Genomic DNA, 72,089 nt, shown 5'->3' on the forward strand with positions numbered 1-72,089 from the left:
CACACACACACACACACACACACACACACGCACACACACACACGCAGATAATATTCAGAGACAGACTTTCTTTCACTTTCTATCTTTTACTCATCCCAACTCTCTCTCTCTCTTTCTCTCTCCCTCACACACACACACACACACACACACACACACACACACACACACACACACACACACACACAAGTTTAATTAATGCCTTTCAGGAAACCCGCTCCTCCAAGCGCACACATATTCATGGTCAACTGGACACAAATAAATCCACACATTAACACAGTCAGCAGTTTCATTGAACAAATCAATGACTTGTTGTTTCTCATCAGAGATCTTGATTAAACTTTAAATTACCTTCCTATCTTATCAATTACCGTAGGTTTACATACATATGTTTTCATATGCTGTAACTGTCAGTGTGTATTTAGGGGAGACAGGTAAATTATGTTTTTTTTTCTTAAATTTTGCCCCGTTTTTTAACCTGTTAGGTAACTATCAATTATGTAGCATATCAGTATGTGTTTATCCTTAACACATTAATATTCTTCATATATGGTTCACTTTATTTATTTATATTGTCATTCTATTTCTCTATATTGTAATTTTGCCATTATTATGGCTGTCTTCTCTGTATATATGGCACCTATTACATCCTATTCCTTTTTTTTCTGGGGGGAATTTTCCTTTTGGGCTGTACATTAGATATAAAATCACTTTGATTTATATAGGGAAGGGTTTCTTCTTTACAAGAAAGGTAAGCTTCAACTTGGCATGTTTTCAAGCATGACTTGACATTTATACCTGGAAACATTGTTTAAACAATCTTTCCTGTTTGTCGTTTTCAAAGCCAGATCAAAGGATTTGCACTATTCTGCCACTAACAAATCCAATTTAGTCCATGTTCACACATTACATATGGCTCTTATAAATGAATCATCTCCAAGCAACACTTAACAAATGAAAGTAATAAATAATTTCAGAAGGACAATTAAGTCTCCCTCCATTAACCATTTGCTCATTAAGTCTGCCTTCGTTAGTCGAGGTTGGATGATCGCATCCTCCCCGTCTGTAGCAGCCGTGATATTTCCCCGTTGCAGATTATTCGGAGTGAAGCAATGCGCACGCACGTGTTTTCACACATAAACAGCAGGAGCGTTCACGAGCGAAAGTCGGCCCAAAACAGAGACCCACTCAAGTCCTAATGAGTTTTGCTGCTTGCTGTTCAATGTGCTCTCTGGCTTCATTATCATCGCCCTCTTAATGCATAATGCCTCCATGAAAGAAATCAACACCCCATCATTAGACTCTAGACGATGCTACGGCCTCTCGTGCTCACTTTGTCTTTTTACCTTTTTATCTTTCTCATGTGTCTTTATCCCATTGTCTTTTTCCATCTGCGTCTTTGTCCTTTAGTCTTTATTTCTCTCTCATTAAATCATTTCTCTCTTGCTCTGTCTTATTGCCTCTTTCTTTTCCATCTTTCTGCCTCTCTCTCTCTTTCCTGTAAAGTCTTCTTCACACCCTTTCCCCTCTCCGCTGTCTTTCCTGTCATTATTTCATCAAACAGTCTGCAGGATTACGACAAGACTGTAGAGCAAACTCTACCTGACCTTGGGTATAATAGTAAACCCTTTAGGAATTGCGTCTGAATTGGCATCTGAATATAATTACCACATTTCCTGTTAATTGCATTTTAATGCAGCTGTTGTCATCCTTGTGAAGCTGAACGCCGAAATGATTTGTAATTCAGCTGATGTTGCTGTGCCTGAGAAGGAGATTGTCCTAGTATAGCTTTTAAGTGCACAAAAGCCCCATCCAGGGTTTGAGCAAACATTTGCTCTCACTAATTTGCCTGACAGCAGAAAGTGTGTGAATTTATTTACTCTGTGTTTGGAGTAAAAAAGGAAGTTTTATATATGTATATACTGTAGACTGATTCTCTGTGTCTCCTGGGAGTGGGGAGGTTCATGTCACACAATATATGGCGCAGCAATCCTCCTCAAACAAAGGCGAAAGCAGTACTCAGGAAAGCAATCATGGCAGCGGTAATACACGGGCAGAGGAATATATCAGCGATATCACACGGTGCAGCGGTTAAGTCCCCAGGCAGACAGGGAGGACAGGAGGCTGCAGCTGAGCTACTGAAGCAACTGGAGGAGGCGTCTGCCGCTATTCTTCCTAAAACATACATGCAGATGTGGATATGCATGTGTAAAACATGCTTTACCGAGATACAAAACCTTGAGTAGTAGCACACACACACACACACACACACACTGCTCATGCACAGCTGGATGCATGCGAGGAAGTATGGGAGAGCGTGGGAAAGCCTTCTGCTTCTGACCTTGGCCCTGAAACACACAACCTCATAAAAAACACCAGGAGAGAAACAGATTAAAAAAAAAAAAAAAGTCTCCTCAAGGGAAACAAGAGTGTGTGTGTGTGTGTGTGTGTGTGTGTGTGTGTGTGTGTGTGTGTGTGTGTGTGTGTGTGTGTGTGTGTGTGTGTGTGTGTGTGTGTGTGTGTGTGTGTGTGTGTGTGTGTGTGTGTGTGTGTGTGTGTGTGTGTGTGTGTGTTTGTGTGTATGTGAGTGCATGTGTGTGTGTGTGTGTGTGTGTGTGTGTGTGTGGAGAGGACCAGTGTATAGTTGCATTAAAGTGGGATGAGATGCATGTGTCTGAAAGCCTCAAGCGGAATCAAGTGGAACTGAAGCTGACTGAATGAAGGGTAGAGACGTCAGTGTGTGTGTGTGTGTGTGTCTGTGTGTTGCGTGTGCATAATAGCAGTGTTTCCTAAATTCCCTAAGGCAAAGTCATCCCATTTGCTCTCACCGGGGGGACAACCACCACTTATCAATTTATGAATTGAATTTCCTTCTCAGCTTCCTACACACAGCGTGCGAGTGTCACCGAGTAAAAGGCCTTTCGATTCATTGTGAGATAGTGAGGACGTTCTGGTAACAGAGCAGACAAAGCCACCCGCCCACACACACACACACACACACACACACACACACACACACACACACAGAGTGCATTAGTGATAGGAGTGGTGTGAAGGCTGCTATTACCTCCTCGCTCTTTAAAAGAAGCACAGTTTGTCATAGCGTTTACCTATAGTTTTTGGTGTTTGTGTGTGTTATAAGGTTTTTCTAGGGCAAACATTAGGTTATACTCTGTTGGCTGTAGCCAAGGTTTGCCTCAAGGTGGTTTTAGAGGTGAACAAAAGTCTCAGGGGGTTCGCCGATCCATAATGCCGCGGTAATTACCAACCATGCATAAACAAAATCAATAGCTGAGGCTGAAGCAGATAGTTCCTGAGGAAGAGTTGCTACAGAGTAAAATGAGGACAAAATATGACAGAAAAGACAAAAAAAACAAGTGCCGGTTGGTGATGGAGAGGATGTTGCAGGCTCCAGGTCATGTGCCCTCCATGTCAAACTTTCAATTTGTGGAACCCCAGAGCTGCAGCTATCTTGTCCTCATTGTATGAATCAACAGTATCCTCATTAATTCAATTCCACATAGACGCAAGGAACAATGCACGCTGAAAACAAAAACCGAGCCGTGATTGAGCTTGACTAAGAACTCATTACATCCAAGTGCAGCTGCTGTTTCATGCGCCCTGAAACAGCTGTGTTAATGACTATTTAAAGGAGAGTTCTGTTTATTACGAGACATCTTGAGCCTTGTTGGCTTTGGCCACCATTCCTCTCAGTATTTAGTTTGTCGCTGAGGTTTGGGAACTCGGCAACGGCAAAGGCAGATGATCATACAGATGTTAAATAAACATGTTAATCTGTTATAGACAGTTAGCTAAACTTACTTGGCAGAAAACAAAAGCAATCCATCACAGTTTACAAATCAGCCTCCGGGACGCGCCACTCTTATCATTTAGACAATTTTGCTGTGCAGTGAGGAATTCTTACCAACATTTTGGGAGTTCTTTCATTTGGTTGAGATTCTTTTGACTCTTTTTCCTCGTGTATTTGAATCATTTTTAGAGGCCTGCAGAGGTAACAGAAAGCAGAGATTGAAGGCAAGTCGTTGTGTATGTCTTTTTTATCCTGTTAATCATCTCTCAACCTCTCAGGTATATCTTATGACACCTTTTGAGGATCCTGACTCCTACTTTGGGCACCGCTGATTCAGATAATCTGCCGTAACTGTTAATGTATTTTCTATGCAGCCTGACTGATCGTACGACCCCTCATTTCTTTCCTTGTTTGACTTTGCCTTGTAGTATCTCAGCGATCACTGGAGATCTCAGTGTTATCATAACCGATTGACATGGTGGCCAAAACTAAGAAAATAAGTCCCTTGGTTTGGGATTGTCAATTTAATGTGTTTAAACGACCCCCATTTGCTCTGTTCTTTTCATATGCTGAATTCCTATGGAACTGCTGCGACGGCCTGGTTTCCCCACGAGGATTAACGAAGTTTCATCTTATTATATCTTATAATAAGATGAAACTTATTATATGTGTGTATCTATCCGCAAAGAAGAAACAGTTTAAAGACACTCTTCAAAAGAGGAACCAAACAAAAGAAACACCAGCAACTTTTGCTCGATATGATTTTTCTCAGCTGTGATTGTCAGCACACGGCTCCCTCTGTGGCTGAGCAGGGTGGGGAGAGAGAAAGCCAAAAAAAAAGCGTCTGTTGTCTTGAGGATTTGGATGTGGAATTTTTTCACACAATCTGTTGGTTGAATCTCTTTTGTCTGCTGGTAGATTAAAAGAAACACACTCTCGCTCTCTCTCTGCTGTATTTGCTTTCTGAGCCCCTTGTGTTGAGTGGGCGACTAGCTGTGACTGGCACTGTCAGATTAGCCCTTTTAAAAAAGACATATGTTTATTGCAACGTGTGTGTGTGTGTGTGTGTGTGTGTGTCTGTGTGTGTGTGTGTGTGTGTGTGTGTGTGTGTGTGTGTGTGCCCTCCATACTATTTTCAGACGGTGACGCATGTTGCATTATTCATGTTAAACCATGCAGGGAAAGATACAGTCTTGTGTCATATAACGCCACCGCCACAGGCCTCTGGTTGATATCATCTCACACACACATACACACACAAACACACACACAAACACACACACACTCCCACACAAACACAAACAATCCCTGGAACACTTACCAAAACATACTGCAATATATAGCTGGACACACACAAGATTCCTTCCCAAAATGACATACAATACACACACATGTACACAGACACACACAGTGCACTAAATCGTATTAGGCAAATGAGAACGAGGTAGTGTGGTGCCAGAGAGGCACTCTATGTGAGTGCTGTTGATGTGACAGATCCTGGCATAAATCATGCTTAGCTGTTGTTGTTGTTGTTGTTGTTTAAAATGCAAATCTTCCATTCAAAGCACGAGCCGGTTGTTAACAAGCGCGTTCAAACACATATACTCTAACAATCCTGCATGCTCTCACACACACGTGCTTTATGGATTTTCCGAAAGAAATCGCAAAGTGTGTGGCCACAAACCCATACACACACACACACACACACACACACACACGCACACACACACACACACACACACTCACTTACACACACACTGTGAAAGAGCGTGGCAAAAATGTGGATGCGACATGCCATGGGTGTGACAACTGGACTCATATTTCATAATCATACGGCTATCCGTCAGTCCTGTTTAGCTAACGAACATAAGCACACCAGTACAAACACACACCTAGAGACAAGTATTCTCTATCACAGATATGACAGCTTCTGCAAGAACACAAACATTAGCAGCACAAAGGGAAGACACATGCACCCTCATAAGGACACTCAATTAGGCCCACACACGCACTAGAAAACACACTAACACAAAGAGATCTCCTATTAGGCAACACAAACACCCACACTCACAAACACACAGAAACGCGGGCTGCAGTAAATGAAGTGGCTGTTGACAGATTTCAGCAGTAATTGATACCCGTGTTTGGCAGCCATTTTTATTTGGCTCAACCACAAGCCAGGAATGATCTAAGCTGCGCAGCACAAACACACACGCGCACACACGCGCACAAACACGCACACACACGCACGCACACACACACGCACGCACACACACACACACACACGCACGCGCGCGCACACACACACACACACACACACACACACACACACACACACACAGCCCATCCTTACAAGCATCACTTGACATATCTTAACACATCTCTTCTCGCATACACATCTGAACACAAGTGATAAAATCACACTTAAGGCTTTGTAAAGCAAATGCACAGGATATAAAAAAATTTTTTTAAATCTCTCATTGCCAGAGTTGTCGCTGCTGCTCCAGGAAGGCTGGCTACATTTTAATTGGCTGTCATCATTGAACTTTATCTCACCAGTGATGATGAGTGAAGGGAAGGATACAAACATGCCCGCCGTGCCCATCATTCACAGGATGAGGAGTGTTGCCAAAATGGCCGCTGTGCAGCTTAAATCAATGGCAAATATGTAAATGCAAGAGGAGAGAAGAGATTTAAGAGTCAATTCTTACCTTAAACAAGCGCAGGATGTTGGCCACCATGATGGACACCGAGCTGGCTGCAGCTCCAATCACCCCCACGATTTTATCTGGCTTGGTGAAGATCGGTGGGTCTCCGTTAGCACAGCGCACGTCGGAGCCATCCCTCTCAATCAAGGCCTGCACAAAAGTCAGGGACTGCTCCAGAGCGTATGTGTCCCTGGAGCAGGTATCCAAGATCCGGGCCCCCAGCGTGATGTTGGGCAGCAGCTCGGGATCCTTGTTGATCAGGTCAATGGCGAACATCATGGCCTCCAAACGATGGATGCCCTTCTCCTTTTTCAGCTCCCCGCAGGGCGTGCCGCGGTCTCCCCGGGAGTGGACTGGAAATAGTCCGCCGAGGATGATGTCCCCGTCTAGTCGGATTGAGTGGGCGTACTCCGGCGCTGCCTGGGGGTCTGTTGGGATTCGCTGAGGGGAGGTGACAGGAAGGAGCCAAGTGTAGAAAGTAGCCACAAGCAGGAAGACGACAGAGGGAGACCGTGGGTAGGAAGTCGGTTTCCACTGTGGTTCCATGATCAGCGAATAAGACGGACAAAAGCAACGGTGATCTTGGACGAGGCTTCCAGATACGTATTCCAAAACAGAGGATGTGTTTTCAGGAATGTTAAAGAGCAGGGCCTTCCTATTCGTCAAAAAGGGAGGGGTAGTGGACCCCAGGCGTGGAGCTAGCCGAGCCCCATGAACGAATCATATTCCAGAAGAGACAGTGAGGTAAAAAGAGTGGTAGAGCAGAAATGTGGCACCGATGCTGGAGGAATCTAGTCAGGTAGTAGAGTCTGTAATCCACAAGTCACATCTTCAGTGGAGCCTGCTGATAGGAGACAGAGAGGATGTCTAAGTACCAATGTGATGTGAACATCAAGCTGCTGCAAGGATGTACAGTCCATCTGACGAACATGTGTAAACCACTCTTGGGCAAGGGAACAATGCAGGCGAGCATACTGAAAACAAGCCACACATACACACATGCGCATTCGCCTGCACACACTCACATGGGGATAGTCTTTCCAGGAGGCCTGTCAAAATTTGCACTGCCGTACCATAATTGAAAATTCAAAGTCTGTTAGTTCGTAAACACCTCCACTCACACACAGACACACACACACACACACACACACACACACAGACACACACACACAGGCACACACTCATCTCTTGGCCTATCGATGAGTGGAACAGCTGTTAAAATGACAGCAGAGAACCTTGGCGAGCTCCTCTGGCTATTCGCACAAAGGACTGCCTGCTGCAGCGGAGATGAGGAAGAACAAGAGAGAGGCGAACAGAGGGAGGGAGGGAGAGCGATGGGTAAGACACAGACAGAGGAGAGGGAGGCGAGACGGAGAGAGAAACCAAGTGAGACAGTGTGAGAGAAACAGAGACAGCAGTGAAAAGACAGAGAGCGGTGCCTTGGAGTTAGCGTGTTGCATCATTCAAACACCTGCTGTTTCTGCTGCAGCTAAATGAACACATTACATCCAATACACCCTGCTCCACACACACACACACTCGCACAGGTCCTGAAATAACAACAGGTAGATCTAATGCTGAATGGGGTTTTTCTCCGCATTAACAGTGTTAAATGTTGATATGCCATTTCTGCTTTCACCCACTGCGGCGAGGTTGCACCTCTCTCCCTGGCAGAAATAATGCCATGCTCTGCCCGCTGAGCTGCACATTAAGAAGCCAGATCCCTGAAAAAAGGGCTCGAAGTTGGTTTGGGCCAGGTCTGAATATTGATCGTAACAAACTGGTTGGTTCCTTCATGATACAAGTGCTAATGTGCTTTCATTAGCTGAGGCCCTGGGGATTTATTTTCTCATTTGCCTCCCCTGATCCAAAATCCCTGACTTTTTATTTTTGCATGGAGACTGTTCAGAGCGAAGAAGCAATCTGTTCACGTTTTGATAACTAAATAAGCATCTAAGGTGGGTTAATTGATATTTTTCCCTTGACATTTCCCATGAAATCTGTAGTTAACAAACAGGGCTTTCATTATATTGCTTGCAAGGGACATCCAACTCTTGGCACTCAGCTCTTAGTAGAGATGCAATGCTCAGAGAAATTACGCTTGAACTGGAGAGCTACACCAGATAAAAAAAAGTTCAGCACCATTCAGTGCCGTTCAAGGCCGTTTGGCCAAAATTTATTTCATTACACTGCTCAGGCCATACTGTGAAATGATTTTTATCATAGGTATCCTGCTTACACACAAGCTTAGTTCCTGGGATGGACTATTTCACATAGTTTAGCCTATTAATTAGCCTTGTAGCTTATTCCATCGCTTGTTTTCCATTACGGTATAATTTCCAAGCACGAATCCGCTACTCCCAGTATTCCTTCATACTATCCCTTTGAGAAAACCACAGGCACACGAGACGATATGTCCAAATACCAATCTCAATTCAACTTCCATTTTCAGACGTTAAAGTGTGTAATGTATTTTATGTCTCTATGAAGCTAGGCTATATTCAAGGCTGGGATGGCAACCAGGAGGAAAGCAGGAAACTGGCCCAAGGCCCTAGACCCTCAGGGGCCTCAAGGACTCCAGGTTCACCGTGTGGCAATTAGTTTGTGGTAATATAATTTATTATGAATGTTTTTGTTAATACTTTATGCATCACTAAAGCACATTATACACTGAAATGTTAAGGGCCTTAAGGCAGCACCTGCATTATTAACTGATCTTGAGGCCCCATCTTGTAGAGAGAGGGTGTCAATAGAAGCCTCCCGATCATTTTTCCTGGGGGACACCTAGTGGGTTAATCCGACCCTGCCTATGTCACGCTACGCGAGATCCAACTCATAATCTTGAACTGCATTTATTCAATTAAATACTACACTATTATTCGAGCAGCTTTCCCATTAACATAATATAGTAAAAAAAAAAAAAAAAAAAGGCTGTCAATACTGAAAGCACAGCATTATTTGCAAAACTTAAATTTGAAGCAGGCCTACCTAGTTTCACCCACAAGGACCCGAATAACAGGGTTTTCGGGCCCAGATCTCATCACAGCGTGAGCCGCTCTCTCGGTGAATCCATTAATAATTCGATTCTGTCCCAATTAATTCATCGGTTTCTCTCCACTCTAAATGGAATTAGGTCAAAGCCACTGATACACAGCCAAGCCCCTGCTATGATTAAAAACCCTGTTTTATATGGGTTAGCCCAGCTCTGATTCAAATGCTAACACCATGTATTTTACTCGCCGCAACATTGTTTATGCGATGCTTTTTCATTGGATTCAGGCTCCACTTGCCACAGAAGGGCTTCAAATGAGGCTTGGGGTCCCTGTTATTAAGCCTTACTACGTGCAATTAATGTCTGCTTCTGACAACACACTAATAGGGTCCAGACTCTGCTTCTGTTGATCACCCCCCCCCCCCGCTTTTGCTACTTATGTCATCTTTTTGGCTCATAATATTTGGCAGAAATTGGATCCTCTCAAAGGGAAGAGGCAGCACATGGACTTATGCTGACCCAGTGGACATCTTTAAACGCGGGAGAGCCCGTTCCTGATTTAAAAACAATTACATTCTTTCAAAATGTGGCCACACGTCTCAAGAAGGGAGCCAAGAAATCTGATCAGGACGATGTGTGAGCGCCTCGTGACTGAACTGAGTGCCCCTTGGTTATTAAAAGTTTTCGTCTTTCATTTACACTTGCACTCACTCAGAATTATCACATTTCCAGGGAGGTGACATCCTGATCTGCAAGTTCATTTATCAGTACTACACACCTGGTTTTGTGCTGTTTTCTTGATAACCCGATCTTAGCTATTAATCTTTCAATCTTAATGGCAGCCCTATGCTCCCGTGAGAGTCCTTGTACTTTGTGATGCTTTGCAAAGGCTCAAAAAAAAACTAGATTTCTGCTCCCATGTGGCAGCCTAGAGGAAGACAGCAGACATCCTGAAGAAGGAGGTTTCCTCTGCCGTGATGCCTAGTGGCTCAAAGATGAAGAGGGTTAAACCCCAAGCGGCTGTGGCTAACTCGTCACTCTTTTTAATTTACACCACCTTGTCCACTCTTTGGTCCACACTGTTTTTGTTAACCTTGTCTCCTCTCCTCTTTCCTTCCTGCTACTTAAACTTTTCTCTTCCCTAGTCTTCTCTCTCCCCCTCCCTGCTCCACACCTGGCCTCCGTGCCTCTCCTCTTTATCACCTCCTCCCTCCTCATTTCCTCCTTCATCTCCCCTGATTCTTTCTCCCTCCCTTTTTCTTATTTCCTCCTGTTTCTTATTACCACCATCCTCTGTTCCTCTGCCGTTGTCTCCTCCTATCCTCCTCTATCACATCACCTTCTGCAGGGCTCCTCATCTCTCTGGGGAGAGGGCTGCTCTTTTCAGAAAGTGATAGCTTTTCTGCTGGGCTGTCCTCTCCCCATCCTTCCCTCTTCATTCTCTCCCTTCCTCTCTCTCTAAGTAGGTGTTTCTCTGAGTCTCACGCTCAGCAATTGCAGTCGGTCTCTCTGTCATCCCCTTTTTGGTCTTCTCTCTCTCTTTTTCTTCTCCACCTGTTCCCTCTCTTGTTCTGATCTCAATCATTTCTCACATTCGCATTTTTTCTATGATTTTATGAGCACGATCATGGTCCACACACACACACACACACACACTCACATACACCTCTTTCACCCTCCATTTAGTGTGTATGTGAAACAAATCCATACATGTCGATGACAGCAATGCAATATATTTCAAGTAAATGATAAACAAAATGCATTTTCTGTCTTTTGGACTCATCTGCAAATACATTCCATGTTTCCAATGAATTCTATCTACAAGTGAAAACACTTTCGCCCCATCTTCAATGTCATTTTAAACCTTTTTGACTGTTTTCCACAGTTGGATAAAAACATACAATCCCAGCTTGCATTGCTAAGAGACAGAGACACTGTAGCTCGCCCATCATTTTTAAAATAGAGGCCTCTGACGTGATTAAGTCATGTGTCTGGAGACAAAAATACAGCCCACAGGTTCAGAAATAAGGCTATGTGAGATCAAACTCTAAGGGAGTAGGCTCATTACGCAGCCCCATAGGCTTCTTGCTGTACAGCAGTAGTGGGTTAATTAAGACAGTGTCATCCACAGTAAAAGCAGAGAAACACCAGCGCAGTGATATCTTTAAAGAGAGCAAATTAAGGAGCTTGTTTTCCCATGTCTCCTTGTTTTGTTTTGTTTTTTAAAGACTCTATATCCAGGCAAAATTGAGTCACTTCGTGAAACATACCTCTTTCCATGTGCTGGTAAGCCCTGTACTCACCTACCCTCTACTGCACAGAATCCACATGAAATAACAATTATGAGTAAAAATCAATAAAATCCCACAAGAAATAGGCAAATTGAGACCATGAATAAGACGGACGGCTCAAAATCCAGCACTAGAGGAATGTGAGGATGCCACAAACGAGAGACAGCACAACAACATTTTGCAATGCAACAGCATTTAGTCAGAGTGGAGGAAAAAAGAAAAAAGAAAAAAGAAAAAAATTCTACATAACAGAAGGCTCTGTGATATACCTCAGAAAATCAAATTCATCCGAGTGTGTATGTGTGAAGGGTGAGAGGTGGCTCCGTCTTCAGCCTCCTCCGCGGACTCCTTGGGGTCCCTGTCCGCCTCGGGCAACTTCCTTGCGGAGCGCAGCAGTCCCCCACCCCCCCACCCAAAAAAAAAAAAAAAAAAAAGGTCAGTCCTCCTGGAGTGAATTTTTTTTTCAAAATTTTTTCCAACCCCCCCCCCCACACACACACACAACAGCAAGAGGATTTTAAGAAATATTAGACCATCCGCAAGCTGGAGACGGAAAAAGAAAAGAGGAAAATGTCTGTAGTCGGTGTTTAAAAAGTGCTGCGTCGTGAGCTGCAGAGCGGATTTTAGTGATGCAAAAGCAATTTTTAACCCCGCACTTGTTTAAGGAGACAATAGAGGGAGGCTGCCTGTAATGAAGTCGATACCGAGGAATGAGTCCCCGATACACACACATACACACACACACAGACGCACACACACATAGAGAGAGAGAGAGAGGTGGGAGGCAGAGCAGAGGAATCCACCATACGCGGCGCGGACTCTGTCAGTCATGATCCATATTGTTGGTAAAGCCCACCTGCTTTCTTTTTCTTGGTTTTTTTCCCCCATCCATGCTCATCTCCAAGCTTTCAGCCACTTCGCGCATAGACCCCTTCCCGCGAAGTCCGCTGGCGCTGCTCCACGGACGCGCGTCGTCCCCCCCCCCCACAACCCCCCACCCCTCGCTCCTCTCCAGCTCCTCCGGGTCGTCGGTGCTGAAAGGGACAGCGCACGACTCCGCAGCGGCACGAAGCACACCAACCGCTCCACGGGAAACACACACAGGGGGGGTCTTATGTGCTCCAGGCGTCCGCTTAATACCGCCCTCACCCAGGCACCGTCCGATTGCGCCTATGTCGTCCAGCAGAGTCCACCGGTTCAATCATGTTTATTACCAATCAATCGGATATATAGTTTCCACAATAGAGGGCTTTGGTTATTTGAACACATTAATAAGTCATCAAAATATGCTCACACGGCCGATGCGCCACACTCTTAATTGCCCGAACTCCAATCCATTCTCACTGCGCCCATTGACCCCCCCCCCCTTGTAAAAGCACGGCGCCATGGCTTTTTGTGGTGAATGGAATGAAATAAATGAACCACATCCCATTTGAAGTGTAATAACAATCGGATAAGCTGTGTGGAGTGGGAGAAACCGGGCAATCGAGACAGACCCCGGGTGTTCTCGTATGTGGCAACGTGGAGGATGCGCGCAACACGTCCAAAGTGTGGCTTCACCGCTGCGGCGACGGTGGAGGGGGACGCGGTGCAATGGCGCCGTTTCGTGGCCGAGGTCGTGTAACTGCAACGGAAGAAAGAGCAGGGTTTTTTTTGGGGGGGGGGCTGATGTCACGCAGTGCAGGTCTTGTCCTTTGTGGGACACACTGAAAGTTTAGATAAAGTACAGTTTTGGGGTACTGTACTTCAATATTCTTTAATTTCATGTTAAGTACTACTTGCTTTATTACAATTTTACATACAAACATATGATCAGTGCATGAAACATAATGTATCATTATAGATTATATAAAGTGGATTAAAATTAGCTCCACCTCGACCAACTACAACAGTCATAATGTAATGTATAATAGTATAAGACTCACAGGGGCCATATTTCTGCATTGAGTACTTTTATTTCTGATACTTTACTTTGCTTATATTACTTATACTTTTACTTACGTAACATTTTCAGTGCAGGACTTGTGGAGTTTCTTTACAGTGTGCTATTGAGTAGAGGACCTGAGTATTTCTCCTATCACTGTAAAGTGGAAAATCAGAATGTATTGAAAGCTGTTTACTGTATGTTAGACTACACTGGCCTTAAGTACCTCTTCTGCACTGGTGTCCCGTGTGCGGGCCAGGGAACATCAAGGGTCTTCAGGGGTCTACGGAGCGTCTCAAGCAACAACCAAAAAAAAAAAGGGTTAATTTCTTTAAGAGTCTGGTTAATATGAAGTTAGCACTATCTTTTAAGAGGTTTCCTTTTTTTTCAGAAAAAAAAACCTCTGATGAAGACTCTGTGCTCCAGAAATGTATTATTGCTCTACTATAAAGCCCGAGGACGCGGGAGAGACGCACTACAAAAACAGTGGTCAAAATTGAAGGAGCAGCATGTGTGGTTTTAAGCTGTCTCTGAATACACACTTTACTCATAGTACCCTGCATTGATTTGTTTCACTCCATGCAGGTCAATGTGCAGTGAAACTATGTCTCTCATCGATGTCACCGACATAAATCCTTGTATCAATCTTATGAGGTGTCAAAAGCAATGACGTATTGCAGCACAGGAAATATGTGGGAAGGCAAACTAGGAATTCAAAAAAAGTATGTGAAAATGTAAATGTCCAAAGAAGCAATTCCTGTGAAGGTAAATGAAGTCTCCTCTCGACAAACGCAGTAAACAAACATGACTGATGGTAGTGTAAGGCTCATATCTGAGGGAAAAAAAACAAAGCAACGCAAAACCCCCCTCTGAGGTTTGAAGCAGTACATTTTTATTTATTAAGTGGTTGGTTTTAACATTCTTGTCACATCTGAAAGGCTTCTCTAACTCTTCTCAGGTTCTCTAGACTGTGAGTTTTATAACATATTACAACTGATGATGAAAGAAATGACAAAGTTTGAAAATAAAAAAAAAGTCCTAAGAGTCTCTTGAGGTTTGATTGCTGTTCTCTTCTTGATACATCCCAACAAAAATGTCCTCTTTCCAAAGGAATGAGATACAAAAAAAGACAACTAATTGTGGAACAACGCAAACTTGCCTCAGTGTTAAACAGTGACAGAGCAGTAACTAGTCAGACATGTTTGAAGCATATGGTCAACCAACAGTTAAGTACAAGTCAATAACTATTGTGACTAATATAACTATTATTTATACCATCCGTGTAGGATGAATCCATATATACATGTTTCCAAGACCTTGTCACATTAGCGTTTTCAGTTATAAAAATAAAGTTTGGTCTTTCCTTTTTTCTGGTTTTCTTCCATTTCATGGCTTTCTGTTTGAACATTAAGACATATCTACATTTGGTCTTCCTCAATCCTTTCCTCCCAACTCTCCTCATGTGCCAGTGTTTCAAAGACTACCTCCAGAGCTCTGATCAAACAAATGCAGCCCCCTTAAGTTTGAGTTCATGAAAGCCCATTTTGAAAGGAACCGTTGCAGCATTTAGTCTAAAAAAAAAAAAAAAATGGAGATTTTATTGGTGAAGTTAAAAAGAAAAGTTCACTAAGTTTATTTGAACAAGCCCCTGCATTTATTGTTAACTGGACATAAAATTTAATGTAAACTTTGAAGTCAGGAAAAGTGAAGTGTTTCGCTCTGAAGAGGCATGTGGGTTTCTCAGTTTGTATGTTTTGGCCCTTTTTCTGATCAATATTAGCACCACCTATAGATGGTTCCCAAACAGCTGCTGTCAATTCAAGCCTGTTACACCTGCTGCTGCTTAAAGTTGAGATAGGCACGTCTGTTTTCGAGAACTCACTAGCACCCACGTTGATATGATGCTGCACTGCTGCCAGTTGTGGTTTTAGCTCCCATTGGCCAAAAATTGACTAAAAGCATTACAGCCATAGCCAAGATGCACAGTACAGTAACACTGTATGATGCCTATATTTTGAACACCATTATCTTGGTGATATTTAGGGTGATGTCTTGCAGTTAACGGTTTCTAATGCCTAAAGCAGTATGGCTGTTACACCAAAGGTGACCTGTCTGCAAAAACATGCCTTCAAACACACATTACTCCTCATAATATGAGCAGCCCCATTTTCCTGCTTACTAAATTGGACTCTCTCACCTTTACATGAGTGATTTACCACCTAAGGTGTGTTTTGCCTGTAATAGCGCACCTTAGAGTTAATAGCTGAACTGATCTGTTATATACTAACATAATCCATGTATTGTGACTTATGTCTTATTGAAACCTTGCTTCACACAGGCCCACGGTTCTCTTGTAACCAGGGGCTGATAAGTTAGCTAATATATAGAGGTAAAACAGGGTATGGTCAAGGTAAAGGAATCACCCTTCACAAGCATGCAATCTGTCTAAGCAGAGAAGGCAGAAAATAACAGTGACCACTGGAAAATGATAGAAGTGGTATTAGAAAAAGGTGCACACACAATTCTTGAGGAAAACTGCAAATATACTCTGGGCTCTCCCATATTTTGACTATACCCTGTAATATTATGAACATTCGATCATCTAATATAAGACTTGGTCTGCAGAGCCTGCTGTTGGTCACTACAAAGCAAATACTGAGTAAGACTATGGGCTGCTAGCATGAAGAATATTACAAATACAGAGTAAGGCATCAAGATGTGTAAGGAAACATTTACATGAGAAGATAAAGAGATTTTCAACTCTAAGGCAGGCAGCTAGACTTACAGGATCAAACACTTTGGGTATGGGTTTTCTCCGTTAGATAGCAGGACACAGTGCTCCAATTGTCAGAGGGAAAATGTCAGCAAAATTAGGTGGACGGGAAAAGTGGATGGAAAAAAAAGGAGATGAAAATGTATTTTCAGTTGATCTGTGGTAATGCTAAGCAAGTGGTTTTTGAATATAGCAAATTGTTACCACCCTCAACATCCTATATAATGTCTGAATATAGAGAAAAGATGAAGATTAACTGATCTGAAATGCTAATACCAAAAGACCCAAATACATTTTGTGTATCTGTGTAAGACTGTAAGGGTCTTACACAGTTTCCAGTCTGGTTCCTGTGGATGCCACGGTCCAGTTCTGATTCCCTCCCTCTTTCTCACTCACTCACACACACACACACACACTCACACACACAGACTCACAAACACACACACACACACACACACACACACACACACACACACACACACACACACACACACACACACACACACACACACACACCACACACACACACACACTCTCTCATGTCCATAGTCTACTATGTCTTCATCATTTTACTAAAGGCAGTTTACCGAGAGCAGAGCAGTACAAATCAGTTATCTGCATATGGATCTATATTTACATACTTTAGTAAGTAAATACAGATATATAGCATTAGTGAGCAGACTCTCCATGGATAGCAGCGCCACCGTCCAGCAAGCTGGCTGGCTTCATAATGAAACTGTACAAAAAAATGTCAGATTCCAACAATATATTTGGTTCTTAAGCAAAAGGAGGAAAATCCTTTGTACTTCACTCCTGTCATGCTCGATTGTTCCTTTTGTTTGTTTCCTTTCATCGCTGCTCTGTGCTCATTCCATTCCTCCGTTATTTTTCCAATTGAAAGTTTTGATTCACTTCTTCATTGTTAGGGGCTCACTCTTCCATTATCCCCGGTGGACTGTGAGCAGAGAGAAGAACAAGGTGAGGAAAGATGAGAACAAAGGAAAGAACAGAATACAGACTGTACGGGGAAGGATCAAGAGATAAAGGAGGGAAGGAAGAGGTCATTGTTAAGAAAGATGCAGAAAAAAAGAGCAACAGCCAGACAAACAGGAAGATTTCTAATGAGCAGAGTGGAGAAATAAGCAACTCAGAGGCAGAGAGAAAACAGAAAAAAAAGAAAAAGAAGCAAACTGTGAGAGGAGAAATAGACAGCCATGAAGTGGCAGAGTCATACTGTAGGTACTAAACTCTCGTTATTCTTACGCTGTGTCTTTCACCATAACAGGGATTTGGAGCGGGTACTGACTCCTTTCCTCCTGCTGGCTGCTGCCGTCGCTGCGTTACGATGGCTTCGCTTGTGAGACTCCAGGTACAGCTGACAAAAACGATTTACAGAAAAGATCATTTACACAGATTGTCTGAAGCAATAAATCCACACAGTATGCAGATGCATGCAAAAGTTTTTTGATAGTTTTTTTTTTCATTACATGAAATTAGACTACTGGTTTAGATATCTTTAATATCACACTACAGGCAGATAATGAGCACACCTGATTCTATCAGAATCAGCTGATATATTTGGAAACCAAGGCTTCAACTAACAATTTTATTGATTATGAAATTAATTATTTTCTCGATTGATATGTTAATCATTTGAGCTATGCAATGTCTGAAAATATAGAATAATGCCCCTCAAATTTGAGGGGCATTTGATTTAAAACAATATAAAGCAGAGAAAAGCAGTAAATCCTTACATTTGGGATGCTGGAAACAGAGAATATTTGAGTTTTCCTTGAAAAATGACTTTAAAATAATTAATTTACTATCAGATCAGTTGCAGGCTGATTCTAAATCAATTTCAGTCAATTATTTGACTTTTCATTTCAGCTCTACTTGATTCAGACTGTGTTTTAGCCAGAGGGTTGGCAAACTACCACAGCAGTAAATGAAGGACAACAATTTATGATAGAATAAAGAATTGCTTCTTACTATCCTGTCATTTTTTTTAATGCCTCTCATATGCAACTTATTACACATCCTAATCAGTGATTTGGTTGGAAGTCTGATTTTGTATTAATGAAAAGAAATCCATTATATGGAATTCATATGATGATTTAACTGACATTGAGTGTTATTTCTTAGGAATTAGGGGATGATTTTTCAGTTAAGTCAATTCAAGGCACTCTGCGTCAGATCTGAGGTTAAAACCAAGACACCAATTCTCTTTGTCTAGAGTCTTCATGAGGGCATACAAAGTGACGATAATCATCTTATCCACTACACTGTGTACCCTGACAATGACCCCCTCAGACTGGAATCTATAGATAATTTTCACTGTAGCACTCTACTTTGTTTGTTCTTTTTAAGCTAGTCAACAAGTGTTATGTCTTACTAGGAAAAATCAAGTATTTCTTAAAAAAAAAAAAAAAAAACGTAAGGGAAACTGAAAATCCAGTACCTTCTTAGCAAAGGCTCGTCCACACTGGTCACAAGCATGGAGGGAGAAATTCTTGGTCACCCTGACTTCAGTGGACGATGTTCCTGTGCCGCTGCTCTCGGACTGGGCATCATGCCGTCTGGTGTGTGGTGGCTGGTGGCTGGGCAAGGTGGTGGAGGAGGAGTTGCGTTGGTGTGTGTGTTTTTCACTGCGGCGGGTCAGTGGTGGGCTGATGGGGCGATGCTGGTGGGTCTGCTGTCTCTCCTGCTTACGGGTGACAGGAGGGGAGGGGGCGATTGCTGGCGATGAGAGGTCCTGCTGTTTCCGAGTGACGGGGGCAGGAGGTGGGGCGGAGGAAGAGGAGGAGGAAGAGGAGGCTGAAGAGGAGGTAGGGCCAGTTGTGGAGCACTCTTGCTTTCGTGTGACGGGAGGTGAAGGTGAGGAGGAGGATGACGAAGAGGCGTGACGTCCGTTCACTTCCTCTTTGACGCCGCTGCTCGTCCTCTTGTTTGGGCTTGTACTGTTGAGGACTACCTCAGCTAGCCTCTTCACCGCCCTGCTCTCCAGTTTGGGCATGATCTTGGCTAGGTATGCAGATGACTTCTTGTGGACTACAGTCACGTGGCGCAGGACATCACGTTTGCGACGTGACTCGTAGCGACAGAGGGGGCAACGGTAAAACTTAATGAAGATGTCGTTGCCATCTGTGTGCAGCTCAATGTGCTTTGTTAAGTTCTGACGTGAGCTGAACTGTCGCTTGCACAGTTTGCAGAAGAGCTGCTTGAAGTCAAAACCCACTGACAGTTTGGTCATTTTGGTGGCGACGCCCCCACTGCACATGCTGCCTCCACGGGAAGATGATGAAGATAAGGATGACATCATCTTTGGGCTTGATGGGGCTTCCTCCTCCTTCACCTTCATGGCATTGTGTGCCACAGAAACACCTTTAGCTGTCCCAGTGCTATCACTTGGAGAAGGGGCCGGACTACTGTCAATATCCTCGTCGTTTTCTTCATCTGAGGGTTCTACTGCTTCCTCTTTCACTCGGATGTTGTTGCTAAGGCCTAAGTTGGTGCTGCTGCTGTTAGCAGTAGCTGCTGTAGTAGCAGAGATCGGCATGGCAGCAGACCTGTTACTTTTGATGCTGTATATTTTGTGGACAATACGCATGTGCCTCTTCAACATGAGCTGAAATACACAGATAAAATCAAAGATCAATCGAAACATCTTCCTCTAAAAATTACACATACATTCATGTAACTAAACACCCACAATTTCCGGTTGTGTTCTCCTACCCTGTTTGGATCCCCAAGGATAAGGACAACCCATTTAAGATGAAAATAAATAAGTATCCGCTGGTACAACTTGGGAGTACCTTTAACTACTACTACAGCCACACCTAAAGAAAGCAAAGGCTAGAGCTCCAAAATGCCAGTAGTGCAACTAACCAACCTGGGAGCTGTAATTCCTCTTGCAGAGCGTGCACCGACATGAGGCAGGGTTCACCTGTGGAGAGGCTGGGAGCTGACTCTGAGGTTTGGATTGGTTTTGGTTTGAAGGCGTTGTTTTAGAGTTCACAGGTGTGGACTTGGAGTTGTGGCCACGTGTTGGAGAGGAACTGTTGGTCTTCTTCGGAGGTGTGACCTCCAGAGAGAAGGGCTGGCCAGGCCGCGAGGCAATGCTGGGTGTGTTGGTGTCCCTCCGCAGACCACGGTGTACCTCGTCAAAGTGGCGGCGCACGTTGGCTTTGGTAGCAAAAGTTTTGAGGCACACTGGGCAAGATTTTCCAGTAGGTGTGCTGAGAGTCCTCGGCCGACCTCCAACATCAACAAGAATAATTATTATTTTAATTGACAATTTACTCTGCCCCTCCGGAGCTGCAGAGTCTGGATCTGTGACTGCAAACCACCTACTGCCCCCATATTCATGCTCAACACCAACTATTTCAATTATTATTATTATTATTATCATTATCACTACTGTCTGGATTCCCCCCCTCAACTGTCCAAAAACAGTGCTGCCAAAGCATGAAAATACTATTTTAACAAGTAAAAAATAACAGAAAAAAAAACACCAAGATCTATATATATATATATGATATATGATATATGATGTATATGATATATATATATATATATATATATATATATATATATATATATATATATATATATATATATATATATATATATAGAGAGAGAGAGAGAGAGAGAGAGAGAGAAAGAGAGAGAGAGAGAGATATAAATACACAAACACACTCACTTATGTATACATACATATATACACAAATGCATATATACACACACATCTATACACACACACACACACACACACACACACACACACACACACATACACACACACACACACACATACACACACACACACACACACACACACACACACACACACACATATATATATATATATATATACACACATAAACATATATACAGCTCTGGAAAAAATTAAGAGACCTCTGCCAATTTATCAGTTTCTCTGGTCTGGAGGTTGGGCTGGCCATGACAGGGTCTCAATCTGCTGGTCCTTCATTCACACCTTGATTGACCTAGCTGTGTGGCATGGAGCATTGTCCTGCTAGAAAAACCAATCCTAAGAGTTGGGGAACATTGTCAGAGCAGAAGGAAGCAAGTTTTCTCCCAGGGTAACCTTGTACATGGCTTGAGTCATGTGTCCTTCGCAAAGATGCATCTGCCCGATTCCAGCCTTCCTGAAGCTTCCCCAGATCATCACCGATCCTCCATCAAATTTCACAGTGGGTGCGACGCACTCTGGCTTGTAGGCCTTTTCAGGTCTCAGTCTAACCATTAGACGACTAGGTGTTGGGCAAAGCTGAAAACAACTGGACTCATCAGAGTAGATGACCTTACTCCAGTCCTCTATGGTCCAATCCTTATGGTCTTTTGCAAACCTCAGCCTGGCTCTTCTTTGCTTGTCATTGATGAAGGGCTTTTTTCTAGCTTTAAATGACTTGAGTCCTGCCCCTATGGAGCCTGTTTCGAACCGTTCTCGCCGTGCACTTCACCTCGAGCTGCCATCTGCCATTCTTTTCAAAGGTCGCTTGATGTCATCCAACTGTTGCTGAGTGACATTCAAATGAGTTGATGGTCATCCCCGTCAGTGGAGAGTCGTTTTCGCCCTCTGCCGGTCTTTAGCTTTGTTTTCTCCAATATCTGCTGCTTGACCTTGTTCTTATGAACCGCCGTCTTAGAAATTTTAAGATGAAAGCAACCTGACGCTCACTGTATCCCTCTGCCAGTAAAGCCAGAATTGAACCCTTCTTTTCCTCACTCAAAACTTTTCTTTGGCATGGTCAATAGTTATTTTGTGATTCCAATTACGTTTGAGGTTCTACTAGCACTGTTTTTACCTTCCAGCTGGTCCTATTGCAAGAGGCTAATGATGACCACAGCAGTGGTTTTTATACTTCCTTGTTAAATAAGATTTGGTTCAGGTAATCAACTAATCATTACCTCATTAAGTAGAATGAGGTGTGCTTGTGTTTGAATTCAACAGACACTGGAATGGAATGGCTGTCATACATTTAACATGCTGATTTCAGAAAAATTTGCAGTGGTCTCTTAATTTTTTTCAGAGCTGTATATACATACATACATAAACACACAAATACATACATACACATATACATACACACACATACATACACACACACACACACACACACAAATATAAATGATATATTTTATGTATAATACATGCATGTGTGTGTGTGTCTAAGTCATTCATAACCCCCTTGCTCATGGGGAAATATTGGGTCTCTGTAAATACAACTAGAAAGAGTATGGTCTAGACCTGCGATATAAATAAAACTGACTTGACTTGACCCTATATTAAAATCAATATTTTATAATATTGATCAATTTTTAAATTACAATATTTCATCTTTTTCATTGTTATTTGTGTGAACACTTACCTTTCACCATAGAGAGCAGGCTTGTGGGTACTGTTCTTGTCTCCGTGAACTTTCGGAGCTCCTCGAGTTTGGTCTGATGCATTTTGCGGCAGTGACGCCTGATGCTGCGGCGCGAGTTAAAGTCCTGACCACACAGACAGCAGGAGATTGTCACATCCTCAACCTAATGGCAAAGAGATAAACAAAGAGGGATGAGAGATTGACTAACGACAACAAACAAGGCAATGTAGAAGAGCAGATCTTTGTGCGTTGGTCAGCATATGAATATGCAACCAGTCTCAGAAGTGATGGGTATTTATCAAATGAATTTAAAGATGTAGATGACTTTCACTGCATGTTTACTCCTAAAGTACCCCACTAGTGGAACCCTCCTCTTCAGGCTGTGGCTGCTCTTCTTTAGCTTCCTCCTCGGCCTCCCACCTCCTCTGTCCCTGGTTCGGTCCTGGGCTGCTGTGGCTCTCTGGGCCGCCACGCTGGCTCGCTTGGTTGCTGTCCACACCGTCCACTGGTTCTCCTTCCCATGCCACTGGACTCTCTCTGGCACTGTAGAGGACATTGAAACATAATATCTGAGACATGGGAAGGATCTGAGCGACAAACTTTGGCTGTAGTACACTAAAGTCAAGTCTACACCAGCTACATTTGTGTAACATTTAAGTTATAGTACATCTTATGCCATCAGCATACCACCGACCTGGGTGTGTGTGATGGATATCTAGCCAGTTCCTCTTCTGTGGTGAGGTACTGGAACACGGCCTTGGTAGTGGTCTGAATGGGCTCCAGTCGGACCACGTAGTCTGGTCGGCTGACTCTGGGATATATGGCATCTAATAAATCCTTCATGGCTACACTCTGTCTGTCATCACCCGACGAACCTAGAGAAAAAAACAAAAAACAATCCAAAAACATCTTTTAAAAATTAACATTAAAGTAATTAATAAAAATTATGTTTCGTTCAAGTTAGGTTCAATCAGCAATATTATACTTGCTCTTTATACAAAACTACCATATGAGTTCCTGACTGGTGCCAGTCACCTCTCTTACAGCTGCTGAGATATTCAGTCCTTTTAAACAGGAAGACTTGGCCCAGCTCACTTTTCGTAGGAAAGCTTGAATTTTGCAGGGCCTCTGAACAACCACAGTGTTCATTTTTTTTCAAAACCCAAGTAAACAATGGTACAGCATTTGTTAGGTGTAGCATAACAGGTGTGAGCTTACCACACCATTGTAGTTGGTTGATATGAAACATCCAGCAAATTGCGCCTTGTCTTACCAGCTGCTTCACAGCTTATTTGGGAATGAAGATCACAGATCTGAATGCAAAAAAAGCCAACATTTAGCTTTTACGACTAACTAAAGCACGATCAGACCAATCACCTGAGTGACTTTGTACGCAGTGGAGGTCCCAGTGTAAACTTTAGAAACATAAAGTGGACATAACAATCTGAGGTCTTTTATCTGCAGCACCCAGCCCATCCAGCCTAACATCTATCAGTTACCAAACAGAGAATAAGCTAGAAATTATTACAAAATATAGATTTTCTTAAAAAAAGAAAAAAGGTAAGAAAACATGAAGGATTGTGGAAGAGGGCACAAGTTGGCTGTTTTAGTTTCCCAATACTTCTACTTGATCTTACTATAGAGCCATGTTTTACTTATAAGCCCTTTAAAAATGTACATTTATTCATAATAGTAGATAGTAGATAATAAACACAATGTAACCTAAAACATTCATTTAGCTATGAAGTCACCATTTGACAAATGGTAGTGTGACCTGATGGTTTGCAAGATAATCTTATTAATAAAATTACTGACCCCTTAACAGCTAAAACATGTGCATCAACAGCCGGTGTTTTCTCTAAAATGTCTTTGAGCAAGACATTGAACCCCAGCCTGTCTACTTCTTGTGGCAAATTGTGCATAGGTATCAGATAAAAGCCCCAAAATCTAAAAACACATCATCATCTCACAGCAGGCAGTCACTCCTTTTCCTCAATTTTCTTGTTTTTCTGAAAAAATCTAAAAAGCCACAAAAGAAATGGAAAAACACTTAATAAAGTCTGAATGTGGATAGGTTTGTGTAACTGCACCTATGTACTGAATAGATGAGGGTCTAGGGCTACCAAATATTTTCTATCCGTGCACTCTTGGTTTGGCACATATTTTTGTGCACAGAGCTTTCTTTTATAGCGAATTAAATTCTTTTTCCCTTCTACAGCGTCCCTGATTAGGGTATTCTTCTTTTAGTAAATGTGCAAGTTTCTTTTATAGTATTCTTCACAACAGGAGACAAACAGAGAAGACTGTGATGAAACATAATTCTTTTTTCCAACAGCGATCATACATTGGATAAAACCTAGCAAAATATAGTTGACCGTTTGTGTTGAGGTTGATTTCTCTTTTAAGAGTAGAGCAAAGGAATGTTAAGTAATAGAGAAATTACTTAAAAGAGCTAGGCTTCATCCTCTCTCGGAGTTTCCTACCGCTTCTAAGTGGCCAAGAATAGCGATGTGGACACATACTGTGGCTAATGAGAAGTAGATAAAACACTGATGGTGCAAGATCAAACTCAATTTTCTTAGTGATTTGAGGGAAGGGCAGAATAGAAACTGCACTTTGTGTAAGAGAAATAATTGACGTATTGAAGATGTTACAGTTTGTGCATGTGCATGTGAGTTTATGTGTGAATGTGTGTGTGAAGGAAGGACAAAGGGCTGTGGACAGACAGAGGAGATGAGAGGAGAATAATGAGTAGGAAACAGATGGCGTGAAAGAGAGAGAGAAAAAACCTTGGAGTGACAGAATGTGAAAGTAAAATGTGGAAGCTCCTTAGGAAATATTGAAGTAATCAGGTGATTCTATGCATGGGTTTTTGTGTAAGTGTGTATGGGGCCGTAGCTGAAGTCAAGTTTGATCCCTGCCTCATTCAGGGAGTCATTGTTTTTGTGATCTCAACAAGTTTGCATTGGCATGTCTTCAGCATGCACAAAAGCTCTAGCCCCAGCTCTTGGAGTTTGTGTTATACCTGTTCTGCCCATTGATTTTAATTTTTACTTTATGGGCATTTGTGTGTTTTTTTTATCTTTTATGTTTTTTGTGCGTTGACTTTAGGACTGTGAGAACAGGGCTATAGTTATAAATGTGTATGTAAATATATTCTAGACAGGTTTATATGTGTGTATGTGTCTGCATGCTAATGTGTTGCGTCTCTAACCATCGGATTCAGGCAGCCGTGACAGGCAGTAGTACTCTTTATGTGTGATGAGGTTAGGCAGGCCTCTGAAAAGACTGCGACACAGTTTACACTCGAAGATGGTGTCCACCTCCCTCAGCAGCATGTGTTTCAGCTGGCTGGTGCCTGCAAGACAAAGCAAATAAGCGATGATTACCTCCAGTGATTTCGGGGAGAATTATAAGACATATACCATGTACGCACAGAATCTCGTAAAACATCATCAAACCTGTAATCATGGTAGTGTTACAAAAGAAGCCTTGCCAAAGGGAGCACTTGTACATCACATTGCTGTCATGTTCCAATTAGCAATGCCCTAGACCTGATGGCTCCAGGTTACCTTGGCCATTGAAGGCCTCCTCTTTCCAAGGAGTATGTGCATTTCATGGCAAAGAATCTAAATTAATTTATATTTCTAGTCTTGTAGTTGTTAGAAAGGAGTCTGCAATATTGTATACTATTGGTCAGCCCAGTTTCAGGCTTACAAACAATATTTATTTCAATACACAGAAATGTTTAAGCACAACATCATGATGAAAACCTCAAATAGGAAAAAAGTCTTTCTGTAAGGTACAGGTAGATAACAGGAGTTAAACAGAGAGGAAGAGCTGATTACTTCCAGTATGTCGAAAATGCCTGTTGGGTAAATTTGCCAAATGCCAATAAAAATGTCTTTGCCCTTTTTAAAGGATTTTGTCTTTATATTAAGTGCTACTTTTGCAGTTATTGCCTTGTGGTTATTGTATACCACAGCAACAGGGGATAACCACACTGACCCACAATATTATGGCACTGCCTGGGAGCAGTGCAAACCATCCAAGGAGATTTGTTCATCACGCTAAACGTAATGTGGCTAGCTCAAAACACGCTTGGTCATGTAGGCAACATGAGAAAAAGCAGAAGTATTAAAATTGGTAGATATGCTTTACATACTCTGATATGCTTTACATACTCTAGCTCCTGTGTAACACAGGAATTGAAACTATTGGAACTAATAAAATCTGCTGCTGTGTTTAGCTGCTGTTAATGCAAATGAAGTATTTCCTGATACTGTTTTCCATCAAATACCTTTCCACCCGTGAACCACAGGAAGGCTTTATTGTGAACCAGCTAGGAAGAAGTGATCTTTAGTGATGGACTGCTAGCAACAGACAACTAACTTTTTTATTTTTTAAATATCGATCTACATCAATTACATTCTTGTGCATACTTCTTCTTTTCTTTTGGTGGTTCAACTGTATATACTGCAAGGGAAAAAGATGTAGACACAAGTGAACGACCACTCTCGACGTGCCTCCATCACTGGTCTCTGATCACAGTGAAATCAGTCAACAGATACATTCAAAAGAAAGGAAAGAAGCTATGACATGAGACAGTAATTAAAAAAATTAATGGACACTAAGAAAACAAACCTGAACGGAAGCATTCAATTATCTGCTGAATCCCAGACTTGGAGGTCTGCAGAGGCTGCTGGAGCAAAGGAGGATCTCCAGGCTCAACACAGAGACCTAGAGAGAGAAAGGGAAAGGGAGAGATTGCATTGTAGCAAAGGCAGCATTATAATTACATCAGAGTATGACAGTCTTTAAGAAATGCAGCATGACCTGGGAATTCTGGGGACCTGGTAAGATACAAGGTATATTGCAATGTCCTTAAAGGGTACACCCAATCAGAGTCAGACAATGAGATATGTATGGAACAGTGATTCACTCTGACCTCATTACCTTGTTGCACACACAGCACACACACTCAGCAGCAGCAGGACATTTGTATTTTCCTTTTCAGATCAGTATTCCTTAGTTGTATCAAAGATGTGAACATGAATGAAAAATAACTCTCACAAATGAAATCTCTTTGTGATGCTTGTTTTGAATGACTTAAACTCAAGTGGGACTGTTGGAAAACATGCAGTTGGTGGCAGAAGCATGCCGAGGACAAATTTTTGTCCTTAGTCCAACAGTGGTCAGAGACAGTGCAGAGTCTGTCACTTCAGCATGGGTGTCACACAGTGCCACTTTATCTGCCCCATCAGGAACGTGACCAGGAGCAAATTCATTGATGTGTATTGGAAAATGGTTTCGCCTTTGCTCAACCTCAATCACCGGAGCAACCCTGATGATGATGGGGATTTATATCTATATAATGACCTGCCTTCAAAATCTGCATGATGTCTATTTCCTTAACAAAACAGGTTGGTTTTTCTTCTGCCAAATCTTTAACAATCGGGAATAAAATACTGCAGAGAACAGACTAATTTTGTTTTCCTAAACCCAAAACACGCTTTATTTTTCTTTTGTATAAAACATTAAATATAAAATAGCAGGAGTGGGGATTTGGTTCCTGCATTATTGATGCAAGCTTACTGTGGAGCCATGACCCACAATGGGCTACTGAGATCATTGTGGGGAGGTAAAGTGCCCTCATTCTACCTGATTCCATGCATTTTTTTCTTTAATTTCAACAACCTAATTTTATATCAACACTATAAAAACACACAACACACATTTCATAGAGAGACAGGCATAAAAAGAAAGAGGGGTAAACAGCCAAAAGAGCAGACCAATTACATTCACAAACACCACAATAGACCCTGTAATCACCTCAAATGCCTACGTCTCATTTCTCACATTATACTGATGTGAAAGAAGGTGACAGGGAGAACATCATTTCGGCAACAAAAAGAGCATTTTGTAACAGTGATGTCTGGGACAAAGCTCCAAATGAAACATTGTCAATGTGATAAAGCTGTGACAAATATCCTCTCTTTGTTCTGTGTTGAGGCATGTGCCTCAGTTACAGCCTGCAAACTATAATTTATGTTATCCAAGATGCACTGTTGTCAATCAGAGGACAATGCTGTGCTTTGTTAATTTATGACAATATATATCAAATGATTGTTGTCTGTATTGTGTTTTTAACCAGACTGATTTTTTTTTTTTTTGGTTTTGTTATTTCTAAGATTAAGGTACTTCTGTTCAGAAACCAAGACTACAAGTTGATACCTTGCATATTTTAAGCCTTGTTGGCCCCGCACATGCTGGAATGCAAACAAATAAAAGCACACAAACCCATACCACATGGTAAGCAGTGCAACATCACCAATCAGTGTGTGTTTGTGGGTCCGTGTGTAGGTGAGTGAAAGACAGACAGAAGGCAAAAAGACCAGCAGACAGGCTGACACACCGAGAAAGATGCAGACAGAATGAGAGCTAGAAGTTTGAATGACATCTATGTAAGAGGTTTTGGCATAGAGCGAGATGGAGATTATGTATTAATGTGTGACAGAATGTGTTTTCCTCATCCCCATCCCCCCATAACTCTCCCAGGCAAACTGCTATAATCCCAGCGGGGCAGGTCACTGACCCATCGACCTTTGCGCCCCCCTCTGCAAGAGGGTCAAAGATCATCCAATCCAAAAAGTCAGTCAGCACAAACAGTTTCCTTTTACTATGATTGGTGCAACTGTTTTCTTAGCAGCAAAGTTAGAAATTAACTCACAGTAGCAGGATTTACAGAAGAATCAAGACATCTACATCTATTTTTAAAGGAGACCATGGAAAGAAGGAGGAAAGCGAAGGAGACAGAAAGGCAGAAAAAAATGTGGGAAGGCAAGCTGAAAGGAAGGAAACAAACATGCCAGCATTCAACAGAAAACATTACATCATCATAATGGCAGCTTTGATAGCCTTGTAGTACATTTTACAATTCACTATCGATGGGTTAGCTGGGCTTTAGGGAAATGCAACATGCTAGCTGTCAAGTGAACTAATGACACCAAACTGCCAGCAGTGAATACCCATGGTTTCTGAGGGAGAGTGATTACAAACTGAACAGAAATAATCAGACATTCTTTTTATTCAAACAATATCTTTCATGAATCTTTTTTGTTTTTTTAATTGATGTTTTTTATGTAATTTGTAAAAAAAACAATAACTCCTAGAAACCAGGGTAAGGACATTTCTTATGTCTTTGTCTCAACTCCATGATTTACTTTTCAGGCAGGACCAATTTCCTACTGTGTTAATGGCCCTGTTCTATTAATTTTTTTGGCTCCTACACCAGCAGATATGACTTCCAAGTCCATGAAAACAATACAATAGTTACACAAAAGCTAGTGCAATAAATCAAGTTCCAAAAAAAACTTCCATAAATGTTTGACAACGTAGGCTAACCAGTGGGGCACACTGTGGTGATCAAAACCAAAGGCAACTCTTCTTTTTAGCTGCCATTTTCTCTGTGAGAACAAATCATTTGATTATAATCTGAGTCCACATCCAGCCTTATGGAAATGCTTGAAATCCTGTCTGCCAGGCAGACAGATGTAGTCTGTAGGTAGATGAACCAAAGCAGCAGGAAGTGCTGAGTACTGAGTGGAGAAAACCGTACCGACCTGTGTTATGACCATGGCTGCCGTTTCTGGTCTGCTGAAGCTGCTCCTCAGTCTGGCAGCTCTGGTCCCTGGTCTCAGTGGTAGTGCTCCTCTGGTGCTCAGACTCAGGCAGCAGAGGGGGAATGGGTTTCCACAGAAGCTTGCCCAGGGGATGGGCCTGGGAGAGAGAGTCGCCCTTTTCCTCGACATTCATTGGAGTTTCCTTCTGGTCCCAGTTCTCAGACAGCACCTCAGTTGAAGCTGAGGTCTGGAGTTGGGCTTGATCAGAGGACTGATCTCCTCCATCAGGCTGCGCCTGTGGTGGATGCTGGGTGTCTGACTGGAGCTGGCCTTCCTCCATCTCTGTCTGTCCACCACTCTGTGGGAGCAAAACCAGATAATAAAACATGAGCTACAGAAACAGGGGGACACAAATCATGAACAAGGATGAAACATTATTGTAGGTAAGTCAATAAAACACATTGATGTGATATTAGATTTTGTCAGATCACCAAAAGTCAACCTTGCATTACGAAATTTTAAGTTCCAGATCATTTTCCTGTTCTCTTGGTCAGACAAGGATACGGTTACACACTGACCACTAAAAATACTTAGTACATAAAAAAGCACTAAGGTTTATAAAATATAAAAAACATGATCAGAAATATTGAAATAAACTCAACAGCAGAAAGAGTGCCAATCATGAATTAAAATGAACTATCTGTCCTTGAAAAATAAGAAAAAAAAAAAAAAAACATCTTGCTGGACAGAATGAGGGGTCACCACAGCAGACTGCAGGTGTGTGTGTGTGTTGCTGTCATGTCTCTTGAGCATGCAGAGATTTTGTAGGGGGACATTAACCTTGAGCACACAGCCACCCTTCGGCAGATAAGTAACTCCATGTCAGCTCTTCAGCGTACACACATTCATCTGTATGTGCAAGTGGTGTGTTTTCGTGTGTGTGTGTGTGTGTGTGTGTGGGTGTGTAGCTATGTCTCTCGGCTGCACCTCCTTTTTTCTCTAAGTCCCCAATTTTTTCTCCTCTCCCACCCACCAATTTATCCTCATTTTCTCTCCCTGTCTGTCTGACCCCTCGTGTCCCCCCTGCCCTTGAAGAGGAATAAATGACTCCACCATTCAGGCACATTAAAGCACATCACGACAGGACAAGTGGGCCCCTTGGACACTCTGTCATCCTCTCTCTCTCTCTCTCTCTCTCTCTCTCACACACACACACACACACACACACACACACACACACACACACACACACACACACACACACACACACACACACACACACACACTGTGCATACCACAGCATAATCAAATGACCACAAAATAGCTCAACAGTATGTTGCACATGCTCAGGGAAGCCATTTGTGCAGTACAACACACACATAACCTATTACAACCATTGAACACAAACAGTTGTATCTCAACCAGTGGCTCATGGCCTGTAGGAAACTGAAGAGCTGCCTAACTCCAACCCTAAAACTTGTGTGTTACTTTGGCAAGAAAAGGAGAATTCAACATCATGACTGTCCAGCGAGAAAAGCAAAAAGAAACACCAAGGAGTGTCACCATTCAGTTAACATATTCATTTATCAGTCAGTCAGTTAATCAGTTCATAACAATTTTTTTATTTTTCACTGGAAAGCATGAGAAAAGGGTACTGATTAGAGTAGGTGGACTAGCCACGAATTTCCACTTGCTGCTCAATAAAACTACTAGGTAGAATGACGAATAAAATAGACAAGTGAAATCTGGATTAAGCAAACTGGATTATAATTATAATGACTGATTATTTAACATGATTCATTTTCCATATTTATATCAATAGGCATATGCCCTTCATCAAAGTATGATCTCATCAATTACTTTCATTATGGTCCTTAGTCTAAAAGCTATTTGTTTTTTGACTAAGGATCTTAATATGTGGCAGACTGTAATGAAGATAGGTTCTGAATAAAGTACTGGCATTATATGAGCAACTACTGTAAAATAATCTCTGAGGTGCTTCCTGGAATATAAGTACGTATATTGTATTGCCTGGTGAACATCTAAATGTCATCAGTGTAAAGTGGGGTGGCTACAAATGAGTGGTTTCATATGCTAATAGAGAGCACTGTGTGTGGTAAACTAGGATAAAGAAAACAACATGGTGCTGGTAATTTGAGATGTGTGAAGTTGGAAATACTGTATATTCTATATTCTCTATTAAAGTTTGACCATTACATGATGGTAGTTGTTCAAATGACATAACAGAAGTGTGTTTTCCACAATCTGACAGTGAAGGGAGAAAGACAGGACAACAACATCCAGGCATTGTTGTCTTTTTTTCAGTACCTGTCTGCGGAGACAGTGAGAGCTCTTCCTCCCAGTTGACTTCTGGGCCTTCACCATGCTGCCAAGACTGGCCTGCTGCACCACACGTTCACTACCAGCAAACACCTGTGACCTGCAACCTGCAACAACACCCCACATGAGCCAAGAACTGTATTTCATTAAGTACCACTGCTGCTGCATGTAGTTCTCAAATATAAAATGCTTGTTTACATCTGTAGTTCAGCTTAGTTTATCAAAACATTTAAACAGATAAAAGTGCACATAGCCTACCTGCTGCATCATTGATACTTAAACATTTGTTTAACTGTAGGAAAGTTTTAGTTTGCTGGTTTTTCAGAGTATTCCTTATATTCTAAAACCCCCACACACAATAACCAGATCCACTTTTTTATTTGAAATTACAACATTCAATAAGTTACAAGTACTGGCAAAGTACTTATAATTAGAATACTGCCAAAATGTATACCCAAAGCACATTTGTACGCTGATATTTTGAATGAAAGCATGTATAGTGCATAAAGAAACACGCAGCAAACATTGCAGCTTTATGTGTTTACTGGCTGCAGAGTGCTTAGAAATCACCAGCCCACAAATTGGATCTAAATAGAAAACAGAATTGAATATTTTTAGGTCATGGTTCCCAACAATTCTCTTTCGGCTGCTAGTCATATTGCTGGCAGGAACATTAAACCCTTGTTACCTGTACCATAAGCCGCACAATCTCCGTGTGCATTTAAAATGAATACTATGGCCTCCCATACATAGCTTATGCTAATAGATATATATGCTTTACCCAAAGCACCTTACAGTTCTAGGGCCACTGTTACTGCATATATATATATATGGATCTGCATTAAAAAAAACATTTATAACAAGTAATTTTACACAAACAAGTTGTATAGTCAACATACACGTATATACTGTATACTGTGTGAACTGGAAATAGTTGGGAACCTGCTTCTGAAATCTGTACTGGGATTTTGGATCAATGTATATCCATCTTATTTCTGGCATATTGCTCTGGTATACAACCCATTTATGGCATACTAGAGAATGCGTAAGAATGACCATTTTAGTCAGTTTTCGTTATGTGCATCTCTCAATGCGAAATAAAGTTAGGGTTTCTGGGACAAATTCACAGTCTTGATATGAAAGGTAATTTATGAGCCCCGACATATTAAGCCATTGAAAATCACTATTGATAAGAGCCTCAACTAAAAAATGTCTGCTTCATTTCATAATGTTTTATTTATATTACAGCATCAATGATGAAATAACATTTGTTGCTGCCCTCCAGTGGTGGTCTAGTGGTAAAACTGTTTGATCCAACTCATCCACAGCCACCTGACACCGCATCAATGCTCATTTCCACTGGCGCGACATAAAATGCTTTAGCAGCACTGTGGCATGCTGAGCTGCCTTGTTGTTTTCTGATTTCTTATCCTTTGTGATACCTCCTAGCTACAACAAGTGCAGCCTTATTTGTCGTCAAGGTTATCGAACCAACTGAAATGTCTAGACTTCAAAAAAATTGACATTTTTTGGGTTCATTTTTGTCAGTGGATAAGCTTTAAATGCCCTAAGATCTGAATAGTGGAGAAATTGCGAGAGCTGCAAGTGACGGGTGCTTAATGTAGTCTGGGTACGACATGCTGCGGGTGTCCCAGACTTATGGAAATTTGGAACAAGCAGAAAACAAGTAGAAAACAAGCAGACACAAAACAATTAAACAGAAAATGACAACATGGAAGAATTAATCTTTGATTATAATTAAATCACATCTCTTAAAAGCTGGGGCCAATATACATTACTGTATTGTGTGATTTTACAGTGAACTCTCATAAAGTAGTGAATACATAGACTAAAAGCTAGAACTATGGGGAAACAAAGATTCAAAATCAAGAGAAAATTAGACAGAAATGGGAATACTGATTCTTTTAAGATCATACTTTAACAGACTGAATTACAATGAGCTTAAACCTACACTTATCGTGAAGATATTTAACAATACTGACAGTGAAAAGTAAGTGTGGTGGGGATCTCTGATGCTTCCTACCCCACATGGGTACATTTGTATTTCCACTGAAACTCCAGCAGAGGGAGACAAAGCTTGTACTTAAAGTGTGTTTCTAGTTGAAAAGTTTTGTAGTCTTGTGATATCTCCAAAAGACAAGACATTAAGCAATGAAGCAACCAAGTAACACAGACAAGGGCCCAACAGAGGGGTTGCCCCAACACGACGTATATCTTAATACAAAAGACGTGATTTAGCTGTACCCCTACACAAAAGCATGCACACAGATGAGTCCAGATTAGTAGGTAAAATATTTATACCAAACAGGGGCAGGTAAGATGGTTACATTTCACAACAACTCTGCTGCTTCACAAACCAGATTCTCTGCCAGAACAATGTCAACAAGAAACCACTGTACACCTGAAAAGACAAAGGTCAGACTGCTCTTATGGCCTTGTAATTCGAAATTAAAAACTTTGTGTAAATCACGTTATAACACAGGTATGGTGCTGAACACAAAAGTATCCCTGTTATTAGGAGGAGCTTTGAGTGAAATTTAAAGCAAAACAAGGCTTCTGCACCTGTATTCTGTGACCCCTGCGTCAGGACTTGACGATGGGTAGGATATATGTATCAGCAAATCCACTCTAAGGACTTGAAATTCCTTAATTTTGAGTATGCAGACGACAGGGTTCCGACAAACAAAATATGTTTGAGTCTCAACTGAAGAGGAGTGCACAAGGAAGCGTCAGTCTGTCAGAAGTGGACTGCAGTACCAGTCCAAAACAAATGTGGGTAATGAAAGCTGCTATGAGCTAGTGTCGTAATACATGGATTTAGTAGCATATATTCTACTCAGGTGCATCAAAACATCAAAATCTGTGTATAAGGTGAAGAAACAGGATAGATGCTAGATGGATTTTGACCTGGAGACTTTATTCCTGAACCATTTCTTAGCTCAGGTTTTCCTTGTTGAGATTTAACTGTAATAAAGACACGGTTCATTTCAAAGAGGGCTATTATATAAAAATAATTTATATTCTATCAAAATTAAGAGCAGGCATATTAATGCATTATGCACCTTCCCAGGTTCTATTTATATCAGGGAGGGAGATTAACACTCACCATTAACTACAATGGGAAATTAAGACCCTACTGACTACTGAAGTCAGGAAACAACCTCATTTAAAGGTCCTAGTCCTTTATTTTAAAAAATTAAGTTAATTTTAGTTGGTTTACTACTTAAAGGCATGCTAAATTTCAAACTCAAGTGGACGCATCCCTCTCTTACCCTACTATTCTCAAAGCAAACCCTTCCTGGGTAAATCTGTGTGTAGTCTGTGTGTTCTTCCCATGTTAGTGGGATTTTCCCGCCATAGTCTACAGATGTCGAGCTCTGGTGAGGATTCTACATTGGTCTTAGTTGTGAGTGTGACCTCAAGTGAAAGTGACTATTAAGTGCTGATCTGTTAGTTCTGTGGCCCAGATGACCTGTGAAGGGTGTTTCTCAGTGCTTTGCCTGATGCATGCTAGGATGCATTCTAGCACCCTGTCCTCCTGAATAGTAAAAAGAAGTTATGGGCAATGTATACGGATCAGTAATTTCAGACAAATGGTTAGTTTCAACACAAACACAAACACAAACACACACACACACACACACACACACACACACACACACACACACACACACACACACACACACACACCAACTGCAAATGAAAAGCTCTGTGCATTAGGGGGCATCTCAGTAAAACTGAGCTTTCACAGAAGTCAAAACCCAAAAGCTGCTTTAGTGCCCTCAATTACATCAACTGCATAAGTTTTATATGATAATCAAAAAATAGGTTTATCTTGGGATTCTGAGACTCATTTAGATGAATCGTGGCATCAAGACGGTTGCAAATCCCAACCCAAAATCAACAGCATTCTAATTACTTTGTTGAGAAGTGTTTCATGAAAATCTGACAAGCACCAGTCTGCTGGAGCTGACCCAGGCTTAAAAACCCCAGTGTGGACAGTCATCTGAGAACATATACACTACTTTCTTAGCTGACTTTTAGAGGGGTTAGATATACTAGAAAGGCTTAAAACAAACACATCCAGCCACACATGCACCAATAATACACTCACACACTAACAAGAGGGACTCTCTTGTTTCTATGGCAAGACAGACTTGGTTGTGAAGTAGTCACTCCTGTTCTGACTCAGGTAATGAGAGTGAAGGTGTCCTGGGGTTAAACTGAGAATTTGAGTTGACAGTTGGCATCCTTGGTCCAGCCTCCCAATCTACACTCCACTTACTCCTTACCACTGGATATCTGTAATGTTGACAGATAAGAGATTGAAGTTTTATTCAATCTCTTTGCAAATGTCAAGTTATTCTAGATAAACTAAATGTTAAAATATGCCAAAGTGTTTTGAGGACCGTTGAACACCAATAAGCTCCGCACTTAAATTTGCTATTGTTTATATGTTAAATATTTGGAAAATAAACTTACTGATGTCCGACCTTTGATTTTAAGAAACATATAACTCCTAAAGAAAAAATTATATTGTCCTGAATTTCCCATGATATGCTGTGCAAATGTCTTTGAGAAAGAAAGTTATTACCTGTTCTACACAAGCTGAAAGACCAATTTCAGAGATCAATGACAAAAAATTAAACAGGTATTTTCTTCCTTCCTCCTCTGCATAGAACTGTTGATGATGAGGGTAACACTGGAACATTGTCTAATACTGCAGAAAAAGATGAATATGAGCGTCTGTTAAAAAATGAATGGGCGAGATGAGTCCAAATGCCTGAGGTGCTTGAAAAAAATAAATCTGAGACTGACAATCCTGAGAAATAATTACTTATGGCTAAAACAAAAAAAAAAAAAGCCATTAAATTCTCCTCTCCTATCCACTAATACAACCCTGAATAAATCACCCACTACCTGGTAACTTACCCAGCTTCACAACTCACTACATCAGTAGCCATTTCAAATTTCAAGTCTACAATTTCCAGCTGCAAAATTCAGATGGTCCTGACACATTCAAAGTTATTTTCTCATACTAGCAAACAAGCTATCTGACATTCATTGTAAAAGATATGACATCCATTTCTCAATATTCTCCAATGTTACATATTTTTCAAATATGTTTAAGTTTCATCTCCAGCGATAACCCATAGCGATTTCTGTTTATACCAGCCAGAAATCAATTTGTTAAAGCGTTTCCCATTTGGGAACATGTCTTATTTTGGAAGACAAATCCTCATTTGCCCTTTCAGAGGCAAAAAATTAGGTAAATCCATGTCAGAAGAGCTGAACTTTCCCTTCTGTGAAACCTCAGCTTCTTTGCTTTCTATTAAAAAAAGAAACGTTAGGTTTTCACAATGTAAGAGTGTGGACGTATATGCTGTATGTTATGTATGCAGGTATCTGGGTGTATATGTTTGAATATATGCATGGTTCCAAAGCCAACAGATTTGTGGAAGAAGTCCCTGCCTTCTCAGTTATTTCTAATGGTCGTGTAGAGGCGGTCTGACAGGACTTCCTCCTAATGGAGGGACTCCACGCTCTATGACATGATGCTGACTCCTAGCAGACACAGCAGTGATACCACCTGACCACAAGATAGGATGGGAACAATGATGTGGCCAACTGACAGAGTTCCACAGTACTTAAAAATATACCTTTCTTCTGAGCATTTTTTTTTTTTTTTTTTTTTTTTTTAAAAACACACTATTACTGAATGGCAGAGTTCATGTTGCATGGCTCTGACCTTTTCCTGCCTTACTTTTGGATCTCCAGTTGCTGGTAATCTTGGGAATAGAGCCAATTGTCCTGTTTACTCTGTCAGCTTCTCACTGCAGGCATGTTAAGTCAAACTTGACACAAATGCATTACACACATACAGTAAAATATTTATACATTTTAGGTACTATAGTGTAAACAAAATAGAAAATAGATGGTATATGTTTAAAACCATGTAATACATTACCAAGTACAGGTGCAACTGGAGAGCAAGATGTGTTACAATGTAGCATATCCAGACCTCAATCTCATCGAACTAATCTGACAAAATTTACCCTATATACAGTACACACATTAAGGACATCCTACTAATAAATGGATAAATCTGCGTCTGTCTGTCTGTCTGTCCTTTGATTTTCTCGACGGCTGCTTACCCGATTGACTTCAAACTTCACCTGTGTATTGTTGAGGACCCAAGGCAGTGCACTGTCGACTGTGAAGGTTTTTGGATGAGCGGTTCCCGAGAAACATAAAAAGAGAAATATTAATTGACAGTCGGTTAGGGCTGGGGTGACTCATCCATGCAGCTGATTTCATCGATTAGACAACGGTGCGTTGCACAGATGGATGCACCCGGTCAAAGCATGGATTCCCCGGAAAACAAGCTGCAGCTACAAAACCTTGCACAGGATCATCTAACGCGTGGGACTACTTTAGACAGAGATCCAAGCTCTGCAAATTGTAAATGGCTTATCACAGCAGTACAACTGCAATGCACGGTCACTTGAAGCAAAAACATCTTTGAGCATACAGCAAGACAGCACAGTTTTATTTACTTTTTATCCCCACCCAAGTATAATATATAAGCAGAACAAGTAATTTATGCACAGCTGCTGCTATGGTAATGTAACATCAAAACATGAGTCTTCTAATGTCGTTATTTGACCATTGTATATTTTCTGTTTCCTTTAACGGCCATGTATGAGTGAGAAAATGGCTTAAAACAACTTTTAAATCATTTAAAATATTTTCCTTGCTGATGCCAAAAGATAATTGCGAGTGATTTTCTTAACTGTCTATTATACCAGGGATGAAATAAATCCATGTCATACCCATTTTAGGTTTTTAGTCAAGTTCTTCAGTAAAAATACTGATTCTCCAGTTCAGACAAAGGGTTACTATGACACACACACTGATTAATCTACACCCTCTTGCCAATTTATTAGGTACACCTAGATAAAAATAATGAAGTATGATACAACAGCCCTGCAATAAATCCTCCCTTCATGGAGATTATAATGTTCAGTTTCTATTGAATCTGTTTCAGGGGATGTTGATCTATTTTAATTGTCATTTTGGAGGCTGTCATTTGTCGTGCTGGTGAACTCTGCTGGGTTATACTGAAAGGTGTTCTTAATATTTTGTCAACCTTAATTCATATAAATGGGATTGACAAAATATTAGGGACACCTCTTAGTATAACCCAGTACAGTTCAACAGCACCACAAAAGACAGCCTCCAAAATGACCATTAAAATAAATCAACACGTCTTTCAAATAGATCTAATAAAAACCAAACATTATAATCCTTAATGAGGGGAGGATTTATTGCAGGCCCGTTGTATTATACAGCATTAGTTTTATCTAGGTGTACCTAATAAATTTGGCAGGTGAGTGTATTTCTCACAGCAATCCTTTTGAATTTGTGGTCCATCATTTTCTGATCAGGTATCTGATAAATAGGGTCTACTATTATTAATATCATAACACAGCAGTGATCTGGAAATTAGATGCTGATTATTAGATGACTGAATAAAATATTTAACTATTACTGAGATAACAAGCATGTTTTGAACAGGCACTGCACTAGTTCCATAAAATTACAATACAGCTTCTTTGTGTCCAACAAAAAAAAGATGCAAGGGAGCTGTTTCACTACCTCAGTTCTCTTCCAAAAGTTTCTCCACACCTATGTGAGTTTAACAGGACTGAAGTCTGGCTTCCTGACTTGTGTGAATGACAGACAAATGTCAGAACAACTCTTGAAAACGTTAAACATGCTTAACTTAGCCGAATGATATATTTGATAGTTTTGAAAATAAGAGGAGAAAAATCACATGAGGAAAGATGTCAGTGGCAGAAAATAAACACTACATTGACTTTTAAATATGATCTAGAGTAGAAATATCATGTGACTGTATTAGGAAACTCCCAAAGATTACTCACTGTAGCGACAAATCATTCTCTACAAATGGGAAAATACCTGAGAGGTGCACACATCAAAATTATACACGTACAGTATACAGAGTCGCACATGCACACACACACCCACAACCACATTACCCCTAACTGCAGAAATAGCATTCAGTTTCCCAAACAGCAACATTTCAGTTTCCACCTAGATTTCCCTACTCAACAAAGTTTACTGGACTGAAACATAGCTGTTTTAACAGCTGCAATAAGCTCCACTGGTTTTTCTGTGATAACTTTCATTACCCAATCAAGCCTGGACACACTCTGTGGCAGGACAGTGGACAGTTGGATTTGGCAAAAAGTGCTACTAAATCTTCAAAACCAGATATGAAAGGAAATTCTGCATAGCATATTGATTCGTTTATTCAAAGCAGGCACACAGCAAATTAGAGAAATGTAAGGAGATGTAGCAGCAGACTGTGGAAAAGGGACGTGGACATAGATTTAAATAAATAAATATAAATATAAAAAATAAATATAGCTATGGGAGATACATAATGTGCATTTTCAGGCCAGGTGTGGAAGCGCAGTCTATGATCTTTGAAATCAAATTGCATGTTGATTAACCACAAGCATGGTCTATGGTGATGTCAACATGAAATGTCAAAGCAAGCATGCAAAAATTTTGCTTCCTGGCTTGCAGGTAAAAAGACTGACTAACTGACTACTGACTGGCTGACACTGATTTCCTGGTTGCCTTCCTGTCTGTCTCTCTGTTTGCCTTACTGACTGGTTACACGACTAGCAGGTTAATGGGTTTGTTGACTGACTTAACTTGCACATTGGTTTGACAAGCTGAGTCAGTGACAGAACACAACAGTACATCATTACACTGACTGAATCATACACTGACATCATTAAACTGTTGCAGTCAGCATCGGTTCTGGTAAAAGCCAATGATAACTAGGAAACTTTATCAAGGTATAGAGCCAGGAAGACTTAGTTGCTGTTCTAAGGATAGACTAATCTCAGGTTGCTATAATAATCTCATAGTCTCATGACATAATGTGGGGCCAGCAAAAGACTTGCAAATGCAAATAATAATGTATATGGAACATTATGTAATATATGGAACAACAAATATAAAGTATTTTGAAATATGCAGAGCAATTCGGTCAACTTCAGGCCAATATTTTTCCCCGTTTTATTTTAGTTCCTTATAACCCACTTTGTTATCTACTCTCATGTCCTAGTTACCCATTCATATTCATCCTCAAGGTTAGATTGGCCATCTTTGTTGTGACTGAGTTACTCATGTGCTGTGTTTTGCTTATTGAGGAGTTGATGGTGATAGGCCTAACCTGAACTGATTAATTACGTTTACAACACATGTACAGTAGAACCACATCTACATATAAACTTAGATTGAGCCAGGTTCTCTGTCAATATGCAATGCAAAGTAAGTTTGCAATCAAATAATTACATACTAAAATAACAGCCACATGCAGGTTCAAAGTCGCATCGAGCTGTGAAGTAATTTGGGAACCTTAAATTATCTAAGACAAAAATAGTCCATCGCAGCAGGGCTACCTGCTACCTACTGGGTTGAATCTCTACCTTAGGGAATACAGGTATGTGTTAAGGTGCAGGTAGCAATGTCTATTGCTTGACTTGTTTTTTTTAACCACAACCATAACAATACCTGATACACATCCCTTGGTGCATCCATAGCCTTTTTAATAAAGTACAGGAAGTGGACACTGTAATGTAGATTAAAAAGTCAAGTGCATGCAAACATATAGATTTATTTATATCTATATCTATCTATGTATATGTATATCTATCTATATATAGATAGACAGATATAGATATATATGTAGATATATCTATCTTAGCTACAGTCCCTGCCCTCACTGTATATCTCTATCCACTACAACACACATGATTCACATGCTGACTGATTCTGCACTTCCTAGTTTGAGAATTTCAGGACTTTCTGTCTGTGAATAAGCACTCTGAGCTCTGGTGGATGATACCATGCGCAGTGCCCAAAAGCGCAACGGCAAAAAACAAAACGATCCTGGATAAAAACGCCTTGCTCATCTCCAAACGCAGCTCCAAAACGACGCGAGTGTTGTATCCAGTGTCCGAATCGCAATCAAACCTTATTCTCTGCGCTGTTAATAAAGGTTTTACGGTCATATGATCACAATCCGGTGGAAAGACATTTATCCACACATGAGCGACTCCACAATAGCCACATGGACCGAGCACCATGATGGACGGACTGGACGGATACACTCCTCTCCGACTGGCCTGTCGAGCCCTTGAGCAGGTTTAACCAGTGTGTTTACGCAACCACTTACGCATCCCAGGCAGTGCGATGGAAACATAACAATTCCGAATAAATTGCGCGATCTTCCGTGTTGATAGAGAATCCCAAGTCGGTGCACTACTGGAGAGTGGAAGCGCACGGCGATTGTTGCCGCCCGAGTCCGTGTCGATTGGTTCCCTTTCAGCTGGGGCAGCGTCAGCACACAAACACACAGTCTCCATTTGCAACTCCATCGCCCCCCATGGGCGTGCGAGGCCGCGGGCTGTGACGCAAATGGCACTGGGTGGTTTGCAAATGACATATCTTCCCAATTCAGTGTCGTCGCCGCAAGGACTGGTCCAATTCACCTGATATTACACACAGAAATACCCATCCGATGGTGGGTGACGGGTAAATAAAGGCGGATGAGCAGTTCGCTCTACGGGGATGCGGTTGCATAACTCAGGAAACTTAATAAAAATGTGCACGGAACGAGCGATGTGCTGTATCCATGGCTGATGTTTCGTTACTGTTTCGATTTGATCGTGATGGCCTATACCGTAACACTCAGCACACGATCGGTCCTCGACTTTTGGTCACAGGAGGAACCAAGCAGAGCGTATACACGGGGAACCGAGTGGCCTCGCTATGGTGGATGTGTGGTGGCCAGTGCTAGGACGCATGCACGTAGCTGACGGGGAAAGACAGGACAGCCGGAGTGGGACTTAGGACCGCATTCACAGGCCATAAAGGGCCCGCATGAATACTATTGTGCTCTTTTATCCAAGAGTCCCCAACTATTTACAAAAGGTTGGCCAACACACACACAAAATATCGCGGCGAAATGGTGGCGGCGGTTACAGCAGCTGCCACTGTGCTCTGCGCAAAGCAGCAGCACAATCATTGCGCAGCGCTGGACTTCCCCAGTTTTGTGCAAACTATGTGGTTCGTCCAAAAGACTTTTATTTTTATCTCATTCAGGCTATCCTAGTCTGGCAAGCAGCGAACCAGGGCGCAGGGCAGTCGCCGTTCTCATGGCACGATTTGCATCGCCCCCATTATCCCTGAAAATCTCTTTTTACACGGTTATATTGTCAGCTCTAAAACGCCACTATTTTGAGCAACAAAGGGGCAGCTTAACTTGATCAAAGGAAAAGCCAAGTATAAAATGCACCTTTCAAGCCGTAAAAGAGAGGCCCCTCATAACGATTGCAGCATGGCAGGGGAGTGCGGCGTAAAAACGAGCTAACCCGGATAAAATACACACAAAGACAAGGTGCAGCACTCCCATAAATACGTCTATCACCACGCTGGTAATAACATTAAACCACCCTCGGTCATTTGGATTAGCCTAGAGCCGGTTAAGATGGCATTATTATGAATGTAAAACGCTGCGTTTTGCGGCTCCGTGCCACCTTTTCCAAGAAGCAGCTTGGCGCACAGGACCGGTGACCCTTCCATCTTTGCGCGTCCTTCTACCGAGCGAAATCGTGAACTCTCTCGCATTTTAGCGGTTTAATATTGAATAGAACACATTATAGTAAGTGTTTTGATCTTTGAGGGGGTAAACGCCACACGTGAAGGCTGCTACAAGTCTCTGAAACTATTCCTCTCCCCAACGGGGCCAGGCAGAAACAAGAGGGCGATGACGCCATTTTCTGCAAAAACAACCATGCTCGGGAAGCCAAAGCGAAGGAGGTTTAACCCGCTCCGCAGCCCTCCAGTCCCGCTGAAACGTATTAAAAACAAGTCCTTACCTTTTATTTTCCCGGATGGGTAGTGGAATCGTGTGTTTAAAGGGGTAAAACTGCGCGGTCGTGGCTACTTCGAGTCCGCGGATTGTTTATTTCGCCTCCCAGCGTCCCCGGTTCACTCTGAACAAGTTCCTCTGCGAGCCGCTGTCTTTGTGCACCCAGAGGAGCCTCTCAGCATTAAACCAGTCTCTGCGCAAAGGTGCACCCTCTACTTCCAATTTCAGCTGGAAATACCGGCGCCTTAGGGCGACATTGCGAAAAAATGGGGGACTCGACCTCTTTTAATTAAGAAAAGTTTTATAATTTTCCAACTTTCTAAGCGAAGGCCACGGTTGTAGCGCTGATTTACCCCCCAAAACGCGCAACCCCTACGAGTACACAGAGCTCTCCATGACGCAAACGCAAAATAAAACGGGGTAGTTACACCCTCCCAAAACTTAATGCAACAGACAAAATACTTTTTTAAATGACTGACTTAATAAAATACCTACTCTAATTGTTACTACTCGCCATAGTAACAATGAGAGGACTCAACTATAAGTGAAATTCAGATATGCGTGGCCAAAATTAGATGGCTCTTGCTAATTGAAAATGTTTACGTTTTGTATGTTATATTGTAATAATTAAAGAGGATCTACATCTACATTCGACCACTGGCCTACACTTGGTAAAATCTTCTCGCAGGAAACACATCAGAGAAGTTTAATTTCCTTATTTAGACGAATTATGGAACAGGTGTATTACATTTAACTTATCGAACGACACTTCCTGCACCATGCAGGTGAGTGTATGGAAATCAGTGTTAATGACTTACCCTTCAGTTAGCTGGGAAACTACTGAAGTTCCCCCTAGGACCCCTTGACAAAACTTTTTGCAACAAGTGAAGATAAATTCGTCCCCTTCACAAATGCTGACCCCAGTGGTTTTAGACCAATTCTCAAATCCCATGAGCCCTAATGCAGATGGAGGGTTAGTACAGTTGCTACTGAGTCAGTCAATAATAGACAAAACACTCTCACTTTAGCTAACTGTGAATGGCATTAATTATTATTGACTATTTGTTTGGGGTTATATGTTAATAAGTTCACCATGTGAGCACACAAATCCATGGCAAACAAAAGTAGAAGCTTTCAAAAACATATTCAAATGTTTTCTATTAATTGTTAATTAAAAAAAAAAATCTAATCTAGTCTAATTTACTAGTTACCCATTCTGCCAACGTCAAGAGTGTTAACCCAGATTAGCACTAGCACTAGTAGTGTTAGCTAAGTAATTTATATCAAATAACTGTTTCGCTTCTGTTACTTTCCCTCACAATAACTTTACCTACGTTAAACTTCCTCAGAACCTACCAAAGAGATCAAACCCTATAAGATGCCCAGTGTTTTGTGATATTCTGTTTTAATAAAATCACGTGTGGGAATATTTTCGCTGACAAATTCAACTATGTGCCATTTCTCACTCAGCTAGCTAGCTGAACTGCAAGAGCCCAGCAACGGCTGCAAGCACGACCAGCTAGGTTAGCCCTCAGCTTTTACAATGAGAGGTGGTACAACAGTTCAGCTATTTTTTTTTTTAAAAAGACATAACAATATTTTCTAAAACTAACGACTACGGTTAAAACGGGTTACAAGTAAATGTAACTTCATGCCACGATAACAAAACCTTACCTTGTTTCCTGACTTCAATATAAACCTGTTTGTTCGGGCCATCAGTTCTTATCGGCTGAAACTTAAATCATGTCAAAAAAAAATAAAGGGATTTTTTTTTTTTCGACCATAACAACATGAATTAACCATCTGAACTAAACGGGCTCCTAGGCCTAAGTTAGCTAGCTAACAAATGTATCCACTGACTGCTCTTCAGAAGAAGTGTCGGAGTAGTTAAGCTAATTGGCGCCAGCTGACTCATACCGTGATACTGTACATGTCATTACTGTGTGATGGTGCGGGTGATGAGGCCGAGGGCTGGATCCCCGGTGCTGAATCAGCGGACGCACTGTGGGGGTGTTAATGGTACCTGAGAGGAGGAGGAGGAAATGATATTATTAATGAGTACGTTGAGGTGGACGTCTAGGGATCCGGAGGGTGACCTCGGGGGAAGTAAATCGGAGGGAAAGAGGGATTTGCAGTGACCTTGTAAACGTTTTGGAAGCAAGGCAGGGGTAGAATGTGGAGCACAGTTGTGCGATAAAAAGCTTTGGTCAAATAATATAGCTTATAATACCTCATTAGTGCAATAGGGCATTTGTCTCAGTGTAAAACATGGTTTCTAATGGACTACTGCTCGAATAATTAAAGTCAAATAATCTTTTACACAACTGTTAAACATTTACTAAAGTATTAAGATACTGAGCAGTAATACGACTCAGTATAGCATAGTAGTTACATAGGAATCTTAGTACATAGTAATAGTACTTTAAAAGAAGTTCTGTGGTCCAGTTCCATGACATATGGGGGCTCGCTCTAAAGTACAGCCTGTGGTAACAAAGAAAGTTTAACTATTGCAGTACTATTATATAGACTTTTACCCTGGAATTAGTATAGCGTAATGTTTTAGTACCATCTAAAAGTATAGTAGTAGGCATACAGTATATTAGAAGCAAGTACAAGAAGTTCCACAGTGTAGTACACTAAAAAAAAAAAAAATAGTAGTATTACATGTTTCCAGCAGTTTAACAGTCTTGGTGGCCTGAAACCAAAGGACCCAAACAAACACACTCACTGTCTTCAGATTTTTTCCATAACGTATGGTACTCTTCATAGTGTATCTTAACACTGTTACCTTGTTTTTATTCTTTTATTGTATGCTATGTATTGTATGCTGTTAGTTTTGGTAACTCAAGGACATGGGCTTATCATTAGAGATTCAGGACAGCAGTGTGTCCTGAGCATTTGGCAAGGCCGTCTAAAGGGTCTAAGGTAGGCTCTAAGGAACCAGCCCATGAGCGGGACAGTCAACACCTACCTGGTCATTAATTTCAGTGAGAAAACTGTATCAGGCGGGTGCCTTGTACTGTATAAAGTTAGAGCTAGACTTAGAGTATGTAAGTATAGTTAAGAAAAGTGTCCCTCTTAAGCTGACCTGCTGTCCTACTTTACATAGTGAAGGCAGAAATTTTCATTTGGACACATTGCGAACATACTGATGTGTCACACCTGTTGGAAAGGATCCTTCTTATTCCTGCAACATCTTGAGCTATTCATAAAAATATCTCAATCATCCACCAGGTTAGGCAGCATTTGATAGATTTCACGTGTGACATAATACATAAAATGCTCTACCTCTATTGAGCACGTCCCACAAAGTCTTAAACCAAATCAAATAAGAGCAAAACACTCAACTCATTCAATGCAAAATGTCTATAAAGTGTGGTTGTTGGGGGGAATTTATAATCCCTGCCAGCTCTTTCCTTCAGGCTCATGAGAGCTCCCAACAAAAGGTGCCCACCACTATCGCCTATACACAATTAACTAAAGCACCAGCATTATTCCATTATCATAAGAATGCTGTTTGCAATGGGGGGAGAAACTCCTCGGCATTCATGGACGTGGCCGAATAGAGCCGAGAGCTTTTATCTTTTCAGTTACATGCAGGCTGCATTTATCACACCACACGGGGACATGTTTGGACACTTTTCTGACATGACAAATAATTTGTTTATGCTGGTAATGTAAATAGCCTGTTAATAAATACAGCATGGGGCTACAAGTGGGGCTCGTATGGGGAGACTGGCGAAGATGCTGGAGGTTAGGGTACAACTTGATTCCAGTGGGATCCAGTTAGTAAAAGACAAACAAGATCAAAATTAGACTGATAAAATCTTTTGTTTTTCCCTATTAAACTTTCGATTAGAGAAAAATATTATGATTGACAGATTTGTAAAGGATATGAAAATCCCCGAACATTCAGGGTAATCAGATTTGTATTCATTCCTTCTTGCCAATAAATGGGAAATTACAGTCTTTTATAAAATATTTTAATTACTTTTTACTCACCAATGTTGCCAATCAGCACCCTTAGATGTAAATATCTGACATCCTTGGTAGCTGCAGTAATTACGAATTCAGAAGAAGACCTGTGCAGTAATTGGTCATCCCAGCAGGAGTATCTGAATAAATGAAGATTACATAACAGTAGTTCCTTACTTTGGAGGTTAACATCACTTGTTCTGTATTGCATTTCTTCCTGAGTGCTTTTGAACTGATACGTAGCTGATGAGATCTGGGGACGTGCCGGAGTTGCACAAGGTGTCAGTGCTGTTGGGGATTTACTGTATTTTTCTGTCTGTCATTTCAGTCCATTAATGTAAAAGCATTGAGGAAAGCAGTGGGTAGAAAATGCCTGCTGGATGTCATGCTCAAATAAATCTAATTGGATGTAGCGATTTGTCTGGAGAGCAGTAATAGATGGCAGTAGAGCCATCTGCACATGTAACTACAGTCATTGCTTCGGTGCTGTTTAATGTTTGCCAAAGCAGTTTTTTTAGAGCAGTTTACACAGGTCTCTGTAATTTTAGAATTGACACACTAGGTCTCAGCCATAGGACTGTGAGCTCTCTATCATCATCTTATAATTAGTTCCTTGCATTTGATTGAATCTAATTTTTCTAATTTTAAGAGAACTGTTTACATTCAAAAGGACACTCAATCCCTCCTAAAATACCCTAAAACCTCTCCTGTAGGTTTTTAAAAGCAGATATATGGCTAATCAGCTTTTACCCCTCGCGTAGCGAGATAAGCTTTGTATTACAAAAATGGTAAGCGTAAAAAGAACAGAATATAATACACACAGTAGCCCTTGTTTTGGGCTGAATCATCCCTTTTAAAAGAAACATGATGTTTAGAAATAGGGTATGCATATTAGCAAGATCATGGGGCGTTGTGCATAACAGTGATCATGAAAAAAATAATGCAGCAGCTCCTTTTGTGGGAGAACGCTAATCAACTCCAGCCTAAGATGCAAACATTGGAGCAATCTGTGGGGCTACACAACAAGGCACCAACAATGACCACGCAGTGTTGTGAGCGTGTCGCGAGTCAGAGAATTACCATGAAATCTGACTGTTACTGTGAGATCAATCAAAGCACTTTAAGTTTCTTTGGGGGTCTACTGTCACATCTGACTCAGTTTTGAGGATAAACTAGTCGTTCTCCTTCAACAGTGACAAAGGGCACTTGCGAGGGCTTAACAGAAGACAATTCTCAGTTATCACACAAAATCACGTTACTAGATCTGACCTTATTTTTATTTTACTGTACGTTTATATGGTTTAATGTGCAATAAATGATTTACAGATTCCCAGGGATGATGATGCCGTCTACCTGGACAAGACATTGGGAACAACACATTTTCTTTTAAATAAAAACGGCTGAGCAGATGAATCCTAGTAAATGATCTGCTCCCTTTCTGAATTAATCTAATGACCGTTAAATGTAGTAGACAGAAAATCAAGCTAGTAAATCAGCCTCTATTCCCCTTTTTATTAATCTGTAAAATGATCAAAACTAGCCTGTTTTATAGCTCGTAAAATGTAACTGATTTTTCGATGTAGTTGCTTAGTTATGAATGATCTGTAAGCTCTAGAAAAGATTCAACAAAAATTAACTGGAGACCAAATTGATTGTGTGCATTTACAGAGGGGCATGTTATGACTTCACCACATTGCTTTGGCTCAGTTTGTAAATGAAGATCAACAGAAGGAATCTGATGCTAGAGTTTAGAGAAGAAAGTTGCTGTTAGTATCATAACAAACATACATTTTTTTCACTTTTTTTTTTTTTTAACGATTCACAGGTAAAGACAAAAGCACAGGACAAAGTGAATGATCAGCGCTGAGCAAATGTCTGATTACTGCCCGCAATGTCCTTTCTCAGGCTGAGTGGGAATTTGTTGAATGAGTGGCTGGAGCAGAGATGAAGTCTTAGTAGCCTTTTTTCCAGTGTAAACAATAACAACATAAAATCAGTGCTATAAAGAGAGAAGGGCCATGTGTCTCCATGGTCTGACTTAATGTTCAACCATGGGCTCCCATTATTTCTGAACAGTACACAAGAGCAATACCATAAAGGATGCTCTTGTCTTTGTGGAAGCTGCTGCTGAAGCTGGAGTTGTTCTCTAACCATCTTACTTGGAGGTCCAATGTCAGGGACAGCTACATCACTACTGGAAATTGCTCTGGGATTCAACATCATGCTCCAAGATGTTGGAGATTTGCCAAGATAGGTGTCTGAACCTGTGTTCTGTGAGTAAAATGTTGTATTTCTAACTAAGAAGTTACTTTCCAGTTCTCAAAAGTTAATAAAGGGTGGAATAAAGAATTAGCTTTGCTCTTACAACAAGCATCAAGAGGGGCTCTCCAAAGATCCCTTGTTATGTTCTTAATTAAGTGCTCCACAAAATTAGTTTTTGGCTCAATTTCCTTGCTAAAATAGGTGATTTACCTGTGGCACTGAAGTGTCAAGAGAAAAATGTTCTTCTGTGTTATCAGCATTTGAGCCTGACCTTAACCTGGCAAGTCATCCTGCTGTGGAAAAGAAGCTTCAGAGTCGTAGTCCGAGATTTTCTTTTAAGTACAGGAGAGCCCTTTGTAATTACCGATGAAGGATCTGGTTAGTATACACCAAAACACAACTTAGTAACAGTCATGTTTTAATCCAATACTGTTGACTGTATGTGTTGTCCAACAAAACCTGACATGGATTAGTAGAAATGGAAAGCTTTAAAGCTGAAAGTTAGTGTTGGACAAATTGAAATTCTGATGATGATGGCGCTACATGAAAAACCCGGGATCACTGAAGTTATTAGGATACATCACTGGGAACCACTGATGTGTGAGCCAAATTTTTTTGGCATTCTGTCTAGTAGAGGCTGACATTTTTTACGGGATAAGTGAAAAGTTTGACCTGCTGGTGGCGCTGGATGAAAAGTCAGGCGATCACCAAAGGGTTAGGGATCATCCTCTGGGCACCATCAACATCTCTACCAAATTTTATGGCATCCATCCAATAGTTGTCAAGACATTTCACAAAAAACCCAAAATGTCAACCTGCTTGTGGCTCGAGAGGAAAGGTCAGGGGATTACCACAGTCAGTAGGATTGATCCTCTTCATCCAGTAGTTGCTGAGATATTTCAGTCTGGACCAAAGTGGTGGACCGGTTGACATTACAATCACTGGAACCAGACTGCTAGGAAAAAAAACGTGAAAACAAAAGTCGGCACAAGTTTCAAATGTCGGTACTATTCTCTGGTTCTCTGGAGGCACACAGTGTTTTCAAAAAAAAATGAAGATAGTAATTACAGATGCATCTGGTAAAACTTAAGCATAGAAACGTTTCAAAACGTTATGCATCACATAATATATAAATTAAGCTCCTTCTTCTTCTGACAACCACGGAAGCTCTTTTTTCTTTCCCCCAGCAATACAAAAATATCATGTCAGACAGCAATAATGAGTTGCTTAGACAGAACACATTCAACAGAGAGTTGCAATAATGACAAGTAAAATATACTAAACAAACATTGATCAGCAGTGGGACTTTCCTTCCAAGTTAAAAGCTGTGTCTTTGATTTACAAATAATACAAAATCCACTTTCAATCATTTAATAAAAGCTTGGATATAAGACCTTTTTTTTTTTTTTTTTTTTACAGCAAGTGTTAAATTGTTTTGATGGGAAATCCATTTTCTGATCCAACTGCAGTGAGAATGAATAAAACCCAAATCTTACAAGGCATTTTTCAGACATTCAACATTCACCACAGTTTGGATCAGATACAAGAAAATCAACGACAGCAAGCTGGTTTAGGCGCCAACTCACAGAGAATATACTCTTCATCTTCATTTACTGTAGTTGCCAGAAACACATTTACAAATATATATAGATATAGATTTTTTTAAATCTCAAATATTTATATAAATAGAAGTTGATTAAAGATCTGGGCATTATGACAAAGTGCAAAAACAGGAACAGGGAGGGTTTAAAAAAAAACTGTTAATACCTCCACAGAATTTTAACAGCAAAGACAATATACTGTACAAATGCTCTGAAATCAACATCCATGAGCTTTGTCTTAATTTTACCTGCAACAAACTGTAACTCATTACTATTACTACAAACACTAAGTCAGGGTGGCATTTCCCAAAAACATCTTGGTGCTAAGATCGTCATCTTTGATCTGTGGATATGAACCATCTATATACAAGCGTATCTGTTGGTTTTTTTATAGTGAGTTTTTTTACGTTAACATGTGTAAGCACGGCGCTAGCCAACTGCCTGCAAAATAGAGAAAACTGTGAAAAAATATGTTAATATTGTCATTGTAGGCATGTTAACTGTACACTGCGAGTACCCAGATAAACCATGTGTATCTACAGTAAAATAAGGACCACTAAGCCAGTATCACTAAACTGATCTAAGAGCTGTTAGACGAGCTCACCAATTGGCCTTTGGAGATAAAGACATTTTAAATATATAGTTTTGAACACTGGAAGAAGTATGAAAAAGGGCAGAACCACAGGAAAACAGAAATGTGGGGCCCTTTACATGATATAGCTAACCACTGCCTGGTTTCACAAAACCAACCTTTTTTCATTAGTTTATGTCAAATACACATTGTTTACTGGGGTGTAAATACTAGTATAGAAGCTGAACTGTCCACTGACGTTTTGGACGCGTCATCTCCACATGTTAAAGGGCTTGAGCAATATCTAAAGATTTCAAAGTCTTCAATTAAGTCCTCTTGAGAACAAAACGGCCTCTGTCAGTGACTATGGGGACCACAACTGACCAACCAAACAGTTTTTAGACTGCCCAGGAATGGCACTGAGGAGACCACACTTGGCCCTAGGACAGGCTTATTATATGGACTACTTCGCTTCCTGGTGCAGCCATATTTCACATTTTTAGATGGTTATGTGTAAATTAATTATCTTAACATTCTTTAGTCAGCCTTAAAGCACTAAATAGTGGTAAATAACCTGATTAGCAAATGGGGATCAAGCCCCCACCTTGTGCTTCGAGGAGAACCTCCAACTTCTGGTGTTAGAATGGAATAGTAGATTATATTGAAAGGTGAAGTTGTGATGGAGGCCATGTCCTGTGTAACAATTTACTTCCATTACAGTCAGTATCACTGTAAATGATAGGAACTGAGTGTTAATGTTCATCCTTAACCTTTAAAATAACAATTAACCAACCACCTTTAATCCCATGACTTAAATACTTAGGTCATGTCATGACAACTGAGCCATCTCCATGACAACTTAGTAAACTCAATTTGCTGATAAAAACACTGAAGCTTTGTCCCAGTTCCAAACTGCATACTTAATTCTAAGTTGGTTTTGAGTATGCTGTTGATGGACGGTATTGGCCTAAAATGCAATGCACATAGGATACAGAGGAGGCGCTCCTAGCTGCAAAAATGTCAAGAAATTTGCAGGCAGTGTTGAGACAGTAGCAAATATATAGAAAAAGAGTATTTAATCTTTGGAAAAAACATTTTGCTTTCTCTTTGTGAAATCTAATTGTATAATATATGCATCCGTCGGTGCATATATTATATCATTTCATGTTAATACAGAACAGTTGAATATGATGATTTCTTGTATACTAACAGCAACAAACAGTATACTGTAATGGTTAACAAACAGTGTATACTGTATACAATTAGTATGGAGTTGGGACACAGCATGTTAGATGCCGTTGAAAGCTCTAGAACAAGCTATGTGAGCTGATCTTAAGTTAAGACTTTTCTTGTCAGACAACCTTGCTAATGAACAAATTCTTGAAGGTTTTGAGAAACCAGACCACTCTCATCAATATTGTTAAACACAGATCAAGGTAGGAGGGCAAAAATATCCCCTCGTTTAGCTCATATTTAGCAAAAGGGGACAATTATTAATAAATACAAAAATAATAACAGATATGTACACATTTTCAACGATATGAACTATCATAATACTTTCCACATTTCTTCAAAATGCCATAGAAATTATTTTTTGCATCAAAATGTCACTGGAGCTCAAACCTCAATGGTCAGTTAGAAAACAAACATCATTTAAGAACATAAATTATTATACAAAAAAACAAAACAAACACAAAAAACCAAAAGACCGTAGTACACCGTAGTAATAATTCCTTTTTGGGTGCAAGTCCTGACACACAGAGAGAAGTTTGTGTTTCTTGCAACAATTAAACAAGAACAAAGAAAAAACAAAACACATCTTGTAATTAAATCGTATATCCTATATTGAAACTACAATGCACTGACACGGCGTTGTTGGTGAAACAGACGTTTTTTTTTTTCTTCCCTTGTGTGAACAGGTCCTTGTGTGACGCTGCTAGAGACTGCTCTGGAGTCAGCGAAGAGCGAAGCGAGGGCAGTAAGTGCACTTTGAACACTGGCATGCCGGGATGAATAGGGAATGAGGGGCAGAAAGTAAAAAAAAAAAAAAGAGAGAATTTCAGAGATGTTGACAAAGTTGTTCCATATGAAGAGTAGTGAAGAAAGATGGAGAGAAATAAAGAAAAAGGAAAAGGTTGAAAGAGAGGGAAAAGCTGGATAAAACCCAACTAAAACTGCTGTTTTCTCCTTCATCTTTGAGGAGGAGGAAAAGCTAAAGACAGAGAAAAGGGTAAAGGGGGGCAGTTGAGGCGGCATAGTGGAAGTCTGGGTCCTACAGTAGTTGTGTCAGTAGGTCCTTCAACCAGCTAACTCCCAAAAACATCACAGACCTCTTTCCTTGTCCGCTGACCGAACACAGCAACCAGGAACATGGTCAGAACAACCAGAAAATAAACTCTGATTGTTTAAAAAAAAAAAAAAAAAAAAAAGCCTCTCCAAAAATTGTACAGTGGTGGTATTATTAACAATGCCTTAAAAACTTTGCAAGGCATATTCCCTTTTCAGAGGATATGTTTTTGGATTACACCATCTTGTTCTGAAAAGACCACGACCACAGTGATGCACGGCAGCTTTCCGTCAAACGATCCATAACTAGGGATGCAGAGTGGAACTAACTGCCAGCCCCAACTGTGAGCAAAGACTCCGGAGCCCCAATGTCACAGCGGGTGAACTGAACCATCATTGGGTAAACAGGGGTGACATCGCCGAGATGTAGAAGTCTGATTGGTGCTGTCAGTGGAAGAGTGGTGAGGTCAGGGGTCACAAACGGTGGTGGCCTGCACAGCTGCCCAACATTCTGTCCATGAAACAGGTTTCTGTCAGTGATGCAACTTGGCCTGTAGAGAGAGAGGGACAGAGATATATTAACTGGCTTTCATTTAGTATGGGTTGGCTGTGTGTAAAGATATTTTTAACAGTTTTTAGAAATATAGATTAAACAAGAAAAATATATACAGATAAAGCTTGGCAATGAGCAACATTTGTTTTCATGAATGACGCTTTACTGCTGCGTATCTGTGTGTTATTATGTACTATGCTTACGACAAGTTCAATTATTCTAAGAATTTAACCGTAAATGCCTTTTCCAACCTGACCTGTGCATTTTCACATTCATACTAGAGCTGTCTCTCCACTATCGCAAAATGACAAAAACTCACGAGCCAGCAAGCCAGAGAAATTTACTACTGGTTTACTGAGAAATGGACAATGGAAATGGCTACCTTAAGAGATACTTTTCTGCAGCTCTTTGATTTTACAAGTATTTCTATGTTATCCTTTTGAAATACACCATCAAACCCGTGGGTCGCGCTACTGTATGTGCGTTTTGGTCTGGACTGGAATCATTCTCTACACAACCTTGACAGGATCCCCATATGACTGCAACAGCGGCTGACACTGTCCACTTTCTGGTTGTAAAAACATAAAGCATTACCTTTCAAAAGAGACCAGGGTTATGACTGTAATCAAAAGGGTTGAAGAACAATAACCTTTTTTATTTTGGGTACATTAGTTTCTTGTGCACAAAAATGGGGATGTCTGATAACAGGTTATAGGAGAGTGTGCTGGCAGTTCAAAAGTGCTGGCACTCCCAGTTCCAGCAACGTACAGGCCTTGACATTTACCCACAGAAAAGACACAGTTACAGTGGGTTATGGGGATCATAGATAGTACTGTCTTCCAAGCAATGCATCTAAAGGTTGGGTACATAACAATGAATAGTTACTTCCTCTTGAATATAAGCTTGACTTGATGATTCAAATTTGAGCAGACCAAATCATAGTCTGGGGATACTCCTACTTGTTGATAATTAAAAGACATAGCGTAACACCTACCTGTCTTGGGGACTCGGGCCCCGAAGCCAGTATCCCCCCCATGTCGTTTCCTTTCACAAAGAGGCTCTCCAGTCCGCCCGGCCTGCTCAGCTTGCTGGCCTTCCCTCTGTAAGAGCTTGGACTCCTCCTCTTCCTCCCCTCTGCTCCTCCCCCATAAGCCAGGGGTCCGGAGGGGGGTGCCAGGGGCTGATGAGGCGTGGAGGCAGGCTCCCTGGAGGGGGAGTAGGGTATACTGGTGGTGCCAAGGCTGCGACTGAAGACGACCAGAAGAAAATTGCCATTAATGACATATGGTAAGCTCCGCTTTAACCTTCACTGTACAACAGGATCTATTTGGATGAGAATAAAATCAACACAGCAGATTTCACAGTGCTGTATAATTCAGAGGAAAGCCAAACACTTGTCATCACAGCCTTTGCACTGCTGGCACTGTCCTCTTTGTTTACACACAGCTCTACTTTTAATGAATCACCCTCTCATGTGTTCCCCTACATACTGCACTATGTCATGTGCTGAGCTGAGCCTGTATTCAGTAACCCTGGCTACAATCAAAATGTCCCTTGTTAGACCATCAAAACTAATGCAAATGTATTAAGCCTTTTATTTAAGTGCAGTATATTTAAGCTGATGCTCTTGTATACAAGGCCTAACTGTCACCTTCTGGAAAACAGTGAATTTTTGACAGCAACTTCCTCCTGAAGAAGTAGGTAAAACCAAAAAAATCTTAAGAAATCTTGTGATTCGATCCTGCATAGAAAGATCGAAATTCAACAAGTCTTCAAGATCTGAGGCAAATCAAATTCATTATTTGCTACTGTTGTCTTAACTTTTTAAAAAAAAAATCTGCGACCCACCTGCTCTGTGAGTTGTGGCTTTGAGACCCCTCAGATCTAGATAGCCAGTCATCTCCGCTGCGCCAAAGCCCGCTCCCCCCACGCCCAAGTCCCTTTTTGCTGGCTGGGGAAGCAGCTGTCCCCCCTGAACATTGTAATGTTGGATCATAGCTGCTGCCATTCCTCTTGTGATTATCCACAGTTGAAAACAATGAAGAAGGAGAAGAAAGGGAGGAAGAAAAGTAGGAAGAGTTTTTTCTCTTCTTAGATCCTACTACAGAGTCCTCCGTGTCTTTGGATGGGCGGCTGGCTTTATGGTTGCTGTTACGGGCTTTACCCGATGCGGAAATGGGGGTGAGGGGTTGCTGGGCGTCTCGGACGCTGAAGACCCCGGCCGTGGACGTGGACTGAGGGAAGGTGGCGGTGTAGGAGAGAGAGTTGGAGGGGGAGGTGAGGAGAAGAGAAGTGACAGAGGTGGGAGAGGGAGTCTGCTGTGATGGGATGGAAGAGGTACCAGTGGAGGGGAGGGAGAAGAGGCTCTCAGCAGCAAGAGGCACCTTCCTGGAACACAAAGGGACAAGACATTTTAAAGTAATAAAGTTGTCTCATTGCCAATATAAATTAAGACTACTAAACCTTTATTGCCAATCAATTCACCGTATTCTACTGAACAATGGTTTTATATGTTTTCATAAATTGGGGAATTTAGTACCATTTCCTTGGAATCTACTGTTGCTCCTCCCGTTATTTTATCTGTATGATAAAACTATCCATCCTTGCTAATCTTTCTTGTATGATTCTCTAATCAACTCTTGCATGGAGGCCTATCATCTTTTTCTCTTTTCGTATTTGTGATGTTCTCTTGGCTACCCTTTAACCTTAAATGAACTGGCTTCTTATTTGGTTACGGTTAAGTGTGACATTTAAAAAAAAAAAAAAAACAACAACTTCCTGTCTCCCCAGTAAATTGTGTTTTTCTGTTCCTCATGAAACAGGATGGCACACATGTAACTTTCTCTCATATTGACAGTAAATCTAATTTTTTTCAACCTGACAACTTGTTATGCAGTATGTTTGCCATCCATTTGTTCTGTGGGTGCCTTGTTGTGAAATCCAAACACAGACATTCACAGTTACTCCTGCTTATATAGACTAGAGATGTATTGCAACCTCACTGTCTACATTTACACATAATTTTAAGCAAAACTGTTCTATCCCTAGAAAATCGAATCGCCCAGAGTGAACATTCATGGACACTAACCTCCACATCTGTGCGTTGAGGTGTTTCTCCACCATGCTCTGGAGCGCCAGCCTCATCCTATCCCATCGTCTGTCGAACACATAGTGGCCCCGTCCCATGAGCCTGCTGCTGAATACGCATAACTGGAGGGAGAAGGAGGGGTGAGAGTAAGAGGGTGTGGGAGAACGATGGAGATAGAAGGGAAGTAAGATCAGCGAGGGAGAGAAGAAAAAGGAGAAGAGAAGGAGGGATATGAGATAGAGGTAGATGGAATGGTAAAAGAGGAAGAAAAGGTAGGATGAAAAAAGAAGAGGCAGACAAAAACAAGGAAAAAGAGAGGGAGGGAGTAAGAGGTGGGCAGAGAAGGAGCAGGATGAGGATTGAAAGAGGTGTCAAATGACAGAAGCAGAGAGACAGATAAAAAAAGAACAGATGACAGAGAGAAAAGAGATGAAGAGGAAAATTCCAAATTAATGGAGATAGATATGAAAGATGATCCACCAGAAGCAATGCTAAAATCTTCAGAAATGTAAAAAACAACTAAACCAGACCATTCCCTAAGCTGCGATGATGATACCAAACCATTGACTCTTCTTAGTATAAACCGAAAACTTGCTTATCCAACGTAAATAGTTTCATTAATGAAAACTATGACGAAAAATATTCGTTGACGACCCTATTTTTTCACCTTTGAAAACGAAAACTATAATGAAATGATTCTATTTTTCGTCAACTGATAAAAACTAATCGATAATGTGAAAGACAGACAAATGGACACGTTTTAAAGCCCAATTCCACAACCTGCATCTGTGAAATCAAACACTTTAGCTCCTGATCAGTAAAACAGTTTACTCCTCTGCTCAGAAGATGATTTAGCCGCTTGACCTGTTGCACCATTAACGAGAAACACCCTGCAAAGTTATGCGTCTGTCAGTAATGTTATATGACGTTACCTGTTCGTGGCTGCGAGAGGCTGCAACAAAACAGTTGAGACAAACTCCAAAAACATGCAGGCAGCAAACTGACATTTATAAAAAGGTAAGTTAATGTAACTATCAAGTGCTGTGGAGGTACAACTAATGTTACTTTCAGCCAGCTATCTTTAGTGTTGTTAGCAGGAGAGTTAGTAAATTCCAGGATTAATATCGGGGGTCCATCAAAATCGCCCTCTAGATGTTCACTAAATAAAGATTACAGTACTGATCTTGTCTGACGATATAGCGTCTCCTCTCAAACCAAACCCAGGAAATGAACAGTATTTTAGTGAACAGTCGAGAGAATCCAACTTCTGAATGACTCACTGCTCTGCAGGTTAGCAGGAACAACTGTACTTGATTCGATCAGAGGGAGCGGTTTCTGACAGAGTTTGGAAATGCTAACTGGATTTACTGATGTGAGTCAATCTATACTATTGCAGAGCCGAGTGACATGAACAGCTTGCGGGAGACTCCTGTAGCCATGGTAAATGTACACAAAGATAGCGACAGCTGTGGCCTGAAAATGCATGGAAGACAAACATTTTAAATGTGTGACGAAAATGGGACTGACATGTCACTGACGAAAACTACACTAGAATGTCTTGAATTTTTGTTAACTGAAACTAGACTATAACTAACAAAAATCTAAAATGACTCAAATTTGACTAAAACTGATAACCATTTTCATCAAAAGTCTAAAACTAAAACTAAATCAAAACCAGCTTCGAAAATTAACACTGGTGGGCAGCTAAAATTTTTGTTTTCACTTCTGAAGTGACAATGTAAAGGATAATGTACAATATATTTAAACAGGAATTGGAGTCATGTAGCCTTCCTGTGTTCACCTTGTAGATTGTGACTCAGAGTCTGAACAAAACTGCTTCTCTACTTGTTACCAGACAGAAGCTGTAACTACGTAAATCGGTTTTGGCTGGAAGAAGTGTGTTTGGCAAGCATTTGCTACAGATTTGTTTAAAGACAGAAAGCACAGCAATGAAAAAGTAAACGTGAAGGCATCAGCTGCTAATATGCAAAACAACTGTCTATCTTTTAAGTATATCATGGTTACTTATTTGTCCATCCTTAAGGAAATAGTTTGACATTTTTGGACTTCAGGAAGTCGCTACTCCCGACCAAGAAATAGTCCACCACATAACCCCCATAAAACCACAACTTGTTATTTTTACACTTTGGTTTTTGTACGGATTAAACAAACAAGATTTAGGGGGCTTTAGAGGTGCTGGTGGGCCGCTTTTCTAAACTTTGGACAAAGCCAGGCTAGCCATTTCCCCTTCCCTCTTTATGCAAAGCTAGTCTCCTGGCTGTAGCTTCATATATAAAGGAAAGACATTACAGTGGTACTTAATTCGCAGGCAAGAAAGCAAATCAGCGTATTTCCCCGAATGTCAAACTACTCCTTGAAAAGGCACCATTTGACTGCAGTAATTCTGAAATCAAACTAACGCACAACCCTTACCTTTTTTTGGAAAATAAAAACACTGGATAAGAGCTACAGCTGAGGCTTACCACCAACAACAACAATCCCTCTAAATGGCATTTAAAAGCAGACACTGTAAGGTAAAGTTGGAAATTACTGGCTGTGGGCAGTAATTTGAGTTTTTCATGCTCTGAGGTTTTGGAGTATGAAAATGCTTGTTAGGAGTCAAGGTATGTACCCCTAAAGGCTGTGGGTGGTGACTGGAGGAGTGAAAAGCAGGTCTGTCAGTGTCCTCTGGAGTCTCTGCGTCTCCCTCGTCACTGGAAAGCCGACCGCCATCTCCCGCTGCCGTTACCCAGCGGTGCGGGGACAGCTCTGGGTTAGGGGCCAGGCCAGGGACTGGTGCTGGGGGCACGGGACTCGAGGTGGAGGTGGCGGAGCCCCCTGGAACCCTGGAGCGGATATATTAGAAAGACGGAGGGGTGAATAAAACAAGAAGTTCAGGGAAAGGGTTAAAGAAGTGGAAGGTAGAAAATAAAAGAAGATGCGAGGTAGAAAATAAAAACCAAATAGAGACAGAAGTGGAGGGGGAGAGAGAGGGGAATGGAAATGAGAAGATGATGAAGGGAAAGAAAGAGAGAAACGTTAGTAATAGAGTAATATGGAGATGCAGAGAGGGAAGGAGAGAAGGTAGATGAGCATAAATAGAGGGGAAGCGAAAGAGAAAAAAGATTGATGGGAAAGGACCTAGATTGAGAAAAGTATCAATTAAAACAAAAGAGTGAGAGAAGGAGAAAAAGAAGGGGAAATGTATTGGGAGAGGAAAACAAGACTGAGGGGCAGAGTGGAGGAGAAAGAAAGAACGAGAGACAGAATGACAGAAAACACTTTATGGATAAACACAAAAGCTCATGTCATATCTGCCCTTAAACCGCAATTAATGTCATTCTAAATGTTTTCCACAGTGACAAACCCCAAATAACTTCCTTTTTCAAACAGAAGATCATTTTCTAAATGGAAAGAGGAAATGAGTTACTCAAAACACTGCGACAAAGGCAGACTTGACATCCTTTTACTATTGTTTCACCTTCCTTACACTCTTGTTTACAGCATCCCCTGGTGGAAAAAAAAATCGAAGAGACAAGGATTCCCCATGCATCTGTCTAGGCCAAACAGTAGTACCTTCAGTGAAGTAAAAAGTTGTTAAAATTCATAAGTAAATAAAAGTAAAGATATGTTACAGAAAAATTAAGTCTTAAACTATTGGCTACAATGAATACTACCAAATAAATATATATTGTTCTTAATTAAAAACAAAAGGAAAATTATGTTTTTCTTAAAATCAATCTTCATTTTATACTAATTTGATTCTTAGACCTTAGGTTTTGACTTATAATAAATATAAGGCAATGTGAAAGTCAACACATATGGAAGTAACCTGATTTTTAGAGCTGATTTTAATTTTAAGATCTGAAAACTTGAACTTGCCTTTAGTTTTTTGAATATTGGACACAAATCTTTTAATTTGTGAAGCCAAATATAGGCAAAAAAAAACAAAAACATTTCTCTGCTTCCATATACACATGCATAGTTAATAATGTGTGTGTGTGTGTGTTGGTCCACTTTCCTACCTGGGTATGTGCGCATTTGCCAGCCGAAGCTTCAGCGTGGACAGGGGTCGTCCGTTAGGGCACTGAGGCTTGCTAGGACTCTCCTGTGAGGTGATACTGTGGCCGCAGCCTTCTTTCCCTCCAAGCGCTCCGTCCCTGTCTTTCTCTTTCTCCTTTGCTCCCTCCTTCTCCTTCTCCTTCGCCCGCCCCTTGTGTTCGGCCAGGAGGATGTCGAAATTTTTCCTTCGGCCGGGGACGGCTCGGCGGTGGGTTAAGGAGTGAGTCTGTAATGAAAAACAGAGGGGGGGGAAAAAAAGGTTAATAAAAATTTCATACCTCTCCTTCTGTGGGCCAATAAGCGCTAAATGTTAAAAGATATTGGTTATTTCCAGTGAGAGTTTGTTAGTGAAAGTATTGATCTGTGAACAATGCAGATTTTTGCTCAATCATACGACAGGGCTGACTCATAGCGGCTTGAATCATGGCCCTCTGGTTTCAGGACACTTTTTCCATAATCACTGCACCATGCTGCTGCCCACGTCACACCGGCCTAACACGGGTAAATATTGCCTGTGCACGCTAAGCTTGTCTACCCTTCCAACTACTCTGGAAGGTAACCAGCCATCAAACATTTGGTTTTCCGATAATTCTTTACAAAGTGTGTGTCTGAGGTTGCTGAATTACTGGTTTAAGCAAGTAGTACAGCTTCTGGAAAGAAAAATGCTTCCTGTACTCGTTCAAAGGTCATATCAAGGGTAAGGGCCTCTTCAAATACATTAAGGCTCAGAAGATGCATCTTACATTGCCGTCATCAATATCCTGACTGCTGAATAAGAATGGGGCAGGTCACCAATTTAAAGCTGAAGCAAAAACAAGACCAACGTCTGTACTTTGTCTTCATGTTCTTGAGAGATATCTACACACTTAGTTTCAGGAAGGTGAAGGAATACTCCTAGGACAGAGTGGGACGTTGCTGTTTTATGACACCTGTAAAGTAGAAATTATGTTGACATATTGTAGTTTCTACAAGCTGCAGTTTGGAGTGAGAGTAAAAAAAAAAAAACAAAATGGAGAAAACAGCAACATTTTGATGTGTAGATTTTATGTGTATGGGGAAATAACTTTGGAAAATAGCTACCTAGGTCACAGATGCAAAAATGCCATGCCAAAATAAATAATTAGCTTAATCTCAAATAGATAATCACCAATACACCATTCACATCAGTTACATGCAATTAGCCTATTCAAACCCAATGTCTTACCATGCCTGTAAAAGTGCCTCATTTTACATGTATTGTGCAGTGCTGTAATGCAGCAATAAGGCTGCAAACCCTCTGTGGGCTGTGGTGCACAACTCTATGAAGAGCAGTCAATTTTTTACTTTACGTCCCCTACAGGTAGGAGAAATGTTATCTCTGTAATGTCACCCAGTGTTGCGAAATACATGGTAACAATATGAACACATCTCTCAAATATTATAACTCTGTTACAATTTGAAATTCATTAATACAAATTAATCTATAAATAAGATATTAGACGAAATTATATTTTACCTGTTGTAATTAAGTTGAAATATCCTACAAAAAAGTTAAACATTTGACATCAAGCAAGAAAGACATGACTGCGTTGGAAATCAAAGTTTTAGTCTGCCCTAACTGAGTACTCTTGACTCATGAACAACGTCTTTATGAGGCGCTGTAAGAGCGATCAAATAAGAAATCGTTCTTTCCGATAGAATCATCACTGTTGTACAGCTGCATTTTTCTGGCTGAGGTAGGAGTCATTTCCTAAGTACAGAACTTGTCCAGGTCCATCTCTTGAAATGATGGTTCTCATAGGGACTACCAGCGTAAAACAAGGTTAAATTAGAAAACTGTTAAAGAGATGGTAGAGATGTAGACCTGATTATTCTCACCAACCACTCCAAAAACATCCACACACTAGCTTTATTCATCTTTAATTACTTAATAAACAATCTGACGTTATTAGTAAAGCTTGCTAGAGGTAATTAAAGGGCAGTAAAATAGTATTACTGTTGAAATATGTTGAAATATGTTGTAGCCTCATCCAACATCTATAATTACCTTATCAAGGGAAATGTAGGCCCTATAATGCTTCAGCACTGTAACCCAGCATTAACTAAAAATAGGTGTGTGTATAAAGTGCAGGTGAAAAACAGGGAGGCAGATGAGGTCAAAGCTGTGGTTGGAAGCCTTCAGTAGTGATGTTAGGACGCCCTTCAATATTATTACTCCCATAAACAAACAAAGCTGCTTTCCTGGTGAGACGTTCTTAGACAGGAAGCAGGAAGAAGGGTCAGCAACTATTATTGTCCCTACAGAAATTACACAGAGGTGGAGAGCGTGAGTGGTTGTGTATTTGTGTGTGTTTATTTGTGTCACCTTGCAGGTGAGAGACCGCGTGCAGGGTCGTTTAGTCTCTGGGTCCTGGACTCCACAGTGCTTGTTAGGATCAAACACTCTCCCTGTAAAACATAAACATAAACATAAACACAAACATAAACATAAACACAAACACAAACACACACACTAGACTGGTGACGAAAGGCCGTAATTTAGTTAAGTATCAAATCACATTTCCTGGGAGTGGGAGCATTATAGTACCATGAGTGCATTAATTTGTCTTTTTTGAGACAGCAGTTCACTTAGACATTTGTCTACTCACATGTTCCTTTATTCAATCAATAATTCAGTTGAGGTGCAAGGCCACTATAGTATCATGGTATTATTCTGTGACAATATTAACAAAGCTTCCAGTATCAAAAATATAAACTTTACAGATCCTTCATGCTGTCACACATATGCCTTGACAGGACAAACTGGCAGCCTGACAAGAGTCAACTGTGACTGAAAGCCTAGGAAACACTCTCCTGCTTTAATGAACAGACTCTGGAGGAAAGATGTACTTGACGATGAAATGCAACCCTTAACTTTTAGGACTGTGTCAGTTTCCAGCTAAAGTCTCTAATGTTTGTTGTAAATAAGACAAAATCTCAATGTACTGGGAATTGCAGAATCAAGAATATCAAAGGGGCTTTTTAAAGGTTAATACAACATCTGTCGCCAAATATTTTAAAGCTGTTAAAATAATCACATTTTTTATATTAATGATGGATCAAATGACTACATGTATGTCAAAGGTGTCTTTTGCGGTGACGACCACACCGGGAATTATCACCCGACTCGAGCGTTTTAGCATTTTAACTCATCGTTTTGGTTTACTGGGCCGCAACTTTTTTACTGTTCTGGTTCACTGCTGTAATCAGCACAGTTTCCAAACACAGTAAGTAGCCGTATTCATGTACGCTACATGCACAGCAGCAAACAGCAGACAGATACAGTTAGCAACTCGCTGGTGAACACAGTGGAGCATTTAGCAGCTAGAGCCAGATATTTCCCTCAGGAGGTGGTGGAGACTAAATCAGAGCTAAAAAGAGAGGGAATATTGGACTTAAATTCATCAAGTGGCCAGAAAGTGAACTCCAAGTGAATGATAATATTGTGCTCATTCTGGTTAATGTGAAAATAAGCAACTGGTTGCTGACAAGTTTACCCTATTAAGTTAAAAATGGGATAATATGTTACTGTTGTGTTTACATCTGGCCCCCCAGTGGCCAAAAAAAAACAAAACAAACAAAACAAACAAAAATAAAATTAAAAAAAAAAATTAGTTATAACAGGTTTAATGAAAGAAAACATCTTCAAAGTAATACGCAGAAACTAAAACAAGCAAGATTGAAAATAATATGAATGATTGAGACAAGTCTAAAGCCCAGATGAAGAAAAGTAAGAACTAAGTTGTAAAACAAGCAAAATTTTCTTTTTAAATACATACAAAAAATTAATAAATTAATAATTTCAGCTTTATAGTTCCTGCAAATAATTTGACACCCTTGGTCAATTGAAGGTTTTGTCAATTTTCTATGCTGTTACAAATGGCAAAAGTATTGCTCAGCAATGCAAACTAGACAGCCAACAACAACCTCCGGTCAGCAGGTTATCTTGAACAGTGTTGCTGTCAGAGGGCTGTAATCTTGTGCTGGCCTTTGCTATAATCCCTTTAATCTTTCTGTGTTTGCAGTATGGGACGACAGCTCCGATGGATAAAAGTGGACAGACAAACACATACAACTGTACAACAGCAACAAACGCGCTCTTAGATATGAACAAACTCATATGCTCACTCACAAGTTCAGACGAAAACTTAAAAAGGTAATTGAGAAAAGAGAGCGGATGACAGGTAGTGCGAACACAGACTGAAGGAAGACACAGATGAGAATAGGAAACCGAACAACACAGAAAGCAGAAGATCAAGAAGTGTGAGAAACAAGACCACGATGAGCAGCGAGAGACAGCCAGAGAGAGAGAGGCGGGACGGGAGTGTGTGAAAGAAAAAAATTAGGACAGAATATGAGTGTGTGAGAGAGATGAGGAGTTCGAGGCAGGAGGTGGAGAGTGAGAGGATGAAAAAAATCTAGAGACACAGGAGGTGGGGAAAATCTCTCAAGTAGACAAGCAGCTTTTTGGCAGCGGGAGCTCGTGAATTAGAGGGTGTAAATCAGAGGCTTGGAGCACAGCGAGACACGGCACAAATGAAGGGAAAGAGGGGAGACATGATGAGGGGTAGAAGAGGAAAAGCTGGACAGAAACATTCAGACCCTGAGAAGCAGCCATCACAAATCTTGGTAACTTAATTCTCTTAGTTAGAGATTACTACTAGGGTTTACTCGTGTACATCAGTGTAAATTAAAAAAAAAAAATTTGGACATCAGAATGAGAGCGAAAACAGCAGTTGACTGGGGAGGAGAGAGTGATAGAGAAGTGAAAAATGTCAAAAAAAAAATAGTGAGAGGATAGAGAAAACAAGAGAATGAAGTCCATTAAAAATTATAGAGATGTGTCTCTCCCTTTCCAAAACACATATTCTCACCATCCTGTCTACAGCCAAACATTCATACTGTTAGCTCTCCAAAGGATACGGAGATAAGAAATAGTGAGTGTGTGAGCTTGTGAGAGTGTATGCATGCATGTATTATTGTAGGAATTTGTATATAAAGCTTAGGAAAGGAATTTAAGTAGCAAAGCCAGAAATATTTAACTCCTCTAGCACATGCATGTCCGTGGGCTAAAACTTGCAGAATCGAGTTTTGTGACCTGTAGGTTGATGGCTCACGATCTTAAACCAGCCTTGAAAACGAAGGCAGGAAAAATGAATAAATTATTAAATGTTTCCACTTTTTTAGACTCCAGCTGCTACCATTAGTCAGCAGTTGAGGACTGTGGGTGCAGTCACGAATGGCCATAGTTTCTCAAAACTCACCTGAGAGTCTTTTGTGTGACCTGGAGGACGTTTTAGCTCCATTCTGGTGCTTCTTTTCCAGCGGCGGCGACGACAATGATGATGATGATGACACAGCGCCAGATCGGTGAGAGGGCGAAGGTGACGGGGAGGGTTTCCGATCCAGCGGGGAGGGAGAGGGTGTAGACGACGGCTGTCTGTCCAGCGGAGAGCGCGCCGGACTGGGCCGCCCGTCCAGAGAGGATGGAGGCGTGGTGGAGCGTGGCGTGGATGGCCCGCTGCTGCCGCGACCATTCATGAGCTTTTCGCTGGAGCGTTGGGAGGCTAGGGGAGTGAGGGATGGAGGTTTGAGGGAGGAAGGGGAGGGGGAGGAAGACAAGGAGGAGGTGGTGAGGCGCACGTGCGACGCCGAGTCAGCTCGACTGAGGCAGGGCATCTTCTCTAGGCTTACGACTGGAAGCGATACGCTGGGGAGATGAAGGGAGAAGAGAAGAGAGAGTAGAGATGGTGATAAAAGACTGTATGACTAAATGCTATGGGAGCAGTGAAAGACATGTGCAGCATTAAATCAGACTTTATAAAAAAGTGTTCTGTAAAATCATGCAGCCACCATGTCTTGTTTCGTGCCCCCTTTGGTGGATAGACAGCAAGCGGCGCCTTGCTGAAGCGGGAGTGAGGGTAATCTTTAGGGACCCTGAAGGCCAGCGTGTCCCCAGGACTGGGAGCCACAGCGGGGGCCACTGCAGGTGCTTTGGGCTTCATAGGAACCAGGGGGCTCCTGGAGGGGATGGGGGAGCCGTGGCGCTTCTCTAAAACAGGTTACAATAGAAACAGAGACAAAGATCTGTAAGTAGTGTGAGGTCAAATAGATGCATGACGCACACAAAAACACACACTTAATAGATCAAGACACACAATCACACGTTGCTAGTTGGTACCTTTTGTAACTGGGTACTTATTTCGATCTGATTTGCATCTGATTAGCAACTGAGTCTAGTTCTGAGTATACTGCAGTGTGGTATTTAAACCTTTTTTCTTTCTTTTTTTTTAACCCTGCTTAGGTGCCAGATGGTTGTGTTGTAACACAGGAAAAAGCAAATTTGTGCCAGAACTTTTTGAAAAAAATTATGTGGTATTAACAAATCAATTCAGTGTACTTGTCTCAATTTAGCAGCTTTCCTGACACCATCTGACGTGTCCTTGTGTGATAAAAACTCCAAAAATCTGTTACTATGTGAAGTTCAAACAAGAGCCAACAGTTATAAATACCTTTTGACCTAGATCTGATCAGGATACAAGTGAAAGGCTGCTGAGACACATAGGGAAACTTAAAGCGGAATAAATCACAAGGCTCACAAGGAGAGGGGAGGAGCTCACACTTACGGTTTTTGCTATGCATGTCTTTGTGGGAGCAGGGTGGGGAGGGAATGGGGGGATGTGGTCCAGGACTGTCTGTCTGTCTCTGTCTGTCTCACAGGGAAACTACACCCCAGCTACCTGAATGGAAACAGAAGGGGGAAGATGTCACAAACACAGAGAAACGAGGTGGGGAAAACACCCTGCACACACAGTAGGACTGTATTTTCAACTGCTGATAATGGAGTATACAAATTATGTGTAATGTCATTTAATGTTCACACTTCAAAACAATGATGTAGCTCCTAAGCTTGTCTCTTTTTAACCAAATGCTTCAGAAGGTACACAACCAACATCTGAAAGATCTAGCAAGATTTAGCTGACAGATAAGTTGGTGAAAAGCAGCTGTTAATTTTGGGATGAGACTGGCCGTTGCAAATAGCTGAGTTTCCTGTCTGCTGATAAGATGCCAATCTAAAACTGCTGGAAGCGGTGAAATTATGAAATATACTTTAGCTCTGGTGAATGTAGATTGCTAAATTTAAAAGTTACTTACAGTGCACATTGTGTGTGTGATAAAAACTGTACACAACATTTATAACTGCACGTGTATGCAAAGAGACTCCTGTACAGAGCCATGATTACACAGACTAGCAAATAGTCAAAACTCAAGTGTTCCACAAATATCCTTTCTCAGGCTCTGCCTTAAAATACTGTGTGATGTGTTTAATATGTGCTAGCCAAGGTCAAGTTAAAACAACTCCCTAATACAACTAAACACATACAAACACACAATGACAGACTAGCAGTGTCAGCCAGACTAACACACAGAAAGTACATTCCTGATTCGTTGATATTAAACTGCTACAGAATACCTGAAGTAAAAGTTTAGAAAGAGTATCCCAAGTGTAAAGCAAACTACTGACTACGGTGGTAATGACGTCAGGCTTTACTCAGTATGCGGCATAAGGGCTTGTACAGTATGTGTCTGTGCCTGTGTGTCATAATGCTGTACGACCCTGTTAATGGGTGTAGTAGTAGGCTTCTGACAGCATCACGTTTGAACAACAGAGCTGAGCAGACAGGACTGACCAACCGACTCTGTGTGTTTGCTCAGAGTGCATGGGTGCAGATGACAGTGTGCTGCAGGTGACCGGGGGGGGGGAGTGTGTGTACAATTTGTGCACACGGTGTGTCTGTGTGTATTGAAGAGATTAGCCACTGCATGCATAAGTGCAACAGGTGTGTGTGTGGGTATGATACCACATGATGAACTTATATACAATATACCTACGTTTTTTGACCAAGGTATAGGCTGTATGTACAATAATATGTATGTATAGCAGAATGTGAACGTCTCTGTGCGCAGCATGTATATGTAAAAATGCGATAAAAAAAGCATGATTTGCGTATGGGAGCATGCGTGGCAGGTGTGTAAATAGGCCATTGGAAGCAGAGGGCCAGGGAGGCAGCTGTATTCAGAGTAGCAGGATCAAAGTCCAGGGCCAGATTCCCAGGTATGCGGCTACAACAATACAAATTCCACACATTAAATCACACATTATTTCACACACTGGACACACACGATTATAGTTAACTCACTTGTACAGTTCCATGAAGCTGTACAGAAGAAATGGGAAAACTCTGCGTGTGTGTACAGTTCCTGTATGTGTACGATGGGGTGTTTTATATTCAGATCTCAGCATTTTCTTATTTTTCCACGCAGGTATAAGGTAAATAATAAATCTGAAGATATATGATATCACATGTGTCCTTGTGGTTATTTGACCAAGGGAAATGCACCCTGTACCCGTGACATTGTGGGTCAAACTTGACATGCTATTCATGTTTGTTCTATGTTTTTTTTCCCCTTGATCTGTCTCTGTTCATTTTTTGTTTAAAACAAGATGAAACTTCTTTTTTTTTTTTTTTTTTTAAATGACGTATGCTCCAAGATGAAAAATTATAATTTGAATAAAAAAGTAAATCTGAAAAATGACTATGGGTAAAAGTTGAAGGTACCGATTGGATAAGTTTTAGAAAAGTAAAATCAAAACAACATAAATAAAGGCAGCTTAAATTCTTGGCTAACAAAATGATTAATCCATTTACAGCTAGGATATCTATTTGTGCAGTACGACATAATGAATAATGAACAACTTCTTTTCCCCCCAAAACAGAGATATATATTGTGTTTTGAAACAGAACTCATCCAGTGAATAAGGA

The 72,089-nt window shown here is 41.0% G+C and overlaps 3 protein-coding genes across 14 annotated transcripts in view; all 3 read right to left on the reverse strand.

The window, feature by feature from the left end:
* grm8a (glutamate receptor, metabotropic 8a) overlaps nt 1–7,062 on the reverse strand; it is a 225,922-nt gene extending 218,860 nt beyond the window's left edge. For 2 of the 4 annotated variants that reach the window (XM_040146236.1, XM_040146245.1), the window contains exon 1: nt 6,520–7,062. In XM_040146236.1, the coding sequence (XP_040002170.1) occupies nt 6,520–7,062 (543 nt within the window). The remainder of the gene's footprint in view (nt 1–6,519) is intronic. The other 2 variants (XM_040146264.1, XM_040146254.1) reach the window with 1 other exon arrangement.
* Nucleotides 7,063–14,603: 7,541 nt separating this feature from the next.
* Nucleotides 14,604–46,631, reverse strand: znf800b (zinc finger protein 800b). 7 transcript variants are annotated; one of them, XM_040147075.1, is made up of 12 exons: nt 46,523–46,631; nt 32,839–32,957; nt 30,511–30,868; nt 27,533–27,628; nt 26,103–26,246; nt 23,583–23,763; nt 23,242–23,431; nt 22,889–23,051; nt 20,386–20,750; nt 18,955–20,121; nt 17,760–17,871; nt 16,990–17,451 (listed from the first exon to the last, which is right to left on the reverse strand). In XM_040147075.1, the coding sequence occupies exons 2-11, from the start codon at nt 32,893–32,895 to the stop codon at nt 17,770–17,772; spliced, it is 2,823 nt and encodes a 940-aa protein (XP_040003009.1). In that variant the 5' UTR covers nt 32,896–32,957; nt 46,523–46,631; the 3' UTR covers nt 16,990–17,451; nt 17,760–17,769. The 7 variants fall into 7 exon arrangements, with proteins under 7 accessions (XP_040002983.1, XP_040003009.1, XP_040002999.1 ...); XM_040147065.1 differs by lacking the exon at nt 46,523–46,631 and adding an exon at nt 44,856–45,046; XM_040147058.1 differs by lacking the exon at nt 46,523–46,631 and adding an exon at nt 43,151–43,286.
* A 9,062-nt stretch (nt 46,632–55,693) lies between these two features.
* The window catches only part of atxn7l1 (ataxin 7-like 1), a 26,621-nt gene continuing 10,225 nt past the window's right edge, over nt 55,694–72,089 (reverse strand). For all 3 annotated transcript variants that reach the window (XM_040140355.1, XM_040140346.1, XM_040140337.1), the window contains 10 exons: nt 69,891–70,004; nt 69,118–69,316; nt 68,529–68,974; nt 65,591–65,673; nt 63,210–63,472; nt 61,817–62,030; nt 59,185–59,306; nt 57,945–58,484; nt 57,091–57,343; nt 55,694–56,094 (listed from right to left, as the gene is read on the reverse strand). In XM_040140355.1, the coding sequence (XP_039996289.1) occupies nt 56,077–56,094; nt 57,091–57,343; nt 57,945–58,484; nt 59,185–59,306; nt 61,817–62,030; nt 63,210–63,472; nt 65,591–65,673; nt 68,529–68,974; nt 69,118–69,316; nt 69,891–69,906 (2,154 nt within the window). In that variant the 5' untranslated portion in view covers nt 69,907–70,004 and the 3' untranslated portion in view covers nt 55,694–56,076. The remainder of the gene's footprint in view (nt 56,095–57,090; nt 57,344–57,944; nt 58,485–59,184; nt 59,307–61,816; nt 62,031–63,209; nt 63,473–65,590; nt 65,674–68,528; nt 68,975–69,117; nt 69,317–69,890; nt 70,005–72,089) is intronic.

The sequence above is a fragment of the Xiphias gladius genome, chromosome 2, assembly GCF_016859285.1.
Source record: "Xiphias gladius isolate SHS-SW01 ecotype Sanya breed wild chromosome 2, ASM1685928v1, whole genome shotgun sequence".
Lineage (NCBI taxonomy): Eukaryota > Metazoa > Chordata > Actinopteri > Istiophoriformes > Xiphiidae > Xiphias > Xiphias gladius.

Bases quoted from the DNA above. Each gene is read 5' to 3' on its own strand.
- znf800b (XM_040147049.1), bottom strand. From the start codon at position 33,018: ATGCAGCAGCAGTGGTACTTAATGAAATACAGTTCTTGGCTCATGTGG. The intron at 30,869-32,838 runs GTACTGAAAAAA...TTGCTCCCACAG, and splicing joins CTCACTGTCTCCGCAGACAG to AGTGGTGGACAGACAGAGAT. The intron at 23,432-23,582 runs GTCGGTGGTATG...TGTCCTCTACAG, and splicing joins TATCCATCACACACACCCAG to TGCCAGAGAGAGTCCAGTGG.